The sequence below is a fragment of the Mustelus asterias genome, chromosome 20 (genome assembly GCF_964213995.1).
Source record: "Mustelus asterias chromosome 20, sMusAst1.hap1.1, whole genome shotgun sequence".
NCBI classification, from domain to species: domain Eukaryota; kingdom Metazoa; phylum Chordata; class Chondrichthyes; order Carcharhiniformes; family Triakidae; genus Mustelus; species Mustelus asterias.
In genome coordinates, this window is record NC_135820.1 from 44,828,356 (window position 1) to 44,900,444 (window position 72,089).

General features: G+C 42.3%; 2 protein-coding genes across 6 annotated transcripts; one reads left to right on the top strand and one right to left on the bottom strand.

Annotated features, from left to right (window-relative positions):
- Window positions 1-9,735: 9,735 nt before the first annotated feature.
- On the bottom strand, window positions 9,736-33,673 carry rnf114 (ring finger protein 114). Of its 3 annotated transcripts, none has more exons than XM_078236111.1 (7): window positions 33,309-33,673; window positions 25,348-25,536; window positions 23,357-23,507; window positions 21,885-21,991; window positions 19,094-19,208; window positions 11,925-12,032; window positions 9,736-10,236 (listed from the first exon to the last, which is right to left on the bottom strand). In XM_078236111.1, exons 2-7 carry the CDS (start codon window positions 25,473-25,475, stop codon window positions 10,159-10,161), a joined length of 687 nt encoding a protein of 228 aa, XP_078092237.1. In that variant the 5' UTR covers window positions 25,476-25,536; window positions 33,309-33,673; the 3' UTR covers window positions 9,736-10,158. The 3 variants fall into 3 exon arrangements, with proteins under 3 accessions (XP_078092237.1, XP_078092238.1, XP_078092239.1); XM_078236113.1 differs by having other exon boundaries at window positions 9,742-10,236; window positions 19,094-19,205; window positions 33,309-33,403; XM_078236112.1 differs by lacking the exon at window positions 33,309-33,673 and having other exon boundaries at window positions 25,348-25,635.
- A 53-nt stretch (window positions 33,674-33,726) lies between these two features.
- spata2 (spermatogenesis associated 2) lies at window positions 33,727-55,205 on the top strand. Of its 3 annotated transcripts, none has more exons than XM_078236471.1 (3): window positions 33,727-33,774; window positions 38,653-39,078; window positions 53,368-55,205. In XM_078236471.1, the coding sequence occupies exons 2-3, from the start codon at window positions 38,767-38,769 to the stop codon at window positions 54,646-54,648; spliced, it is 1,593 nt and encodes a 530-aa protein (XP_078092597.1). In that variant the 5' UTR covers window positions 33,727-33,774; window positions 38,653-38,766; the 3' UTR covers window positions 54,649-55,205. The 3 variants fall into 3 exon arrangements, with proteins under 3 accessions (XP_078092597.1, XP_078092598.1, XP_078092599.1); XM_078236472.1 differs by having other exon boundaries at window positions 33,767-34,381; XM_078236473.1 differs by lacking the exon at window positions 33,727-33,774 and adding an exon at window positions 33,823-34,364.
- Window positions 55,206-72,089: the final 16,884 nt, after the last annotated feature.

Consider the following 72,089-nt stretch of genomic DNA (forward strand, 5'->3'; position numbering starts at 1 on the left):
GGCTATTCGGACTATTAAGTTTGCACTGCTTCTTGGACAGAGTATCCCACCCAGGCTCTATCCCCGTAACCCCACGTATTTATCCTTCTAATACCCTTAACCTACACATTTTTGTACACTAAGAGGCAATTTAGCATGGCCAATTCACCCGACCTGCGGGCCTTTGGACTGTGGGAGGAAACCGGACCACCCGGAGGAAACCCATGCAGACACAGAGAGAATGTGAACATAGACAATTACCCAAGGCTGGAATTGAACCTGGGTTGCTGGCGCTGTGAAGCAGCAATGCTAACCACTGTGCCATCATATTGCTCAATGACTTCATCAGTGAGTTGAATGGCATCAGAAGATAGTTTTCAGGCATTTCTGTAAGAATCCAGTTGCTTATAGACTCATGGGGATTCTAGTTCACACCAGTTGCTATTTCCATCGATGGACAGACCGCGAGGCGGGGGTTAGAGTACAGACTCTTCCTAAGTGCATTGTCATAGTGTTCATCATTCTACAATGAGCAGGGTGAGAGCAATGAACTCATATCCTTAATGATCGGACAATCCCAATTCTTCCTGTCTGCCTCAACTTCACAATTTCCAGATTGTAAAGTCCAAATGTAGACAATCCTCTTTGTGTGTGTGTGTGAGAGATGGAGGGGGGGCTCGCTGGAGTGTTGGCGAGGCATTGACGAGTAGGGTTTCTTTGGGATCAAGATGGTTGACGGTGATGGAAGATTAAGACATTCTCCTTTAATGCTCTGTGACAGGTTTGGTCAACCATTACTTGAAGGCCAGACAGGTCTGTGGTAAGTTATGGGGTCACTGATGATTGACTAGTGGCCTGGCTCATGGATGGGGCCCATTACATCCCAGTGCCTCAGCAGGTCATAAGTGGACAAGCAGTGCTTTGTGCTGCTGAGCTGCATGGTTCTAGCTAGTTAAACACCAGCTCATTACCCCTGTGGTCATTCTGGGGTCTGCAAACCTCGGTTCTTGACAACTGGTGTCTATATTAACCTGGCCTTAGGCATGTGGAGTATGTACTTACAAGGGAAATGAGCATTCCATATCAAGCAACAGAAACTTTATTGTGCTGATTTCTCAGTAGCTTGTTTTGAAAACTATTAAGCATCGTCTTGGGTTTGCGCGCTTGCCAAACTGATCAAAATGTTTAAATATTGTCGGGATATCGAAATAATCCAATTATGGTCCAGTATTTATTTTCACTATGATAAACCCAAGGCTGAATTCAAAAGTGGCATTCATACTAAATAAGATCATTTAAGATCAAGGTACCAGGCATAAAGGAAGTGCTTATGCCAGTAAATGCACACCTTTTAGCCAGTTACGTTTATGAAGAATAAGTGTTTTACGTTAATAAGATGGAATCACAGTAGCGTTTAACGCGACATTTATTTGCTATGTCTCTTTAGGTTCAACAACTTCGTTTTAATAACTGATTTGCACAATGGGGGACGTTTTAAAATCAATTTTGTAAATGTTAGAAAATTCAGAGAATGAACCATTTGATAGATTGTTTGCTCTGGCAACAAAATTAGATCTTAGCTGCGATTATTTCACAACATTTGTTCACTTCATATTGTGTACACTTCTTTACCGTGGGTTTACAGATACTGCCAATACTGACATCTACTGGTTACTTTTGGTATTGTGCATCCCGGCCGATACTCTTAAAATGATTAGGAATAATTATGAAACCCTGCAGATAATGTTCTCAGTAAGAAGTTTAACAACACCAGGTTAAAGTCCAACAGGTTTATTTGGTAGCAAAAGCCACACAAGCTTTTAAGGGGCTCAGAGCCTCGAAAGCTTGTGTGGCTTTTGCTACCAAATAAACCTGTTGGACTTTAACCTGGTGTTGTTAAACTTCTTACTGTGTTTACCCCAGTCCAACGCCGGCATCTCCAGATAATGTTCTCAACAGTAACTCTCTCGCATGTTAATTTTAGACACAGGCCATTATAAAATGAGAAAAATCACCTTAGACTTCTACAATAAAAGCAAAATGTTGCAGATGCTGGAAATCTGGCATAATGTCGAAAATTCTCAGCAGTTCTGGCAAGCATCTGTGGAGAGAGAAAACAAGTTAACTTTCGAGTCTTTAAGACTCGGATGGCTCCGAAGAAGTCATGCAGACTCGAAACATTAACTATGTTTGTCTCTCCACAGATGCTGCCAGATCAGCTGAGTTTTTCCAGCATTTTCTGTTTTAATTTATGTTAGGCTTCTATGACATACTCCTCAGCAAAATAAACCTGTAAGACAGGGGGAAACAGTGGTGTGTAGGCAATGTCGCAGGACGAGTAGTTCAGAGGCCAAGGTTCATGCTCTGGGGACATGGATTCCAATCCCACTGTGGCAACTGGTGGAATCTAAATTCAATGAAAGGACCCTGAACAGCACTGATGAGCAGAAGGATCTTGGAGTTCAAGTTCATCGCTCCCTGAAAGTAGACACACAAGTAGATAGGGTGGTAAAGAAGGCTTGCCTTTATTGGTCAGGGCATTGAGTACAAAAGTCCCGGTGTCATGTTGCAGCTTTATAAAACTTTGGTTTGGCCACAATTCTGATCGCCACATTACAGGAAGAATGTGGAAGCTTTGGAGAGGATGCAGAAAAGGTTTACCAGGATGCTGCCTGGATTAGAGGCTATGAGCTGTAAGGAGAGGCTGGACAAACTAGGGTTGTTTTCTCTGGAGGGAGGGGTGGGGGGGGGCGGGGATGGAGACCTGATAGAAGTTTATAAAATTATGAGAGGTATAGATAGGGTTGACAGTCAGAATCTTTTCCCCAGAGTTGAAATGTCGAATACTAGGGGCATGCATTTAAGGTCGGGGGGGGGGGGGGGGGGGGAAGTTTGAAGGAGATGTGAGGGGCAAATTTTTTTACGCAGAGTGGTAGATGTCTGGACCATACTGCCAGGGGTGGTAGTGGAGGCAGATATGATAGGGGTGTTTAAGGGGCTTTTAGATAAGCACATGAATATGCAAGAATAGAGGGATATGGACCAAGGGCAGGCAGAAGAGACTAGTTTAATTTGGCGTCATGTTTGGCACAACATCATGGGCCAAAGGGCCTGTTCCTGTGCTGTAGGAGAAGACCATTGGGCCCATCAAGTCCCACCCAGGCCCTATCTCAGTAACCCAATATTTACCCTGGTAGTCCCCCAGACACTAAGGGGCAATTAAGCATGGACAATGAAACTAACTTGCACATCTTTGGAGTCTGGGAGGAAACCCACAGAGACACAAGGAGAACATGCAATCTCCATGCAGTCACCCAAGGCCAGAATTGAACCCAGGTCCATGGTGCTGTGGGGCAGCAGTGCTAACTATTCTGCCGCCCCACTGAACCTGCATGGTTTTGACAGAGTGTTCGCTGGGGTTAGTTTTTGGCAATTTTCCACATCTGAAATATAAATAAATGACCAATTTGAATTAAACATCGGTTTTCAATGTTAATGAAAACTATTCAGTATTCACTGCTTCATATCATTGGTGCTTTTCTCTATCTTGTTAACCAATGGACAAAGATTCTTGTGCCAGGTAATGCCTTTCTAAACTCATCCAGCAAAGGGATAACTATTTCTGGGACTTTCATGATATTTTCCTCTCCCAGCTCAACACAGCTAATTCAAACATTCTTTCTCTCTCTCTCTGACTGTTTTAAATCAGCTACAGACTTCTTCAAGTTCTTAAGAGTCACAGTATGAATTTGTTTACTCTGGATCTGTGTTCTTCAACAATACAAGCTTGATGCTTCCTTTGTTAGTCTACATAATTGCAAGTGTTCTTTGTCAGGTTGAGTTCTGAGATTGTTAAAATCAGGTGTTTGTTATAAGCAGGGTTCGTTGTGTTGAAATTAATGTGTCTAATTCTTCGAGGGAGCTAAATTGTAATTACAAATATCCACATTCTAACTCCAGCTCCAAAGCTCCCTCTAGTGTGTTGTTTCAGGCAAATACATCCAATTTAAAGATATTGATCGTGAAACTGTGAGAAGTTTTATGTTGGTTTTGGGAAATAATCAGTATTGGTGGCAGTGGAATTTGTAAAGGGATCGAGTTAAGCTGAATCTTTGTAAAGTTCTGGAGTTTTCTGGTGGAGGGTGGGGTGGTGGGGGTGGGGGGGGGGGGTGTTGGGGCTGCATGGTGCAGGCAACATCTGTGTTACCTGTGTCCATCCTCTTGCAACCTGGCATCACAAATTGAATTTGGACTGGTAGAAATCACCATAAAGAACCCAAGCTCTTCCATCATTGTCCAGAGCAGCTTTTGCCTCAGTGATGCGTGCACCTTGGCGTATTATAGAATCTATACAAATGGAATTGGCTGTTGATATATAACTGAAAAGAATATAAGTTACTGCTTTCTGTTGCTAATGGAACCATTTATATGCATTGCACTAATGAAATAAGATGACTGGATATAATTGCAGCATGATAATGGTGGCTGTCATACGTTACATTGCAATAAGTTGCAGCTCGACTTCCGCACCGTATAATTTCTGAAATTACGCCAGGCTATTGTAGAACTGAAAGCTTAATATTCAACAATGAATGTGTCAAGATCAGTTCAGCACAATAATAAACTCAACCAACTGGAAGCTATGAATTCACCAGAGCATTAAGGCTAGAATGATAATGCGTATACTGTTGGTCACATCATTTCATTAGAAGTCTTACATTTAGCATATCCTTCATGCCACACCTTTCAAAGGCATTACTCTAGAAAAGGTGGTGGTGGATATCAAAAAATTACACCTCAGAGCATCACACCTCAGAAGCATTAGAAACATGTAAGGCATAAAATAGTGTCTGATAACTTTACAGATCAGAGCTGACCTTATTTCAACCAATAGCCACCTCGGATCTTGCTAGAAATAAAAATTTCTAATTTAACAGAAACAAAAGTATCACAATTTAACAAGTAAGTACAAATAGCACCAAGAAAACTCAACAATCAAATAGTTCCATTTTTCTTTTCAAATCTATTAATCCCAAGCTGGCAAATAACAAAAGCTGATGGATACCAATTGCTCGACTAACTTTATTAAGTGTGTTTGAGCCACTGTTTTGATTTTGCAGCTAGCCCCTGGAAATGTCCTTGAAATAGATAAAACAAAAGAAACAGAGAAAAACAATTCAAAATAAAACTTCCTTATTTCTCAAGGTTCCATTATTGTACAATGGAAAATATTTTTCCTGCAGAGACCTCTCTCCTTGTTGGAGCTTATATCTGAACTAGGAGTACTTGGTTGGTGCTTGACTTATTGCATTGGGCTGTCTTACATGTTTTTATTCCATTGATGCCTCTGTACTTGCCCATATGGCAAGTTATATTCCATTTGATAGCCTGACTCAGCCAGCTTTTCACACTCCCCACAGTGCCTTAGGCCAACATGCTCCCTGCAATGATTTGAATCATCAAGCATCTTATGCTCTTTTCAGCAATCTTCATCACATCCCAAAACATTCTCAGTCTATCTTGACCCATCAAGTATATCCACACTTAAGCAACAGAAAAATGGAGAGAAAAGTAGCAGAAGATTCAAACAAACTGTGACACAAAGAGAATTAGGGAGGTAATGAAGCAGATGTAGTTCTGGATTCTTTGTGTTTTTAGGATGGAAGCTGGTTGGCAGACTATATCTCCCAGCAAGCCTGGAACTCTAGCGCAAGGACAGCAGGGGACGGGTGTGCATGTTCGATTTCGAGTTTCCTTTAACAGCTGCTCAGAGCTGGCATAGAAAGGGTGACATGGGACTTGGAAAGATGGCAAGTAAGCTGCTCAAGTGGTCAGGGCTTTGGGCACAAAAACAAGCCCACATGACAGGATTAGTTGGGAACAGAAGAAGAGGGTTAGCTACGTGCAACTGAAGTGCTGTCATTGGTTCTGTTCAGCTGGCGCCTGGGAGAATTTGAGAGCTCTGTGCTGCTGTGCCAGTTCAGTGAAGCTGAAGAAGTGTCAGCTCAAAGCAGCTGGAGGGGCATGAGATGAGCAAGCCCGTGGGAAGTAGTTGTCAGCTCAGCGAAGTTGAAGAGGCGCCTGATCCGTGAAGCTGGGAGTTGGGTCAAGGAATAGGTCCACGAGCAGCAATTTGTCTGCTCAACACAGATAGAGACCTGGGTATCGTGCCGATTATTAGATGCTGGGGTGCAGCCTTATAAACCCAGTGGGACGCAGTCATGGGAGATGAGATTGAGAAGCTGCGTAGTGAGCAGTTGTTGGGGCAACTTGAGCTTGAATCCTTTTTCCTGGCTGAGTTCGAGCTGCGGTGAAAGGATAGTTAGATGCTAAATCCTCAAAGGAGAGGAGCTGAAATCCCTCATGAGGGAGATAGAGTTCACTGGAGTTTTGTGACTCAGTGATCACTGACGTTTGGGTTGGCTGTTGTGACAATTCATCGGATCTGTCTTGGTCACGTCTGCAATTTAGCATGCACTTGTGATTTGTGTTCGATTATCTTTGCCTTTTAATTCATATCAATTCTGGATATTAGTGTATAGGGCAAGATGGTATTGACTTTACTTTGTTGACTCTTAGCAAGTAAGATCTTTTGTTTTTTCACAACTGTGGAATCTTGTAGTTTTATTCTCTTAGTAACAGGGATTTCAAGTTGAATCTTCTTTACAAAGAGAGTTATTGGTCTCTATTTGGAATGCATCAATAATTACAAGTTCTTAATTTGTCATGGCACTGCTAACAGAAATAAACTATAAATGATTGCAATATCAAGTAAAAACTCATTATAAAGTACCCTAGCCCCTGCGCAATGCTACAAATAGCTTCATTAGTAATCTATAATTGCTGCAACATCCGAGTTGAAAACAAAAAGAATTTCCCATGGAAATGCATAGACATTGCTTTTGGTGATGTATCATTATCTTGATGCCATATTTCCACTGCAATTGCTATGGTTGAGTGCCGCAAGTTGGATAATTATATCCATCAGATTCTCAAGAGGCAAAGGGAACTGAAATATGCACAAGCAATAAATCGCATCACTTAACCTGTTGGATATTTTCATTCCATAAGCTTTCAGCACCTCATTTATTTTTATCCATTAGTATCTGTAGATTTGTTTGCTCTGCTAGCCACTAGGGCCTGCTTGGCTGTAAATCTAACCACTTTCAGCAATCACCTTCTTACCTTGACACCTTTCTGTACTTCGTCTAGTACTTCTTTTATCCTGGCTTCCACATATAGACATGAAACAGCAATAGCTACTCTTAAGTATAAGAGATCTAGCAGCTCATAAAATGGGGGCCATATTGCAATGTGGGCCATCAGTGACAAAATTGTATTCAATCACAATCTGTAACCTCATGGCCCAGCATAACACTCACTCTACCATTAAGCCAGGGGGCCAATCCAGTTTCAATAAGTGTAGAAGATCTTGCCAGGAGCAACACCAGGCATACCTAAAAAGGAAATGCCAACTTGACGAAGGCACAACACAGGACCACTTGCATGTTAACGAGGAGCAGCAGCACGTACACACCCCGGACATTCTCTCTTCCAACTTCTTCCATCGGGAAAAGATACACAAGTCTGAGGTCACGTACCAACCGATTCAAGAACAGCTTCTTCCCTGCTGTCATCAGACTTTTGAATGGACCTACCTTGCATTAAGTTGATCTTTCTCTACACCCCAGCTATGACTGTAACACTACATTCTGCACTCTCTCGTTTCCTTCACTATGAATGGTATGCTTTGTCTGTATAGCTCGCAAGAAACAATTCTTTTCACTGTATGCTAATACGTGTGACAATAATAAATCAAATCAGCATAGGACAGACAGATGAGCAATTCCGTAATCAACAGATCAGATCAAAACTCTGCAATCCTGTCACATCCAGTCTTGGACAATCCGTCAATGCTAAAGACAAGGCTGAAACATTTGCAATCATCTTTAGCCAGAAGTGTCAAGTGGATTATCCATCTTGGTCTCCTCCTGAGATCACCAGAATCACAGATGCCAGTCTGCAGCCAATTCAATTCAGTCCACCTGATATCAAAATGCTTAAGCTACTGCATAATGCAAAGGCTATGAGCAAAATCCCAGGTGCACTACTGAAGAATTTGTTTCAGAATTAGTAAAGCTGTTCCAGTGTAGTTACAGTACTGGCCTTTACCCAACAAATGTGGTAAACTGCACAAAAGCCAATTCCCCCAATCAATTTACTCTCGATCATCAACAAGTCATGGAAGGTGTATTCAAAAGTGTTGTCAACAGCACTTACGCACAAGTAACCTGCTCACTGACACTCTTAGGTTCTGCCAGGACCACTCAGCTCCAGACATCATTACAACCTTGTCCAAACATGGATAAAAGAGCTGAATTCCAGGGGTGAGATGGTGACTGCCCTTGACATTAAACACCATTTGACCCAGTGTGGCATAAAGGAGCCCCTAGCAAAGTTGAAGGTAATTGGAATCAGCGGGAGGGAAACTCTCCAATGGTTGGAGTCATGCTTGGCACAAAGGAGGATGGTTTTAGTTGAGACTAATTATCTCAGACCCAGAAGATCACTGCAAGAGTCTTAGGGTAGTGGCCTAAACCTAACCATTTTCAGATGCTTCAATGACTTTCCCCTCAAGATCAGAAGTGGGATGTAGGTGATTGCAGTGTTCAGTTCCATTCGTAACTCCCAATATATGAAATAGTCGGGTGCATATGCAACACTGGACAGTATTAATCATAGGTCGGTAAATGACAAGTATTTGCGTCACACAAGTGCCAAGCAATTCCATCTCCAACAGGAGAAAATCTAACCATTCTTCCTTGACATTCAACCGCATTACCATCTTTGAATTCCCACCATCTACACCTTTGGGATTACCAGAAGTTTACTTATTAGTCACAAGTAGGCTTACATTAACATTGCAATGAAGTTAGTGTGAAAATCCGAGTCGCCACACTCGGGTACACCGAGGGAGAATTTAGCATGGCCAATGCACCTAACCAGCATGTCTTTCAGACTGTGGGAGGAAAACGGAGCACCCAGAGCAAACCCATGCAGACACGGGGAGAATGTGCAAACTTCCCAAACCGGGAATCAAACCTGGGTCCCTAGCGCTGTGAGGCAGCAGTGCTAACCACTGTGCCACCCAATGACTGAAACCCTACAAATACTGTAGTTATAAATGCTCTGTAGTGAATACTTCACTTCCTGACACCCCATGTCTGTTCACCATCTAAAAGGCACAAGTCAGGAGTTTGATGAAATACTCTCCAGTTGCTTGGATGAGCAGCTCCCATCACCTAAAAGCTCAAAACCATCCAGGACAAGGCAGCCCGTTTGATTGGCACCCCATCCAACACCTTAAACATCCACTCCCTCCATCTTAGCTGCAGTGGGCACTGTCCACAAGATGCAGAGCAGCAACTTACCCAAAGCTCCTTTGACAGCACTTTCGAAACCCACGACCTCTACAACCCAGGAAAAGGGCAGCAATAATCATTGGGTTCACTGTCTATGAGGTTTCGATTGGCTGCTTAGCCCATTTGATGATATGAATGTTCCCTGGACACCCCTTTGAGTTGATAACAGAATTGAAGTTTTGTTGGGGAAAGGTGAAATCCCCACCACAGAGATAGACCTTTGTGAGCCGCTTTCTTCAATACCAGCAGCGAGTGTTGTTGCTTTGCCACTAACACCATGCACTTCAGGCCAAAATGATTGTTAGCAGTAACAAAGAAAAATGTACCAGACGGACAATATACCCGTAATCCAATTATTGTTTTATTAATCTTTCCAAAAGCTAACAGGAAACAAATTACATTACAGGGCAGTATAACGGGATTTTAATCAAAAAGCAAATATATCCATTTTTAAACATGATTAAAGTGCCATAATAATCCTCAGACTGAAGAGATCCTATTTGATAAGATGCAACTGCAATATGGTTTTTAGTATAACTTACAGTTACCTAACCTAATTGCATCCTGGAGTATCATACTAATGATAATGGTAGACTTATGATAAGAAGAATTGTATTATCATCCCCAATACAAGTGTTTTAACTAAAGAATCAAAAAGTGCACAGGATAAGTTCATGGACATACTAAACTGCTACATAGCAGTAATCATAGAATGGAGCTTCTGGTCTCCTGTTGGACAGAAAAGCAGGTACTTAGTCTACAATCTCATATTTCTGTCCTGCAGAGAAAGTTCAATGGCTTCCTGCAGCATTTCATCCTCATCCACACTATAATCCTGCAAAATAAAAAAAGTGCAAATTTATACATCATAATTTGTAAAGCAACTTGATAGTAGAGATTGTTGTCAAGATTTAAAAATCACACAGTTGGAGCAGAGGGTTTTAATTTTGGAAATTTGTTGGAAGGAAAGGTTATATTGCTGCAAGCCAGACCCAGCTTCACATGGGCCTGACATTAAGTAAGCCTCAAAACCAACCACGCAAATAAAACAAATCACAACCTGAATTTATATAGCACCATTAATATAGTAAAATGATACTTCACAGGAGCACTAATGTCCTGAAAGGCTGTAGCTGTACCAGTGCAGCACTCTCTCAGTCTACAAAGCAGCAGCAGCAGCCTAGATTACGTGCTCAGGTTTCCTAGATGGGAATCAAACTCACAATCTTTCACTCAATACAAACGAAGGAAGAAATCTAGCGCAAAGTATTAAAATGGATAGCAAAAGATTCTATAAGTATATAAGAGGGTAGCTAAAATCAACATTGGTCGCTTAGAGGTTGAGACTGGGAAATACAGAAATGGCAGAGACACTAGAACCATTTCAATAGTAACAGATAACGCAGAGGTTGTTGGAAAGGAGGAACTTAAAACAACCACCACTACTAGGGAAAAAGTACTGAGCAAACTATTGGGATTAAAGGCAGACAGGGCCCGGTGGCCTACATCCTAGGGTCTTAAAGGAAGTGGCAGCAGAGATAGTGGAGGCATTGGTTATAACATTCCGAAATTTCCTGGATTCTGAAAAGATGCCAGTGGATTGCAAAAATGCGAATATAATGACCCTGTTCAAAAATGGAGAAAAGGCAGAAAGTAGGAAACTATAGACCAGTTAGTTTAACATCTCTCATGGGAAATAGTTGGAATCCATTATAAAGGAAGTAGTAATAGGACATTTGGAAAGTCAAAATGCAATCCCAAGTCAGCATGGTTTTATGAAGGGATAAATCATGTTTGGTTAATTTCAAAGATGTAACAAGCAAAGTGGATAATGGGGATGTAGATATAGTGTAACTGGACTTCCAGAAGGCATTTGATAAGGTGCCACACAATTTTGTATAATTTAAACAGAAATGAGGAGGAATTACTTCATTCAAAGAGTCATGAATCTGTAATTCTGCACCCCAGAATGCAGTGGACGCTGGAACACCAAACACATTTGAGGAGATAGATAGGTTTTTAATTAGTAGCGGGATGAGCGGGGAGCGGGAAGGAAGGAAGGCGGAGATGAGATTGAGACGAGATCAGTCACGATCATATAGAATGATGGAGCAGACTCGAGGGGCAGAATTGTCTATTCCTGCTTCTGTTTATGCAAGACCATTCATTAGGGAGAAATATCCATGTTAGGAATTCCCACGTCACGGATCTCTGACTTGATGAAACATTGTTGTCCAACATTCCTGGCAGATGTACAGTCCACCTGGTAGCCTGGATTTCTCAAAAGGTGAGCACCCAGTTTATCAGGAAAGAATATAGAGGAGAGCTGGAACCAACATTCCCCTGCCCTCGGGTGAGCCTCTCCTAGATCTGTTACAAGTGGCACAAGTACCAATCAAACAGCCTTGAGAGAAACTTCCTGGCCTAAGACAGTCACTGGGGTTAGGGATTGAAGTTCTTGCAGGCATCATTCCACTGTAAGTGTGATTACGCTCGGGTTTACTGAAACTGACAAGTACATACCACAAAAGTATCATATGAAAACTTATGACGAATTTTCAAGTGTTGTATCAAGTCTGCACTTCTGAAGTTTGGGTCACCCCATGGCATTGAGGAACAAATTGGGCAAACCTGGCAAGAAACAAAATGGAATGCAAAAGTAATTCAAAAACATTGAGTCAGGAATTGCATAGAACTAAATTGAATAGTATTATAACAAATAATAATTCTTCCCATCATCCTTTAAAATGATCCATGACAAAGTGTGCAGTTAGTGCAAGAACAAATTGCTTTAATATTCTGAAGATAGGCAATCTGGAATGAAATTAGAATTGAAGACAATACCAGCTGGAATACTGGCACTCAGAAAAATGCTGTTGCTAACAATTATTAAAAACCTGCACTTTCACGCACACCCCCTCGAGAGGTCTCAAAATACCTCATATTATTAACCCAATGGTTACAGGTGCATAGGAACAGGAGCAAGCCATTTATTCCCTCAAGCTTATTCTACCATTAGAACCACAGAAATGTTACTGCATAGGAGGCCATTTGGCCCATCCTGTCCATGCCAGCCCGAGGACACCCAATGAGATCATAGCTGATGTGCAATTTAAGTCTAAATACCTGACATTGCTCTATTTTCCTATATTTGGTTAATAAAAATTCAATCTCAGATTTAAAATTAGCAATTGATCTGGCATCAGTTGCCATTTGTGGAAGAGAATTCAAAGCTTTTATGACCCTGCGTGTAAAAGTGGTTCCTGAAAGTCTTGAAAATTAGAGCCAGACCCATGCCCTGTAGCCCTGAACTTCCCAACCATCAGAAATAGTTTGTCGGTTCAGTGAGGAAGATGCCTCACTCGAATGTGGGAGTCGGTAACAGCTTTGATGAATCTCTGCTTCCTATCTAATCGGTCTCATGCCCATGGATAATCTGGTTTTATGTTAATGGATCCCGAGCGACAGTAACATTTCCCAAGGCAAATGGGCAGGGAACCCGATATAGAACTGGCCCCTGTGAAGCTCAATACACCTCTCCTAACTCAGCATACCAGCTGCCGCTATGAGACTGGAATTGAAACTCAAGTAAAGAGAACTTTGACTTTAGAAACTCTCCAGCAGATGGATGAAAGAGATCCAGTGCAACTACTGGGTGGAGGTGGGGAGGTCTCCTGAGAAGAAACAGGACTACAAACTGAGGGATGCACTCAAAACCTTATAAGTTGAGTCAGGCAAGCTATTTCACAGCATGCACTAAAATAGTGTGAGGATTTAGCCAAAGTGAGAGAGATGTATCTAAACTTACTGCAGGTTTAGAAGTTTTAGAAACGTCAGCTCATCACAAAGAGTTTATTCTATTTAATATAAGATATACAAGTTAATAAGACTATTAGCTTCAAAATTAGGGTTAATTGATTTATAGCCTTTAAAGTAACTTGCAAACAATATACCAAAGTATTTGAATCCTAGAATGGTTACACCACTAAAGGAGGGCGTCATGCCCATTCCAGCTTTCTGCAACAGCATCACAGCTAGTGTCACTCCTCACCCTTTCTCAGTAGTGCTGCATTTCTCTCTTCAGGTACATTATCCAATTTATTTTGAAGGTCACCATCTTTAAAAATTCATTCTTGAGGTTGGAGTGTTGCTGTCAGGCCAGCATTTATGGGCAGTACAGTTGCAGTGGTTAGCACTGCTGCCTCAGAACCAGTGGGTTCAATTCCGGCCTTGTGTGACAGTGTAGAGTTTGCACATTCTCCCTGGGTCTGCGTGGGTTTCCTTTGTGTGCTCTGGTTCCCTCCCACAGTCCAAATATGTGTGGGTTAGATTGATTAGCAATGGTAAATTGCCCCTTAGTGTCAGGGGGATTAGCTGGGTAAATACGTGGGGTTACGGGGATAGGGCCTGAGTGGGATTGTTGTCAGTGCAGACTCTATGGGTCAAATGGCCTCTTTCTGCACTGTAGGGATTCTATGATTCTAATTGCCCATCCCTCATTGCCCTTGAGAATGTGATGGTGAGGCACCTTCTTGAACCACAGCAGTCCTCATGGTGTAGGTACACTCCCACTGTTATATTTTGACACGGCTTCCAGCACACTCTCAGGCCGTGCCTTCCAGATCCTAAACATATGCTGTGAGAAAAGGTCTTCATGCTGCCAGTTTTCTTTTGTCATTTACGGTAAACTGCTGTTCCAAGGTTCTCCATACATATGCCAATGGAACAGTTGCTTTCTACTCTGTCCAGACCTCTTATGATTCTGAACACCTCTATCGAATCTCATCTTTAAGGAGAATAGCCTCAGCTTCTTCATGCAACTGGGGTCTCTCAGCCCTGAAACAATGTGTTTTTTTCCTGCACCCTCTCCAATCCCTTGGCTTCCTTCTTGAGTGTGATCTCCAGAATTGGAAACAATACACCAGTTGAGGCTGAACCAATTTGAGTAAAAGGTTCACCATAACTTTTGCACTCTTCTACCTCCATTATAAAGCCGAGAATCCTTCGTGGCTGTTTAAACGATTTTCCCAACTTATTCTGCCACCTTCAATAGTTTGTATTCATATAATACCCTTGTCCCTCTCTTTCTTCACCCTCTCTCTAGAACAGCATCCTTGAATTTATATTGCCTCTCCCCATTCTTCCTACCAAAATGTATCACCTCATACTTTTCTGGATTCATTTGTCTCATGCCTGCCCATTCCACAATGTCTATGTCCCCTTAAGGTTTATCACTCTCCTCCACACAGTTCACAATACTTCCAAACTTTTGTGTCATCTGAAACTTTTGAATTTGTGTCCTGCAGGCAAAGTCTAGACTATTAATCAATATCAAGAAAAGCAGTGGTTCTTGTACCAACCCCTGGGAAACTGCACCAAATACCTTCCCCTAGTCTGAAAACCAATCTGTTCACCGTTACTATTTCCAGCCATGCTGCCACTGTGCCTTTTATTCCAAGGGCTTTATCTTTGCTGACAAGCCAGTTATATGGCAATTTATTGAACATGTCATATTTACAACTCCTTGCAAGTCACACATTATTGTAAAATATTAATTTCTTACATGGTCTAACAACTTGGTGGATCTTATTAAACATCATAGATACACAAAAGGATGACACAAGCATTAGATTTCAATGCAGAGATTGTAGGAGGTCAAGAGTAAGGAGCGTGGCAAGAGGAACAAACTTGCCATTTTGAATGCCTAAATTAAATATGCCGGAGTTGGATTAGCATCAATTGACTAAAAGGATATTCGAATGTTGCACAATCTTAACCTTTAATTTTGAAAAGAACACTTCAATATTACAAATGGAAACAGTATTCTAGTACAGAAAGACAAATTCCAAGTGAAACATGAAGTCGTAAGTGAACAAGATGCATACCATCATAGGAGGGAAACAATCATTCAATTCATCTTACCACTGCCAGCACTTTGAAAGAGCTAGTTAATTAGTACCATGCCCTGCTCTATCCCCATAGTCCTGCAAAACTTTCAAATAATTATCCAATCGCCCTTTGCATGCACCTTCACCATCCTTCCAGGCAGCGCATTCAGATAACTTGCTTAGATATTTTTCCTTTTCATCTCACTTCTAGTTCTTTTGCTAATTGCCTTCATTCTGTCTTTCCTGTCTCTTCTGTTGCTAGAAACCATTTCTCCTTATTTATTGTTTATCATTCAATGATTTTAACACCTCTATCAAATCTCCCCTTAACTTCTCTGCTCTAAGGATAACAACCCCAGTTTCTCTCACCTATCCAAATGACAAAAGTCTTTCATCTCTGGTACCATTCTAACATATCTCCTCTGCACTCTTAAGGCCTTGGCATTCTTCTGAGAAACATGATACCCAAAAGTAGACATAATTTGAAGAACTATGACCCGACCAGTGTTCTATAAAGGTTTAGCGCAATTTCCTTTTTTTAATCCTCTATGCTGCTTTTTATAAAACTAAAGATCTCTGATGCCTTTTTAAGCAGTCCTTTGAAAGATTTGTGCAGGAACATCCACAGTGCTGTTTCTGCATCTGTTTTAAAACTGTCACATTTTAGGTTATATTGCCTCTCCTCTCCCAAAATGAATCCCTTCACACCTCTGATGTACATTTCATTTGCCATATCCTGTCTGCTTCATTAGTCTGTCGCTATCAACATTTCCAGTTTCATGTAATTTTCAAACTTTAAAATTATGGTCTGTATACCCAAATTCAGGCCATCATTATATCAAAAAAAGAGCAGTGGTCACAACTATTTAATTTTGCACTTATGTCCATAAGAAACGCCAAGTCCAGCAACAACACATCATCTGACAGTTCACCGTACACCTCATTTCTTGATCCAAGGTGACAATTTCAGAGAGCAGATTGAAGAAATCTCTGGAGGACTTTTCCTCGAGTTAGCCAACTCACCATAGTTGACATCAAGCTCATTGGGTAACGGTTTGAACAATGTTGCAGAGCTCTGGCATGAGTTGAGTTGATGATCTTGACAACAACAGCACGGTGGCACAGTGGTTAGCACTGCTGCCTCACAGCGTCAGGGACCCGGGTTCGATTCCGGCTTGGGTCACTGTCTGTGCGGAGTTTGCACATTTTCCCCCTGTCTGCATGTGTTTCCTCCGGGTGCTCTAGTTTCCTCCCACAGTCCAAAGATGTGTGGGTTAGGTTGACGGGACATGTTAAATTAACCCTTAGTGTGCCAGGATGTGATAGTTACCCTGCTAATCCCTCTAACCTAAGCGGGGATAGGGCCTGGGTGGGATTGTTGTCAGTGCAGACTTGATGGGCCAAATGGCCTCCTTCTGCACTGTAGAGATTCTATGAACAACTGTCATTACATGAGAAAAGTCAATAACCTTGCTCACTAGCGCTTGTTGGTGGATAACAGTGGTAACTGACAAAAGAGGGGAGTTCATGATCATTTCTGCAAAGTGTAACAAAGCCTGCATTGACAGTGCACCATCAGTTGTGATTGAAACCAGTTTCTTGACCGGACTATTTTTCCTCAGTTGTCACGTACCATTTAAATTCATTGGTCGACATCCTCGTCTCTTGTCCTCTCAGAGTGACAAAAGAGTGAGGAAGTCCTTCTTTGTTGTTCCATCTTTGAATACCATGCAAACAAAAACAATTATCTGGGCCATATTCATCATGTCTACTGATTCATCAAACTGCAGTGAGAAACATTCACAGCCCAAGTCTTGGCGTACTTGCTGAGGCACAGCCTCAGACAACAATTCCACCCTACTGTTAAGGCACCAAGGGACATGCGCTTGATGGCTGTCGTAAGTTCCGCTTTGTTTTTGAAGTTTTTGAACAAGGTGTCAAGAGCAACCATCATAGCTTCCTTGGTGAAATTATGTACTGCCAGCAGATGGCTAATGCGAAAAACACTTTTTTGCAAGCCTTGACTTTAGCCACAGGCTTTGAAAAGTGACTGTTGAGTTTGCAATATTCCTTTTAATGCTCTAACTTTCTTTGTCCAAATGGTGCTGATTAAAGGGAAATTTTCTTGGAAGTTTTACATGCATTGTCTTGTGATGCCATTTCAAATGACCTTTTTTACTCAAATATTGAAAAATGGTCTTGTCTTTGACATCCATAAAAAGATGTACACGTTACTGTCCAGTTCTCCAGGTGTGGTCTTACCTGTACGACTGAAGCATAACCTCCCCACTTTTGTAATCAATTTCCAAACTACAACATTCTATTAGCTTTCCTAATTACGTGCTGCACCTGCATGCTAGTCTTTTGCGCCAAGGCACCCAGACCTCAGAGCTCTGCAATCTCTCACCATTTAACCGTAGAGCTTCTTTTGGTTTTTTTTCTTTAGGAACTCTGTGCAACAGCTGCACGGTACCTTGTGTCGGCTGGACTCTGCTGTGGACCCAGTTCCAGCAAATGTAGCAGAAACCTGTCTGGAAACTTTGCTGACAGTGGGATTATATATATTTTTTGAATTTTGTGTTTTATGTTAATTTAAAATTTTTCTTCTTTGACCAAAGTAACCAGGTATTTTGCTTATTGCTATCAGAAATTAAAGCAGCATACAGATGGTTACTATGTAAAATAGAAAAATTCTTCTTACTACACCAGGATGTCAGTTGCAGCTGCGTTTTAAGGTACATTTCTTAAACTACAATGCAACATGTGTGACCTGGTTTTTGGGAGCAAGAACAAAGAAAGATCATTCATGCCAGTATGTGATTATGTCTTAGTCACTATTTTTTTGTGCAGATCAGATTGCCAATTTTGATCATACAAATATTAGAATCATAGAATCCCTGCAGTGCGGGAGGCTATTCAGCCCATTGAACCTGCACCGACAATCCCAGCCAGGCCCTCTCCCCTTAACCCCACCTATTTACCCTGCTAACCCCCCCCCCAGACACCTCGGGACAATTTAGCATGGTCAATCCACCTAACCGCCACATCTTTAGAGCTTTAGGATAGAACATACAGTACTGCTGCTATTATGATCAGACTCAGCAGCTATCTGCTTAAAAAGACAAAGATGAGATCTATCGGCGTAGTTGGGCAATTACTTTGACTGTGCACAGAAAACAAAAGTTATACTTATAGTTTGAACAACAGTAGATATTCACTCATTCCAAGAATTTGACCAAATATTAATTAAATTTATCCTTAGAATTAATAACCTCATGGGGGAACCTCCTAAATAACTAGACTCAAGATGCAGATTCTATCTATAGTCTTGAACTCTGCTAGTTTTAACAAAATCAGAATTTACCTGGCAACACTATCCCTAGATTTTGGAGTCCTATTCTGATGGCTTAGAGGTTAAATACATTGCCAGGAATAGTATCATAGCACATACCAGGATGCTCTTATGTTTGATCTTTGGTCTGTGCAGTGTTAGCTGATCTCAGCTGAGGAAGTGGTAGTGACATTGCAGTTGGTCTCAGTGTTCCTTTCTGGTGACTGAAACTAATGCAAGGCTAGGGCTTCCCTATCTTAATAACAGTGACATTGGGAGAGACTGCAAGGATAGGACTGGCAGTTACATCTGTCAATACTATGTTACAGTGCCCAAACCATTCCTTATTAAAAGGCTAATTAAACCAGATTTTGGAATAAATTGGTGCCGTGGGGAACATGGATTACTGACACAATTAAAGTATTTAGATTGACCTCCTCTACATAATAGATAGCATTCCTTGTAAATCTTACCATTCTTCCATATTCTCCTGTATGGCTTGAAATGCAATGCTCAACCAGGCTATCTTGGTCCAAGTTCTTTGCATTGCAGAATGGGCAGGTAAAAGTAAAGCGATTGGGGACACTGCTGAAAAATAATGGAAGCATAATATAACCCTCTGGAGTATGTCTTTATACTACTTATATAATTGAAAGCTGCATTAAAAGAAAAACATTGCAAAAAACTGTAAAAGGAGAGCAAAAGTACTCAAGATCAACTAATTCTGGAGAGACCATGATTGGTGACAGCTGGAACGCTGCAATTGTCTTCATGCTCTGAATTAGTGATTGGGATGGGAGGGGGTAGTGTAACCAGTCTGTAAAACTCTTCACTGCTCTCGATCCCTGCCAGGTTTGGCTGCAATTGCTCTCTGTCCAACCTTCAAAAGAACCTGTTGAACACATTTAGGTTCATATTCAGGACACTATATAGTACGAGCCAGCCTTATGTCTCTCCAGAGATGAAGAGGATAAGTAATATAGTATGAGTCAGGTTTTCTATTTAAAAACTGTGTCATTAATTAATGCTAAGTCTTCACTAACCCACTGCGTGAAAAAAAAAATCACATAATTAACACACAGAAAAATCAGTTAATTCACAAAGCTCTCCATAATTTTTCCTCATCCAGGCTTTGTTGCTCTCAAGGCTAAGTCAACAAGCTCATTTAGACCATTCCCGTTAGTAGGCACCATGGCCTGTACACACCTCAGGGAACAGTTAACGGGTGGAAATAATTTGATCAGGGTGATGGTGGATGCAGTGCTGGACCCAGAGAGCAAAAAGTCAATAGTGCGTGCGCAACATGAAAGTAGGGCAAGCTGGAGGAAGACAAGAGAGTGAAGCAAAGAGAGATAAAGAAGCTGGGGTAATCAGACGTTGCACAGAAAAATGGAAGCCCAAGAGGAGCAGAATGTTCAGCAATGTTTAGGAAAATGGAAGGTGCAGCATAGCAGAATTTTATTCGATCCAAAAGAGTTAGGGAAAAGGAACATTTAAAGTAAATCTGATAACGTTTTTTAAGAATGAAAATGAAGAGTGTGATTTAATTTTCCTGGCTGACCAGTTTTAAAACAAAGATAGCATCAAAAGTGAAGAAAAAGCTCGGAATTTTTTTTTATTCATTCATGGGACACGGGCGTTGCTGGATGACCAGCATTTATTGCGCATCCCTAGTTGCCGGAGGGCAGTTCAGAATCAACCACATTGCTGTGGCTCTGGAGTCACATGTAGGCCAGACCAGGTAAGACCAGCAGATTTCCTTCCCTAAAGGACATTAGTGAACCAGATGGGTTTTTCTGAAAATCGACAATGGTTTCATGGTTAATAGATTCTCAATTCCAAATTTACTTTACCGAATTCAAATTCCACCATCTGCCATGGTGGGATTTGACCCAGGTCCCCATAACATTAGCTGAGTTTCTGGATTAATAGTCTAGCAATAATACCACTAGGTCATCACCTCCCCAATAAATCTCTGATGCACAGCAGCACTTGGTGACCCAAACATTGGATAACATGCAGACTTACAAAATGTTTTTAATGGGCAACTGGGAGGCCTTGTGACAGCACCCCTACTGCTGGACCAGAAGCTCCAGGTTTGAGTCCAACGTCAGGACTTGTTGGCCATGCAAGGAGCATTCATAACACAGTTCGAACAGGCTGATAATCAGCTTGGGAACCTATCCACGATTCCTCAAATGGATAAAAGAAGTGTATGCATGAAGATACTCTTAAAAATATGCAACTGCAGACCCAAGGGTAAATCTCAACTTTGTGCAATGGTAAGTCAATGGAAATAAAGTTTGGCAAGATTGGAAAATGGAATGCCGATTCACTTTCACCTATTCCCACTATCGTCCTAGTCCATAGACTTTAGTGACTGAAAAACAAAGTAGAGTTCGAGTGCTCCAAATGTGAAAACTTTTATTAAGCATCATTTCTAGGTATCACAGGCACTGATACAAGTAACAGGCAGACACAATGAACATGGAAATGGAGTGTTATCAGAAAGTGGATAGCATGCAGAGACCACAGCTTAAAAGAAATTGTATCTGTAAATAGAAAAGTATATTGGGAAATTGGATAAGAGATAGCTTAATAGAAGTATTATTGATACAGTGAATGAAATGGCCTCCTTCTGTGTTCAATTCAGTTTTGAGACTGAGGTTATAAAGTGTCTAACCAAAAGGTGAGGTACAGTTCCCCAAGCTTTTTGATTAGGCACTTAACCATCCACGCCGAGTTCAAGAATTTCAGTTCATAACCACTCTTCCCGTTTCTTCAGACGGCAGTTGTTAGTAATGATTCTGCTATTTCTTTCTTTACTTGTCCCATTACATTTATTATCTAATTCCTCTTGCCTTCAGCCATCACAGATCTTCCTTTTTATTCCCCCCACTACCTTTCCCCACCTTTGTACTTGTTTAAAATCTATTGCATCTTGAACATTTTTCAGTTTTGACGGAAGGTTATCGACTAAAACATGAACTCAACTCAAATACTTATTTTGAGTCAAGCCATTAAAAATGATTCCATGACTCAAACTAAATATTTGTTCTGTAATAAAAGGGGACAACAGCAGGCACCTGTGACAAATGAAAGACTATCTGCCCAACATCCAAACAACAAATGCAAAACACAATCTAAAAGGCAGTGCATTCACATGTGCAAGTCTCTGTCAAAGAATCATCTTTGGCAAAGAAAACAAACAATGCAGTTCAATAGCTGCAATTTACTTATGGAGGAATGAAAAAATATAGTCACCTAAGACTGGGATGCTGATCCTTCATGGATGCCTTCACACCTTCAGAAATAAACTCCTGGTATTTTGCACACGTTGCATTATGGGAACGCAACTTTTTCATATAAACCTGGATTTAAATCATTTGAAAAAGTTACAGTAGGTATAAAAAGGCAAAACAGAATAAAACTGCATGCTGTCAGCAACAGTTTCCAGTGTGAACCTTGTACTTCCTATTGTTTCCCTTTTATTCTTTCAAGGGATTAGAGTATCCCGAGCAAGGCCAGCATTTGTTGCCCATCCTAATTGCCACTCCTTTGAACCAAGTGGCTTGCTAGGCCATTGCAGAGGGCAGTTTAGCATCAAGCACATTACTGTGGGTCTAGAGGCCAGACCAGGCAAGGATAGCAGATTTCCTTCTCCAAGGCGCATTAATGGACCAAATGGGTATTTACAACAATTACTGGAGATTGGCTTTACATTCCAGACTTTTATTAATTGAATTTAAATTCCATCAGATACTGTGATGGAACTTGTGCCCCCAGAGCAATAGCCTGGGCCCCTTTGGATTATTAGTCCAGTACCATATCACTAAACCACTGCCTCCCCATTTCTCCTCTTCAGACTGACATTTCCTGTTGTGTATGATCTTTTAAAGCTAATTTGAGACTTACAGTAAATACAAGCAAATGTATTACTAGTTTCACCATCACATTGTCTGTAATGTGGACATCATAAGGATGTGAAAGGTGGTCTATAAATATGCATTTTAATCAAAATTATTTAAAAACAAAGCCCCTCATTACAACAGACATTTGGTGCACTATTTGCTTTAAATAACATCTTCAAGGAAGATTACTTTTTTATCTGGGAAACCAAGGATACCCTTGTCTTGAATATTACTTGTTTCACATTATGGTGTTCTTCAGCATTACAGTCACAGTAAAATGGTATCTTGGTCAGAGGCATTTTTTAAAAATATGTCTCAATAGTTTACCAAAGTAAACACAGAAGAAAGTACTATGTTACTGTAGATGCTGGGAGCTATCTAAATAATAGGGCAAATTAGACAGAGTACAGCTGAGGTGTTCTTCACCTTACTTACAACCATCTGTATTTCTACATTCAGGTCTTTTGCATAAGCCTGAGATTTTGTCTGTTGTCCAAAATTAGCAACTAAGTAGTTGCTAAAAAGACACCTACTTTTTAAACTGATGCCAGTACTTTATCCCAATCCTCTTAGATACTCTGTGATCAGTTTAGAGAAAAAGGAGTAAGATTAATTATCTCTGCAGGCACCACTATGGAAAATAAATTCTCCAATCCTTTTGCTCCTGCTTAATGCATCCTGGCCTGGGCTTAAGTAGAAGAAAATCACCTTGTATTGGATTGGAATATAATTCACTTCAAAAAGATTGGATACAAAGTTGGTAAAGTGAACTAGAGACGAGTCAAATCACCCAACGTTTCTCTGATCATCCCAAGTATGACTTACCTGAGTCCCACAACCACTGCAGCTTGCTGGAGTTTCTTCTAGTTTCCTCTCAATTTCTATAGCTCTAGTTGCACCTTTCAGGGGAGAACGACACACTGCACAAATTGGCTTTTTTGGCTTCTGTAACGCGAACAGGCAATTGTTGCAAAATCTAATTAAAAACAATGTTAGAAATTATTGAGCTCAAATAGTAGATACAAAGGTGGCAAGAATCAACACTGCCATTAAAAAAATAGAAATATAATTATACAAATTAAAATCAACATTTTAATAATTTTGTATTTAAAAGTTATGGTTAATAACAATACTAGTATTCCAAACATCTAAAATCTTCAGATCGGCAATTTAAAAGGAAGCATGGGCTTTCAGACCTAATCTGTTGAGCTCCAAATCATAAATGTTTTCCACAACAATGGCAGGAACTGCAAATAGCTTTGCCACTAGTTTTCCCTGCTGGTTTAAACAGCATAACTGAAGCACAGATGAGCTCTCTTCAAAAGGCAAGGGAGCCCAGGCAACTTTTCCCTATTGTAAGGTGTGGTATGGAAACATTTTTTGGTGGCACAAGTGTCCTCAAAAGACTCAAGAAGTGTCTTGGTGTGTGATCTGTTCTTCATAGCTATAAGCCGTTTAGAATTGCACGTTAAAAATGATGACGAAATGTTGAAGGAAAACAGAGGGAGAGAAGAGTTGGGGAAGGCAGCAGTAATGCGTGGGTGGGGTGGGATGGAGAGTAGAAATAGAAAGAACAGACAAGTGGGCGCACGCGCACAGGTGGAAAAGAGAGGAGTCAGGTGTCAAAAGCAAAAAGTGGGTGAGGAAGAGCAGGAAATGTGTTAGGGTGGGTGCAAGGCAGGCAGGCAAGATAGTGCGGTGGATGAAGGGGAAGTGGAGAGGGCACAAGAATAGAGAGCACCCATGTTGCAGCCAAGGAGAGGTGGAGAGAGAGGCTTTGAAAGTGAATAATTGCTGAGTAGAGAATGAGGGAAAGAGAGAATACAAGAGAATCCAAAAGGGGTTGGACATTTTGCAAACGAGAAGGGGTATGGCAGTAAAATGAAAGCCACTTCAGAAACTGCCATAGTATCTTTGCTAATGTACGCATACAACATATGGCAGTCACAACATTGCACCATGGTGTGTTCTGACATCATTGACAAACATTTATTACCCACCGGACAGATCAGGTTCATGTTGATGGGATTATTGGCTGTGAGTTGTATGTTTCTGATGCAACAGTTGAAGAACAATAAACATTGCATCTTTATAAAACATAGAAAAAGATGCCAAGGCAGGAGGAAAACGAGTAAAATAAAAACACTCAATCAAGGTTAGTCTTAAAACAACTCCTTACAAAGAGTTATGGACGATGAACAGACTCTGATATCGAGCACAGCGTCTGTTGAAAAATGAAAGATGACAATACAATTTTCTTGACTGATAAAAATTCGTCCAGACACTATAAAATATAGTCAAAGTCATGAGCTTCCAGGGTCACACTGGGACCTTATAAGCAACCAAAAATCAAGGGCAGATTAAGAAATGTGTTGACCTTTAAGAGTACAGTAAAACACTCGTTTTTAAAAATATGTTTAGAGTACGATGCACTTAATCATAGATAAAAAACTTTCACTTGCATCCAGTTGCAGCGCAGTTATATATTTTTCCCCCATCTTTGTGGTATTCGCAATGTTATGAATGAGAGCAGGAGCCAAAGCACTACAGCTCCCTGGATTCAGCGCGAACCCAGTACATCACAGAAACGAAACCGAGAGTATGATGCAGACTCACTACCACCGATTTAATGTGTCATAGCCCATTCGAAAAAATACTCGGGTTATTCATCAAAACAGGCGTTTTGCAATTTCAGCGCCGCTGTATAATAAAAACCAAACATAATCCGACGAGTGTTAAAAAGGACAAACTTGGGCTAATTTTGATGCGATTTTAAAAAGACAAACAAACGAAAACGCAGCAAAATTCCGCCTTACACATGGTTGCATTCGAGTCGCATGGGATTTTCATAAATTTCGAGGCAGACAGGGCAAATTAAAGCTTCTTTGTCATCTCCAGATGTTTCTTTGCGACGTGACGCGTCCTCTTTATAGTTCATCGCCATTTCTACTGTTGTGTGTCCTCTTCCGCAAGTGGATAACTCACGTCAGGTGGAGGCGGTGACCCTGTAAAGCAGCAATGTTGTACAATCAGAATTAAACAGCCTAAAGGAGGCAGTGCCGCCTCTCCTTTGACAGGAGGACCGCAGCTGCTTTCTTTCTATCGCCTTTAGGGGCACAAAACACTTCCGGAGCAGTCTTCCCTCAATCTAAACTCACAAGAGAACTCCCGAGCTTCCTCTTTTGTGTTTTTATATATTGACCACATTCCTCATCGCTTTTAACCAACACCCAAGAAATTGGACAATTGCCAAAATGCAGTCTGGTTTCCCCCTCTGGAATGTAATAATCTAGAAGCAAATGTAAGATTAAAAGGGGAGAAATGAATGAAATTGATATGCACCAGGGACTGAAAACATCTTCTTTAGGGTTTGCTCTATCACACACAACCTGATGCTTACTAGGTAGGACTATTATTGCCAGTGGCCTTGTTCTTCAGCCCTATGCTGCAGTTCTACATGCAACACTTCTCTGCCACAGGGGGCCAGCCAGTGTCGCATTTGGGGCACTATAGTGTCCTGACAACAACAAAACATTAATTTGAATTCTTCAATAATTCAAGTGTAATTAGTGGATACTTCAATTCTTGGACAAAATGTGACAAATATCAGGAGTACGCCACTGATGCCTCTCTCTCATCTTAACTCAGAAACAACCCAGTCATTAAGGTTCTATTATATTTCTGCTTTTTTTTAACCAAAATTCCTGGACACTACTTCTACCTTCCCTGAGGGCCCATTCACTTCGCAAGGCTGAGAGCACAAATGATCTCATTTCTTTTCCATTAAATAGCTGGAGCATGTTTTCCCATAGCTTACACATCTCATTTTGGTCCTCGCTCCTTGATGCATGTGGAGGTGAATTAACTGTTGCTGCAGACCATCCACCTCACTCACTCCTCAGATCAGTACCTTCTGAGAAGAAGTGGGTTTTCTACTTCTGTATTTGCTACCCTGTAATTTTGCACAACCCATCCACTATAAGAGATGGAAAATTACAGGCTAGTGAGCACTAAAACATAGATTTCCAGCCTACGTGGTGAGTGAAACAAATCTTAATAACCACTGTATTCAAGAATCGATGTCCATTCGCAGAGGTAAGGACAAGGTTAGAGATATAGACGGCTTCTAGATTAGATTTTAAAATACTAACGCATACATATTATTAGCAAACCGTTTTGAATCAGCAAGAATGAATGATATAGAAGCAGCCATTTTAATACATTCAAGAAGAGACTAGAAGCAGAGAATAAAGAAGGATGTCAACAAAGAATTAATCACTCAGCCATTAGAAGCAGAAAAAATGATAATAGTTGCTTATGACCTTAATACAACTATCTATAATTCAGTTGTGCGTTAAAGTAAGTAAAACCAATTACTTAGAAAAGTTATTATCCACTGTTGATCTTTCAGTGCCCTGAAGCAGTAAAAAGGGAATGAAAGGCCTCTCCTCCACTTCTTGCAAAATCAAGGATCTTGTCACCAAAACAAACAGCCTTGTGTCTATCATTGGTGCTTACCAGAAATGAACTACAAACACCCAAAACACAGCAGCAAATGTTAATACAGAAGTTGTTGCTGGTGGTTATGTAGAGCAACAATGTCAAAAAAATAAAAGCAAAGTCACAGAAAGTAACAGTAGATTCCAGACCCAGAAAATATACAGCAAGCACATCATTCCCTTTCCTCAAAAGCAGTGTTCACTGCCTCGAGTAGCTACAAGACTTGGAGGCCTGCAAAAGCAATTGAATTTCCTTTGCTCAGTAGGCATCATTGTCAGCTGTCCCTCAAGTTGAGGATGATACCTATTCAGGGTTGTAAGTTTCTGCCCGAAGTCATACATTCAACTGAACATGCTGACATGTGCCCACTGTATTCTTATGAGCCAAATACAAAGTGACTCTCTGACATCCAGACACAGTGCCTCCACTGCGACCATATGGGAGGAAATTGGCTATCTGTTGCCTGTAATAATTCTATTTAAGGATGGTATCAAATAGCTCTTGATATGTCAATTATTATCTGATTTAACAGTATAGGGAAGGAGATCCAAGATTTCTCAGTGCTGAGGAGGGCATTTCATGTTCTGACACCACTTTAAGGATCACCTCAAAGCTCTGGGATCATTGAAAAAAGATACTCAAACATTCCGGGGGATAGTTTTACAATCTAGAGCATTGGGGAGGTTGGTTTCTTGCTCATAGTGGATCATTTTGGAATTCATTAATGTTGGGGATGTATCTAAAGCCTTCTGCTCACTGAGAAAGGAACTTGGAGCTGGCCGGGGCAAGGTAAAGACAGACTGAGGAGGAGTGTCATGGGTGAAGTCTGGGGGCCAGAGACCAGCAGCCAGTTGAAGTACTGGCATAGAATCCCTTCAGTACAGAAGGAGGCCATTCGGCCCACTGGGTCTGTACCGACCACAATCCCACCCAGGCCCTATTCGTATAACCCCACACATTTACCCTGCTAATCCCCTGACACTAGGGTCAATTTAGCACGGCCAAGCAACCTAACCAACACATCTTTGGACTGTGGTAAACCACTGTTAGCTTATTACCTGTATATGTGACTTGCCTGGACACATCCCTGCCGGCCCTACCCGAGACTCCTCCCCCGCCGGTCCAGGTATAAAGGCAACTGCTCCCAACCCCCCCGCCTCAGTCTGGACCAGTTCATCGGCATGGGTGTGCTCCAAGTCTTTTGCTAATAAAAGCCTATTTGTTCTTGCATACAAACTAGTCTTTGCTCAATTGATGGTGCATCAATTTTATTAGCAAACGTTTTGGGATGGAGCAGATACTAAAACCCGACAAACTCGAACTGGACCCTCAAGCTGTAGGAGCCTCTAACAGCTTCGATCACTGGCTGCGATGTTTCAAAACTTTCCTCACCTCCTCCTCCGTCGTCCAGACCGAAACCGACAAGCTACATGTGCTCCACGCCCGGGTAAGCGATCAAGTATTCTCGATGATTAGAGATGCTGAAACTTACAAGGATGCGATTGAACTTTTAAAAGGCCAGTACAACAAACAGTCTAATGAAATCTACGCCAGATATCTTCTGGCCACTCGCAGACAACAGCCAGGAGAATCAGGTGATCAATTCCTGCGTGCGTTGCGAGCACTTGGCAGGGCCTGCAACTGCAAGACCGTAACAGCCGCCCAAAACACTGAGGACTTAATCAGAGATGCCTATGTCATGGGTATCAGGTCAAACTATATCTGACAACGACTGCTGGAACAGGGTGGGCTGGACCTACAAAAGACTGTGGCGCTTGCCGACTCGTTCGAGGTGGCCTTCCGTAATCTCGAGGCCTACACCCCCGACCACAGGGGCGCATTGTGGACATCGCGGCCACCACCACCTCTGTACTCGGGAGGGCCGCAGGCCTATGCCACGCCACGTCCCACCAATGAACCGACTGCTGCGGCAGTCTCCAGAGGCCCGAAGTGCTACTTCTGCAGCCTGGGGAAGCACCCCCGACAACGCTGCCCGGCGAAGGATGCGATCTGCTCCGGGTGTGGAAAGAAGAGCCATTACGTGCAGAGCGAAATAGACCTCCAAGCCCAGTAGCGCCACGTGCGACCCGCGGGGACCGCCATCTTGGGTGCCGGTAGCCGTTATGTGAGCCGTGCGGGCCATCATCTTGGACGCCATCAGCCGCGTGTGGGCCGCCATCTTGGATGCCATCAGCCGTGTGTGGGCCGTGCTGTGGGCCGTGCGGGCCGCCATCTTGGACGCCATCAGCCGCGTGCGACTACTCGCAAAATCCAACGGTGGCTTCGATTACGCTGGACCAATCCAGGCCCCACCAACTCGCCAGGTCCATGATGGACATCGAGGTAAACGGTCGCATTACAAACTGTTTGTTTGACTGTGGGAGTACGGAGAACTTTATTCACCCTAAGACAGTGAGTCGTTACACCCTTTCAGTACTGCTAGTGAAGCAAACGATCTCCATGGCTTCAAAGTCCCACTCGGTGGATGTCCTCGGGTACTGCGTGGCGACCCTGAATGTACGGGGCACAGTGTACAAAAATTTCAGGCTCCTCGTGCTGCCACAACTCTGCGCGACCGTACTCCTGGGGCTAGATTTCCTGTGTCACCTTAAGAGTGTCTCCATGGAGTATAATGGGCCTTTTCCCCCACTCTCTGTTTGCAATCAGCAGTTCTTAGATCGCTCACCGTGCACCACCTGCAGCCTCTCGACCCTTAAAGTCGCCCCTCCCTCACTGTTTGAAAATCTCACCACCGATTGAAAGCCCATCGCCACCAAGAGCAGACGGTACAGTGCTGGAGACAGAGCTTTTATCAGGTCCGAAGTGCAACGGCTCCGAGGGGAGGGGATCATTGAGGCCAGTACCAGCCCCTGGAGAGCCCAAGTAGTAGTTGTTAAAACTGGGGAGAAACATTGCATGGTCATTGACTACAGTCAGACCATTAACCGATACACGCAGCTGGACGCGTACCCTCTTCCCCGCATATCTGACATGGTTAATCAGATTGCGCAATATCGGTTGTTCTCCACCATCGACTTAAAATCCGCATATCACCAGCTCCCTATCCGCCCGGAGGACCGCCAATATACTGCCTTCGAGGTGGATGGCCGCCTCTATCACTTCCTTAAGAGTGTCACCATGGAGTATAATGGGCCTTTTCCCTTCGGCGTCACCAACGTGGTCTTGGTTTTCCAGCATGAGATGGACCGAATGGTAGACCAGAACAGGCTGCGGGCCACCTTCCCGTATTTGGATAATGTCACCATCTGCGGCCATGATCAGCAGGACCACAACGCCAACCTCCACAAATTCCTCCACACCGCCACACTCCTAAATCTGACCTATAATAAGGAGAAGTGCGTAATCCGCACACACCGCCTTGCCATCCTTGGTTGTGTTGTGGAAAACAGGGTCATCGGTCCCGATCCCGACCGCATGCGTCCCCTCCTGGAACTCGCCCTCCCCACCAGCCTCAAAGCACTGAGGAGATGCCTGGGCTTCTTCTCGTATCACGCCCAGTGGGTCCCCAATTATGCGGATAAAGCCCGTCCGCTCATCAAATCCACCTCTTTTCCCCTGACAGCAGAGGCCCGCCTGGCCTTCGACCGCATCAAAGCAGACATCGCGAAGGCCACGATGCACGCTGTAGACGAATCCATCCCGTTCCAGGTGGAGGGCGATGCGTCTGACTTCGCCCTAGCCGCCACCCTTAACCAGGCGGGCAGACCCGTGGCCTTCTTCTCACGAACCCTCCAAGGCCCTGAAATTCGACACTCCTCTGTCGAAAAGGAGGCCCAAGCCATAGTGGAAGCTGTACGGCACTGGCGCCACTACTTAGCTGGTAAACGATTCACCCTACTCATGGACCAATGGTCAGTTGCATTCATGTTTAATTACACGCAGCGGAGCAAGATCAAAAACGATAAAATATTGAGGTGGAGAATCGAGCTCTCCACCTACAATTACGACATCGTATACCGGCCCGGGAAGCTCAATGAGCCCCCAGACGCCCTGTCCCGGGGAATATGTGCCAGCACACAAATAGACCAATTGCAGACTCTCCACAACGACCTCTGCCATCCGGGGGTCACCAGCTTATTTCACTTCATTAAAGCCCGTAACCTGCCCTACTCCATTGAGGAAATCATGTCTATAACCAGACACTGCCAGGTCTGCGCAGAGTGCAAGCTGCACTTCTATCGGCCAGACAGAGCATACCTCATAAAAGCCACCCGCCCTTTCGAACGCCTAAGCGTCGACTTCAAAGGCCTCCTCCCCTCTTCTGACCGCAACATATACTTCCTCAACGTCATTGACGAATATTCACGTTTCCCCTTCGCTATTCCCTGCCCGGATATGACCTCGGCCACGGTCGTCAGGGCCCTGCACAGCCTCTTCACCCTGTTCGGTATCTCTAGCTATATCCATAGTGACCAGGGATCCTCCTTTGAGTGATGAGCTGCGACAGTACCTGCTCTCCAAAGGCATAGCCTCGAGTAGGACCACCAGCTACAACCCCAGGGGGAACGGACAGGTAGAGAGGGAGAACACGACAGTCTGGAAGGCCGTTTTACTAGCTCTGAGATCTAAAGGTCTTCCAGTCACTCGCTGGCAAGAGGTCCTCCCTGATGCACTACACTCGATTAGATCACTCCTTTGCACAGCTACCAATGCTACCCCTCATGAAAGAATGTTTGCTTTCCCCAGGAAGTCCTCCTCAGGGACCTCACTACGGTCGTGGCTGACGTCCTCAGGCCCTGTCCTGCTCCGGAAGCACGTGAGGACCCATAAGTCGGACCCCCTGGTCGAAAGGGTCCAACTCCTCCACGCCAATCCCCAATACGCCTATGTGGCGTACCCTGATGGGCGGGAGGACACGGTCTCTATTCGAGACCTGGCACCCGCAGGTGACCCAAGGACCACTACGACCCACAACCCCACACCCCCAACCCCCAACGTTGTCCATACAGCACCAGGGCCACAGCACGCTCCCCTAGCCCCCGTATACAGCACGCTTGAGCCCCAGGGGCCGCCACCACCACACACCTGACAATCTGACGGGACTACAGACAACTCGAGCGACAACGACCTGGCGCCTGAACCAACACCGTGGCCATCTGAACCGGCACCACAACCGGCACTACGGCGGTTGCAGCGGCAGATCAAGCCCCCAGAGAGACTAAATTTGTAATTCTGTAAATATCGTTCCACCTACCTCACCCCCGCCGGACTCTTTTTTAAACAGGGGGTGAATGTGGTAAACCACTGTTAGCTTATTACCTGTATATGTGACATGCCTGGACACATCCCTGCCGGCCCTACCTGAGACTCCTCCCCCCCCGGTCCAGGTATAAAGGCAACTGCTCCCCACCCCCCTGCCTCAGTCTGGACCAGTTCATCGGCATGGGTGTGCTCCAAGTCTTTTGCTAATAAAAGCCTATTTATTCTCCCATACAAACTAGTCTTTGCTCGATTGATGGTGCATCATGGACTGTGGGAGGAAACCAGAGCACCTGGAGGAAACCCACACGGGGGGAAAATGCAAACTCCACACAGACAGTGACCGAGGCTGGAATTGAACCTGGGTCCTTGGCGCTGTGCGGCAGCAGTGCTAACAAATGTGCTACCATGTCGCCCTGGCAGTATTGGAGAGAGAGGGGTGATAAGAAGGATGGCATACCCTGTGCAGGAAGAGATCCCAGGAGAAAGACGCTGGCGAGGTGCACATCACATTATATAGGGAAGACACAAATAGAAAGAAAAGAAATAACTAGCATTTCTACACTTTCACGATCCTAGGATGTCCCAAACCGCTTTACAGCTAATGAAGTACTTTTGAAATGTAGTCACTATTGTGATGTAGATAATTAGTCAGTCCCTTATGGGTTATGCAGCAATGTCTAGTTAGATATTAGGCACACAAGTTTAAACACAAAAAACCCCCAGACCACTCATGAGAGCCACCAGCACCACTCTAACTCAGGAAAAATCTAAAGCAATCTCTGAACTTGTAAAAAAAAATCTGATTTAAGAGGAATTGAAGGGATATTAATGACTTGCTGGTGTGGAGCGCGTACAGAATAGTTGGGCCAAGTGGTTGGACTCAATGTTGTGACTTTATATTTCCAGGTACATTCGATGAAGGAACACCTTGCTCCCTCATCTTCAAAGAAGCTGCCTCACAGCCACTTATTTGTGATGTGCAAATACATTCTACGGCGAATTAAAATTAAATACATGCCGAAGTCCTTATCAGTTGGTTAAATCAGAAACTTACCTGAAGCTGCTGTCAACTCTACAGCGACCCCACCCCCATCAATCCAACGCACAAGCCGCAAGAGCTCCTGCCAAGTGGAAGCGCGCAAGCGCGCTGGCTCTTGCCATTATCGGTATGCAGGCGCGCTGGCTCCTGCCAAGTAGAAGCGCGCAGGCGCGCTGGCTCCTGTCAAGTAGAAGCCCGCAGGCGCACTGGCTCATACCAAGTAGAAGCGGGCAGGCGCACTGGCTCTTGCAATTATTGGTACTGAAGCGCGTTGGCCCCTGCCAAGGCGAAGCGCGCGCAGGCGCGCTGGCTCTTGCCAGTACCAACGGCGCAGGCGCGCTGGCTCCTGCCTGTAATCAGCGCGCAGGCGTGCCGACTCCAAGGTTCAAAGGTCTCTGGAGCTCACGGACCCGGAAACTGGCGCGAGCCAATCAGAGGGCGGGGTGGGTGGGTAGGTAGGTGCTGTGGGAGGTGGAGGAAGGTGAGTGTGTTTATTCAGCATGTCCTCATTGTCCGTCACTGTGCCCCGCATCCTGGATCTGGACCGTTATAACGCGACCAGACTCGGGACGATTGGCGAGGAAGACACAACCGAGTGGCAAATGTCCCTAATTGAGCTGCAAGTGATGCTTGATGGGCTAAAGATGGCGGCGTCACATTAGAGTGCCAGTCAAGTGGACGTGGGCCTACATATTATTTGCTGGAACTGCGTGTGATCTTTTCTATGTTCCAGCAGCCGGATTGTAGTTTTATTGCTTGAGCGGCAGAAAGGACCAGGCCCTCTGTAACCTCTGTCAGAGTTTTAATTTTAAAGCAAACATCCGTCAAACGCAGCACCAAACTAGAGCAGTCAGGAAGTTGATGCACAAATGTAATGAAGGATCAGTGCGTAGTTCAAATTGAAATCTTGCTGATTTCGAAACTGCGATGGTTACGCGTTGATGGGGGCAGTTATTCTGCGTTGGACAAGCGATTCCTACCTTCTGAACATAGCTCAGAACGTAGCTCCAAACCTGTTGAATTTGAAGTCGCAGAACCAGGTTTCGGTGTTTAGTGTTTCCAGATGGGCTAGTGCCAATAATGCTACAGTATGTAGATTTAAGATGTAATTTGTGTAGCACAAAATGTGGTAACCAAACTCGTTGTACCATTCACAAGGTGGTCTAGAAGAAATTTGTGTTGTTTAGTTGTTAAAATGGATCAGTATTTAAATCTTTCTGACCTTTTAAGGCTCCTGTCAAACATCCTGTGTGGATGTGGTCCACAATACGTACAATAAGAAGCCTCACAAAACCAGGTTAAAGTCCAACAGGTTTATTTGAAGTCACGAGCTTTTGGAGCACTGTGAAGGAACATCATCACACACGTGATGAAGGAGCAGCGCTCTGAAAGCTCGCGATTCCAAGTAAACGTATCCATCCCAGTCCAACACCAGCATCTCCACCTCAAAATAGATACAATCCAAGGACTAGATAGTTATGCAAAACCAACATCATAAAATCATTTGTTTACTGTTAGTTTATATGTATATGCTTTGAAGTATAAGGGACATGTTAGGTGAGATTTCTTGCATGCATTTCTAATTTGTTGGAAGCAGCTTCAATGGTGGATATTAACTATTTAGTATTGGAAAGTGTCTTATCAATGAACTGAATTAAATTGTACTTAAGACAGGATTTTGAAATTCAGTGTATTCAATAGTTGGTAACAACAGATGCAAAGGAGTTGGGTGATTACACATCCCCTTTAGGGAAAATATTTAATCTGTACCATTCCCTTGATCCTAACTAATTGCTGTAAGATTATGGAATTTTGATTAACTTTTAAAAAAGTGTGCAGACTCCAGTACTGCTTTTGTGTTCCACTTTGACCAAGATCCTGCCCGATCTGTTGCCTGATGGTTGACCTGCCTCTGGTTTGGTGGGGCCGGTTTCTGCCTGGGTGAGGGTGGGGAGGTGGTTGCTGTAGGCTCTGAGATGATGGGAAAGGGAGGTGGTGGTCCCCTTTGGGACCAGTAAGAAGTCTCACAACAAGTGCACAAAGGTCTACTCGCCTGATGATGAAGCAGCGTTCCAAAAACTCGTGATTCCAGATAAACCTGTTGGACTTTAACCTGGTGTTGTGAGAATTCTTACTGTGCCCACCCCAGTCCAACGCTGGCATCGCCACATCATGGCTCCCTTTGGGACTAGACATCCCGTCATCTGTATTCAATGCCTCTTCCGCTAAACTTCCCAGTCTACGTCATCGTCCGTGATGGATCCGATTTCACCCTTTCTATTTCTCTGCAGCATATTGTGGTGGGCTGTCACTGGGCAACGATCCTGATTATTCTGATGTAGGACCTTTACTGTTCCTTTAAGATCCATGTTTTCATGGGTTAACTGGCAGGCTTCTGATCCCACCACATCTTTTTCTCTCACTGCTTGTTCTTAGTAAATTCTTTCACACTGACTTTGGAACTGAGCCATGTGTATCACATATACCTCACCTGTCGTCTTTGTTCAATCATTTTTCTAATTCAGGAACTCCCCTTTCAAGGGCATCTTTCTGGAGGCCATAATTTTCCTTTTCAGTCTCATGGAGAGACCTGGTCGACCAAGCGATCACCAAAGGCTTTTCAACCTTAGTGGCCTTCTTGCCTAGTTATTTCTTAGTTCCTCTCGCAACTGACTCCCAGTGGATCTCAGGCCCTCTAGAGAGAATTCAAGAAACGTTGTGCACTCCAGCCATTTTCCCTGTAGGTACTTCCGAAGAGCCTCATTCCCATTGTGTCTACAAGCTTTTGGGGGTTCCAGCTCAACATAGAAAGAACATAGAAACATAGAAACCCTACAGTGCAGAAGGAGGCCATTCGGCCCATCGAGTCTGCACCGAGCACAGTCCCACCCAGGCCCTACCCCCACATATTTACCCGCTAATCCCTCTAACCTACGCATCCCAGGACTCTAAGGGACAATTTTTAACCTGGCCAATCAACCTAACCCGCACATCTTTGGACTGTGGGAGGAAACCGGAGCACCCGGAGGAAACCCACGCAGACACGAGGAGAATGTGCAAACTCCACACAGACAGTGACCCGAGCCGGGAATCGAACCCGGGACCCTGGAGCTGTGAAGCAGCAGTGCTAACCACTGTGCTACCGTGCCGCCCAACTATGGCTTTAATGCGACCACTTTAATCAAAGCCACCCGGGGTGCCAAAATGTTGATCAAGACCCTGCTTAGGTAGACATCTAAATTTTGTGCAGCTCTACTTTATTCAGAAGAGCTAGCTTAATCGTGATTTCTGAGAATATGGTACAGAGATGACTCAGATTCGCTACTGAGATCTAGGTATTACCCACACTAGTGACAGAGCTGGCCAGGCTTCAGTGTGTTTGATGATTGGTGTGGTCATGATGGATCAAAGGTCTCTTTCTGTGCTGTAAAACTCTTCTGATTCTACGGTCATCATCTCTGAACTCCGAGTTCAGGATATTCTTTCTACAATGGTGGTTGTTCTTCTTTATAAGCTCCAAGCTCAGGCTTGTCCTTCTGTAATGGTGGTTCCCAGGTTGTAGCACTCTTTACATGCTCCAAGAGCCCTTTTCTTGTACAGAGTCACTAAAGTGATCAACCACCACTTATCCCAATTCGCCTCTATCGGGTTTTTGCTCCGGGTTCACAAGATGTCCTTAGTTGGCATTTTTCTAATGTATTCTCCTGTTGCAACTTGGATGCATTGGCTACAGTTGTATATAGATAGTTCAGCTGAAAGCTCCACACACTGTTGTTTACTTAACAGATATTGACCTCCATGCATTTCACAACGTGCTTTGGGCTTAACTACTTCCAGGGTTAAAAATAAAATCCAAAATCAACATTGACACAGAAGAGAAATTGTACACACTTGCGCTATAAATAGATTGTGATATCTGAAAATTCCCCTTTTTAAAATTTCATTAGTGCAAAGCTCATCTGAGATGTAATATACATTTAATTCTTGCATAACCTCTCCCTTTTATCTCTTGTCAGTTCTTCTTTCTTATTCTTTTTGTTACTGTTTGGATTTCTTTCTAACACCAGGCTGTTATTATGTTGCTCACAAGTTAACATCATTCTGTGTTGGGTAGTTCAAATATTGAAGCTCAGGAGCAAAGATTGCTGAAGTGGAATTTGAAAAATAAAGCTCCCACTAATCATGCAGTTCACTCCCAATGTGGGACAAGTTGCCATTTTAGTTATGACCGAAGATCTGGCTCAAGTCTTGTCTCACAGAAATATAAAAACACTAATCTAACTGATAGAAATTTGAAACTATACAGTCACAAATCTTGGCAAAGAAGAATAATATTTTGTATATGAACAGTCATTGCTTATAGTTAACTGATCTGTTTTGTACTGAAATGTATACTTGAGGATGAAATTCAGACTGTTGGGTAAATATTTTTGCACCAGTTTTGAATGACAAATATTAAATAGCAACATTTAATGTTGTGTTGGGGGCTAAGGTAGCTTTGGTCTGTACTTTTTGAATTGCATCTACAATTTCAAGCAAATCTGTTTAAAATTTTTCCAGCAACACATTTAAGTGGGATGTACTTGCCATTTTTTGGCATTCCTTTATAGACTTGTGTCCATTATGTAACGAGTTTTTTTTTAAAGTAATTATTTCAGTAAGAAATAAACTTGATCAGGAGTTAGGTTTTTGGTTTAAAACGTATTGGAATATTTGTACTCCCATTTAACTGAAATGAAATCTCAAATGCGTCCTGCATCATTTTAAAGGTGTGCTTCACATTTTGTTTGGAGAAAACCACACAGACAACTACCAAAAAAACATGCTAGCACTATAGGATTGGGTTTTCCATCAAGTCAGCTGGAAAGGGCCGACAGGTTTGCAGATGCATACCAGCAGAGTCATCTTTAAACCTAACTGACTTTACTCTCGAGAATTTATTGAACACTTTTCTGTTCTTAATATTCTGGAAACTCTATTGTAGTGAGTTGCAAAAAAAAATTGGTTTTAAGCATTTGCATTCCAGTTTGGCATGTTGGCATCTTTTGCAGCTACTGTTGACATGAATTATTGTGCTGGTGATTCATTTTGATCTGCTTTGGTTAGTTTTGTATTATAAAATTTTAACTACATATTGACTGATGAGTTAGATTTTTGCAATTTCCTTTTGTGATGGGATTCTTATTTTACAGCTTTAGGATAAAGATTGAGTAATTTGATGGATTAAAATGTAGCCTCAACTGTTATTTACTATTTTCTTTTCCTTAAATAAACTTGATGTCGCGGTAGTGATTTGAGTTCAAGTGGCATAGATTCTTTGTTTAATTTCTAATTTATTTTGTCTTCCTTTTGTTTACAGTTAACTGCATCACTTTTCCTGGCATCGGTGATTGTACTCTCAAAGTTACTTCCAGTCTGAGAACAGGAAAACTATGGACATGTTGTGGTGAACTGTTCCCTGCACAATCTCCTAATGGATACAAATAAAATCAGAGACACTTTGTTTCGGAAATATGTACAGATTTGTGAATTAAAATTAAGTGAGAAGGATCACCTAGTTGATGATGCAAGCCTTAAGAAGACGGCTACATCCTTACTTGATTTATATCGACAGGAGTCCAGTGAAAGATTTAAAATGTTTAGATTTTATGATATGGTGGAGAATGCCTTGAGGATGCTCAGAACATCAAGTTTAAGTGCGCTTCTGACTGCCTTTGGAATACTGGAAACCTTCTGCACTAACCTGTTTCTATATCCCTGGAAAAAAGAATTTAAAACAATAAAGGTATAGTAGACTATTTTATACATTGAGCTGGCTTAGAAGGTAGGTTACAAATTAAACACTAAATACCAATGGATTTACTGGTAAATTGTTTACAAATAAATGGTGCTAGGTTCTTCAAGAATCTTTTCTAATAACAAAAGCAATAGTTGCAGTGTGGACCTTTTTCATTTGATAATTACACCTTGCTTTGTGTATATATGTTGTAGGATCTTTACAATAAAAACAAAGAATGCTGGAAATATCAGCAGGTCTGCAGCATCCATGGGGAGAGAAACAGAGTTAACATTTAATCTGATTATAACTTTAAATGTTACTTCTGTTTCTCTTTCTACAGATGCAACCGGACTTCTTAATATTTTGAACATTTTTCTATTATTACTGCAAATTTCCAGCACCTACGGTATTTTGCTTTAGGATGTTTTTTGTTAGAGACACCTATAGGTGCATTATCTGGAAAGAAAACAGCTATCATTTGCATCAAAGGCATGGTCTTAAACAGCTAGTGTTTTTAAGAAAATTCATAGAAATCATAGAAACCCTACAGTACAGAAAGAGGCCATTCGGCCCATCGAGTCTGCACTGACCACAATCCCACCCAGGCCCGACCCCCATATCCCTCCATAGTTACCCACTAATCCCTCCAACCTACACATCTCAGAACACGAAGGGCAATTTTTAGCATGGCCAATCAACCTAACCCGCACATCTTTGGACTGTGGGAGGAACGGTAGCACAGTGGTTAGCACTGCTGCTTCACAGCTCCAGGGTCCTGGGTTCGATTCCCGGCTCGGGTCACTGTCTGTGTGGAGTTTGCACATTCTCCTCGTGTCTGCGTGGGTTTCCTCCGGGTGCTCCGGTTTCCTCCCACAGTCCAAAGATGTGCGGGTTAGGTTGATTGGCCAGGTTAAAAATTGCCCCTTAGAGTCCTGGGATGCGTAGGTTAGAGGGATTAGCGGGTAAATATGTGGGGGTAGGGCCTGGGTGGGACTGTGGTCGGTGCAGACTCGATGGGCCGAATGGCCTCCTTCTGCACTGTAGGGTTTCTATGATTTCTATGATGAAACCGGAGCACCCGGAGGAAACCCACGCAGACACGAGGAGAATGTGCAAACTCCACACAGACAGTGACCCAAGCCGGGAATCGAACCCAGGTCCCTGGAGCTGTGAAGCAGCAGTGCTAACCACTGTGCTACCGTGCCGCCCCAAAATTCCTTAATTTTCTAACTTTCTAATGATTTTTAAGATGAAAGGAGAATACTTTGCCTCATCAGGCTACACAGAAGAAACTGATGTCAATGTGACGTTTAGATTTGAAGTGTTGATGGTACATAAACTGCAGCATTTTCAATTAAATCTATCATAATCCATTAGCATTGCTAATGGTTTGAATTTATTACAATTTTTTACAATCTGATTGCTGCGTTCAATAGAAACGGACCTGACTGAATGTTAATTTAATAGCACCAGACCTGGGGTTTATTGTGCAAATGTAACAGAGTCATTGTGGAGTATGGAAGTTGACTATTTGTCTTGTGCTGCATTAGCTGATTTAAGTGGTGCACGGACTAGAATTGACCTTGGTGTTCTTATGCTAGAAAGGGGGAATATCAGCTTCGGGCTGGAATATGAAATAATTATCCCAACGTGGTACTGTTGCAAAATTCAGTTGTTGCCTTTGGGAAAGAGAGAATACTGAGGGGAGATGATTTCCCCATTGAACTGAAGTGCTTAACTGACTCATTCCAATCTCAATTTACAGTGAAATCTGAAATACAGCACAAAGCTTCAAAATGGAATAAAATCCATTAATCGCAACCACTTTAAAATGAACTTTTGAGCTACTAACCTTCTTGATGCTTCAATCTGAGATGAGGATAGAGGAATCTGGTGGGACTATGATCATTGTTTCTTTTGATTCCTATTGAGTCCAGTTGCCATTGGCATCCTGGACTTTGTGAGAAGGCAACTTCTATTTATATAGTGTCTTAGCATCATAAAAACATCCCAAAATACTTTCAGAAGCATTACCACACTAACCATATAAGGAGGTATTAGGTCAGATGATCAAAAGCTTGGTCAGATGCAAGGAGTGTCTCAAAGGAGAAAAGTGAATTCGGGAGGGAATTCCAGAGCTTAGGGTTTAGGCAACTGATGGTGCACCAGTTAAAATCAGGTGTGCCAGAACTAGAGGACTGCAGATGTCTAGAGGATTGTGGGGCTGGAGGAGGTTCCAAAGATGGGGAGGGACGAGGGCATGGAGGGATTGAAAACCAGGATAAGAATTTTAAATTAATGACTGGGAGCTAATGTAGGTCAGTGAATACAGGAGTGTTGGGAAAACAGGACTTGCTGTGACAGCCGCACAGTTTTGGAGTACCTCCAGTTTAGGGACATTAGAATGTGGGAGACCAGCCAGGGATGTATTAAAGTACTTGAGTCTCGAGGTAACAAAGGCATGAATGAGGGGTTTGGCAGCAGATAAGTTGTGATGAAGTGAGGTCAGGCAATGTAACAGAGATGTCTTAGTGATGGCACAAATATCTGGTTGGAAACTCATCTTTGAGCCATTTTATGAGCAGATTGGTTTAGTATCGGACATTTGTCAGGGAGAGAGATGGAGTCAGTTAGGGTGCAGAGGACTGAAAACTTGCAAGGGAGGGAGAGAGGTAGAGTTGACTAGGATGCTGGGCACTCAAAACAATGTCTTTTGTCTTCCCAATATTTAATTGGAGGAAATTTCTGCTCATCCAGTACTGGATAATAAGCAGTCTAATAATTTAGTGAACAGCCTGTTTATATATTTCACTGATAGATTTTCCATTGACCTGGAAAATATTGCCAAGTTTTTAAATTTCAAATGAAATATAAGTGGCAATGAGACTAGGGAAATGAGTCTCCAAAGAGTTTGAACTATCATTCTGTGAATTTGATGGAAAGATGATCGGACACAGTGAAAGATCAGCTGTCCACTCACTAGGAGACTGTATTGCGTTGCTATTGTTGACCAGTTGCAAAGTCTAAGCCAGGAAGTATAAATTAAAATAGTTAGTTCATTGTCAGATCATGTACAGAAAACAAAATAATTAAAGATAGGGGTGAGAGGAAGATAAAAGGTTTTTTTCAGATCTCCAACCAGCATTACATTTTCAGTGTTGGAGAGGTTGTTTGGCTTAATTGAGTTATCATGTTGCTAAAGGTTTACTCTCCCCTGAATGCACGAACCCAAACGTATTTTTCTGGTAGCTTTATTGCTAAATGTAACCATTTAATGCCCTTACTACAGCTGGACTTCGGAAGTTATTGAGTATATTGGAGAACTGTCTGATTTTCATTGTTTAACTGCACATGTTCAGATTCAGATGGTGAATAGACTCTCTGTTGTTAATCTGTGCTTACAAATCCATGGGGCTGATTCTCCCATCCCGCTGCGCTAATCTTTTACTGCAGCGGGCGAAGAGGATCTCGTGGCAGGCGACGCGTGGGATTCACGCATGCGTTCCCATTGTAATGGTGTCTCCCAGCACTGGATTTCCAGCAGCGTCTGCTTTGCACTGGAAATCGGCGGACTAAGTATTTAAATGCACATTTTAATCTAAAATGCTATTAATGGGCCCGGGACTGAGGTCTCTGGGACTGAGGTCTCTGGGCCTGCTAGCATCTCTCTCTTGTTAGTGTAGTTCACTCCAGCGGAGTTTAGAGTAGCTCCCCATTTTCAGGGAACTAGCGGCCTGGCCACACTGGAGTGAAGGGGGGCAATTGGTTGGAGGGGGGAGGGGGGCTGCTGGAGGATCAGGTGGCAGGAGGTGATGTCCCCTGGCATTGTCTAAGAGCAAAGTGCTCGGGGGCACCTTCATCAGGAGGGGAGCTGGAGATCAGGGCTGGGTGGGGGGGCAGTGAGCGGGCCGTGGGGGTTGGGGAGGGTGGAGAGCCGGCGTTGCAGGACAGGCCAACAATCAGGAGGCCATCAGTGTGGGGCCACTGTGCATGCGCCGCTCTCGGCACTGATAGATCAGCGCATGCGCAGTGGCCCGCTCAGTGTGCTGATTAGTGGGAATAGGCCCCTCCCCCTGAAATTCAATGATATTCACGCTGATGACCTCTGCAGTGCACAGAGTGGGAGATTGTTCTTTGAACTCCCACTGAAAAAAACAGCATGAATTACTCCAGTTTTCACACACATTCGACACTTAGAATATTTTTGGGAGAATTCCACCCCTTGCATTTGTTACCTCCTACATTCCTGCTATGTTCTGCAACTTTTATATTTGAAATTTGTCAATTAGGTTTCCACCTGAGCACATCACTGAAATGGCTTCAATCTAGTCACATGCTACCCTGTTAAGTGTGGAGCATTCCTTTCCTTTCCTTTCCTTTTGAGTTAAACTGTCCTCCATTGGTTTCAGTCTCGCCTAAGCAAAGATAACCAGATTTTCTCCAATAATAACTTCTATTCTGAACCACACACTTCCCATTGTCGATGATCATTGACCAGAAGCCCATCTGGATCACTGAGTACAAGAGTTGGTCAGAGGGTGAGTGAATCACCACCTGATTCTAAAAATCCTTTCCATCATCTAAAAGCATAAGCCAGGAGTATGATTAAATATTCTGCAATTGTCTGGATAAGTGCAACCCCAACAACCGTCACAAAACAAGACCATCCAGAACAAAGCTTGACTGGCACCACAGTAAACATTGATTCATTCCCCCCATCACCAGCTGCTCGGTGTCTGCAGTGAATACAATCTACAACGCGCACTAACAAGTGACTTGCCAAGACTTCTTCATCAGTGCTTGCCAAACCTGTGACCTTTACTGCCTAAAAGGGCAATGACAGCAGGTGCATACAAACAGCACCACCTCCAAGTTACATACCACCCTGACTTAGAAATATATCGCCATTCCTTCATTTCTGGGTTAAAATCCTGGAACTCCCTACCTAACAGCACTTGAAGATAATTGGGGATGGAATAAATGTTTGCCTTGTCAGTCACACCCACATCCTATGAATTAATATACAAACTTGAAGAAGGCCATTTGGCCCCTCCAGCCTGCTCAGCCATTTGATAACACCGTGACTGATCTGATTGTGGCGTCAACTCTGCTTTCCTCTCTACCTACTACACCCTTTAACTACCTTGTCATAACTCAGCCTGAAAAATATTCAATGACTCTGCCTCCACTGCTCTCTGGAGAAGAGAATTCCACAGACTAACAACCCTCAATTCTCCTCATCAGACCCCTTATTTTTGAACAGTGTCCCCTCGTTCTAGTTTCTCCCACAAGGAGAATCCTTCTCTCAGCAAGCACCCTGTCAATTCCCCTCGGGATCCTCGTTCTTCTAAACTCCAGATGATACAGGCCCAACTTGTTCAACCTTTACCTCCCAAGATAACCCCTTCTTCATCCCAGGAATCAAAGTCAGGAACCTCATAATCTATTAACCTGTAATTATCAGGCCCATATATTGGAATCATTTTCCTCTCCTCCCCCCACCACCACCCACCAAACAAGGGAGGGGAGTGGAGGGGTGGAAACATATAGTGGAGGGGTGTGCGTAGTAGAGGGTAGCGCTGTGGGCTGGTATAGTAAATGAGAATGGTTACTAAGTATCATTTCAGCTCCATCTATTATAAAGCATTGCACCAATACCGATTAAGAACACAAATAAAGCTTATAGGTTATCAGGATCAGCTGGAGAATGGATGCCAATCAATATCTATCTGCTCAGATGATAGCGTATTTGAGCTGCATATCATGTGTTTTAACAATGAGGAACACCATCATTGTCATCACTTTCCTCAAATGGCATGTCAACATTTCAGAGCAAAATAGTTTATTAAAAGAAGAGGCATATTTGAGATCAATGAATTTGAGAATAGTTTAAATCATATGTAGTCTGATTTCCTTAAAGCCTGAAACCACCGGAATGCATTTTCACAGTTGCCATTGGCTTTGTTGTGCCACAGTCAGGTGACCATGAGTGTGATCTGTCTATTTGCCCATGGAGATATCATAATAAAGCCTGCTCCTGTTTTTGTGTAACATGTACACCTTCCAGTCGGGAGCACTGGATAAAAATCAGAAATGGAAGCATCAGCGGTTTTCCCAAGCACAAACTGATTGCAGTGGCCCAAGTGCTGGCCAGACTGAGCACAGCTAATTCAGCACAGACTATGATTCATTTACAACTTGCACACCACAAAATCTATTTTCTAGTTCCTTTCTGGGAATGTGAAGAGTTCCTTTTTATTCGGGGTCCACTGTTCAAGTTAATCTTAATTGCAAATCTTTGGTTTTACTATTTCTTTCTTCTATAACCGCCCATATTCTACCCTCTAAACTTGAGGTCTACCAAATCTCTGCTGCTTTTGCATGCATCAAGTCCCATTCACCTTCTCTTTGCTGACCTACTTGACTCCCAGGCAAGCAGTTCTCTGCTTTTTAAAAAATTGTCATCCTTGTCCTCAAATCCCGCCATGGTCTTTCCCCAGCCTATCTCTGTAAGTTCCTCCAGTCACTCAACCCTCTTGAGGTATCTGTGCTCATCTAATTCTGACCTCTTCAGCATTCTTATTTTTAATAGCTTCGTCATTGATAGCTATGCCTAGGTCCTATACTCTGAAATTCTATCCCTCTACAACTCTTATTTTAAGGTACTTGTTGTGTATTCCAGATGCTAACCACTCACTTTTTTAATGTTCGTGTTACCTCTGGTTGGTTCTTCAATCCCTTTGAAATTGGTTTTCTCTGGTTCTTGACCCTTCTGTCAATGGGAACAGTTTATCTGTTCTGTTCAGATTCCTGATTATTTTAAACATCTCCATCAAATCTTCCCTGAGCAGAAAAATCCCAGTTTCTCCAACCTGTTCTTGTAACTTGAAGTCCCTCATCCTTGGTACCATTTTCATAAATGCTTTTTGCACTCCAATGCCTTTGTATCTTTTCTTCAGTGTAGTGCCTGGAATTGAACCCGATACTTAACCACACCAACGTTTTATAAAAGCTTCACCGTATCTTCCTTGATTTTGTGTTCCATACCTCCATTTATAAAGCCTAGGATCCCATCTATATACCTTATTAACTGCTTTTCAACTTATCCTGCCATGTTTAATAATTTGTGCACATATACCCCCTCTGCTCCTGCACTCCCTTTAAAATTGTTTCCTTTTATTTCATAGAATCTTGCTTTGTTCTTTTAACCAAAATGCGTCACTTCACACTAAGATCGATCAAAATCTTTTCACTCACTATCGTTCTCAATTCACAATACGTTTAAATTTTGTCAGCTGCAAATGTTGAAATTGTGCCATGCACACAAGTCTAGGTCATTGATATAGATCAAGAAACAATAATCCTAATAGGGAACTTCACTAAATACCATCCTCCAATTCAAGAAACAACTATTCACCACCGCTCTGTTTCTTATCATTCTGCCCACTTTGTATCCACGCTGCTTTTATTCTGGGCTTCAACTTTTCTGACAAAACTATTATGTGGCACTTTATCAAATGCTTTTTGGAAGACCACATTCTCCACCTCAACTACATTCCCCTCATCAACCCTGTGTTACCTTATTAAAAAAACTCAAATGAGTGAAACATTATTTTGCCCTTATTAGAATATCAGTCCTTTTTGGAAGAAGCCATCCATCACTGTTCTATCATATATAAATAACTACATAATGAATATGCCAATGTGATGTAATGGAATGGCATCCTAGTCTTTCATTTTTAGTTTTAGCTACCTCCAAATCTGGATTTGAAAGCCTCTGTCAGCTGTTAATCTCCTCAGACTGTTAATTTAGATGATTTGGAACAAGAAGACATAAATTAAAGTTGGTGAAAAGTAAATCTTAAAAATCAGATTGTATGAAAAAACTTCTCACAAAAGGTGGTAATTTTTGTAATCTGACAGATAAAGTATTGATCAGACACCTGGGGAGTTGTAAAGGAATGAGCTTTTGAGTGAATAGCTTTTGGTCCATCTCTACTTGGTAAATGTCCTAATTACCTAATGGTTACAGGTTTGCATATAAAGTTGCCCGTAGTTGTGTGCACATTTGCACTTTGGTTATAAAAATGAATAGGAAATTAGAAAAATTCACACAGGATTCTGATTTTGGACTTAAGCCACTAGTTAGAAAGAGCTAACTTCTGCACCTGACCTTTAGCAAGTGAAAATATGCTCTCTTTCTCACAACTGACATTCCTAACATATCATTGCAGCATTCACATCTTGGATGAATTTATGTTTTTATAAAAAGAATAGGACTAATTAGAATATAAGTTTAAAAAATCATTGCTCATTCTTGCTGCTTCTACTTGCATTCTCTCTGAAGTAAGGTTGTCAACCTCATTTTCTGTTATTGGCCTGATCTAATACTCTTGGCATTTGACTTGGGCCACGTTCAGCAGACTTGAACATTTTTCCCTTGTATGAAAGTATTTAGATGACCTAGCTATTTCATGGTCAATTATGTAGCTCGCCTTTTAATAGCAGCATCAGTTGCATGGTAAACATAGATAAATGTAGCCTCTGTTTCCATGACTGTGCTAATTCAGAAAATTTAACATTCATGTGATGCCATGGGATGTGGGTTCATTGGAAAGGCCAGCATTTATTGCCCATTTTTTATTCCTCTGCTCCTTATTTCTTTGTAAAAAGTGGTGGTGCACTGCCTCCTTGAGATACACCACGGTGCTGGTAGGAGAGATGTTCCAGGATTTTTTCCCAGTGTCAGTGAAAGAATAGCGATTATAATTCCAGGTCAGGATGGTGTGTGACTTAGAGGGAACTTACAGCTGGTGGTGGTCACATCGCCTGCTGCCCTGGTTCTTCTATGTGATAGACATTGTGGTTTTGGAAGTGCTGTCAAAGGAGGCTTGGTAAGTTGCTGTAGTGCATCTTGTAAATGGTACATGCTGCTACCACTTTGTGTTTGTGATGGAGGAGTTAATGTTTTAAGGTACTGTATGGGGTGCCAATTAAATGGGCTACATTGTCCTGGATGGTATCCTTAAGTGTTGTTGGAGTGGCACTCATCCAGGCAGCTGGAGGGTAGTGCATCACCATCCTGTCTTGTGCCTTCTAGATGGTGGACAGACTTTGGGGAGATGAGATACTGGCTACAGGAGCAGGTCAGAGATTGGGAATTCTGCAGAGTATTTATATGGTTGGTCTAGTTGTGTTTCTGGTCAGTGGTGATCTGCAGGATATGTTGATAGGGGAGTCAGCAATGATATTGCAATTACACACTATTTATCTCCATTATTTGCTTCAGTGTCTTTGAAGGTTGTAATGTTTTACCTCAGCTGCCTGTTGCCTACAAATCAAACATGTGAGGTTGCTATTTATGTCCAGTATCACTTAACTATTTCATAACTGATGTAAATAAGTTGTGTTGCATGTATTATTGATTACAAACCAAAGCTTTTAAGAGGGGCAATACAAAAGGGTCAGTGAAGGCTATCACAAAAACAAAATAGAATTTCAGGGGGAAGGGACAAAAAAAACCCATAAATGCAGGAAATACTCCAAGGTAAGGGGACCTGTGGAGGGGAAAAACAAAAGTCAATAGAGTCATAGAGGTTTACAGCATGGAAACAGGCCCTTCGGCCCAACTTATCCATGCCGCCCTTTTTTTTAAAAAACCCCTAAGCTAATCCCAATTGCCCGCATTTGGCCCATATCCCTCTATACCCATCATACCCAAGTAACTATCTAAATGCTTTTTAAAAGATAAAATTGTACCCGCCTCCACTACTACCACTGGCAGCTTGTTCCAGACACTCCCCACCCTCTGTGAAAAACTTGCCCATTTAGACACTTTTGTATCTCTTCCCTCTCACTTTAAACCTATGCCCTCTAGTTTTAGACTCCCCTACCTTTGGGAAAATATATTGACTATCTACCTTGTCTATGCACCTCATTATTTTATAGACCTCTATAAGGTCACCCCTCAGCCTCCTACGCTCCAGAGAAAAAAGTCCCAGTCTATTCAGCCTCTCCTTATAACTCAATCCATCAAGTCCCGGTAGCATCCTAGTAAATCTTTTCTGCACTCGTTCTAGTTTAATAATATCCTTTCTATAATGGGGTGACCAGAATTGCACACAGTATTCCAAGTGTGGCCTTGCCAATGTCTTGTACAACTTCAACAAGACGTCCCAACTCCTGTATTCAATGTTCTGACCGATGAAACCAAGCATGCCGAATGCCTTCTTCACCACTCTGTCCACCTGTGACTCCACTTTCAAGGAGCTATGAACGAGTACCTCTAGATGTCTTTGTTCTGTAACTCTCCCCAACGCCCTACCATTAACTGAGTAAGTCCTGCCCTGGTTCGATCTACCAAAATGCATCACCTCGCATTTGTCTAAATTAAACTCCATCTACACCATTCGTCAGCCCACTGGCCCAATTGATCAAGATCCCGTTGCAATTGGAGATAACTTTCTTCACTGTTCACTATGCCACCAATCTTGGTGTCATCTGCAAGCTTACTAACCATGTCCCCTATATTCTCATCCAAATCATTAATATAAATGACAAATAACAATTGGCCCAGCACTGATCCCTGAGGCACATCGCTGGTCACAGGCCTCCAGTTTGAAAAACAACTCTCTACAACCACCCTCTGGCTTCTGTCAAGAAGCCAATTTTGTATCCATTTAGATACCTCACCCTGGATCCCGTGAGATTTAACTTTATGCAACAATCTACCATGCGGTACTTTGTCAAAGGCCTTGCTAAAGTCCATGTCGACAACATCAACTGCACTGCCCTCATCTACCTTCTTGGTTACCCCTTCAAAAAACTCAATTAAATTTGTGAGACATGATTTTCCACTCTCAAAGCCATGCTGACTGTCCCATATCAGTCCTTGCATCCCTAAATGCCTGTAGATCTCTCTCTCTCTCTCCCTTCCTCCCCCCCTGCCCCCCGCCCCCCCCCCCCCCCCGCCCCAACCCCCAGAACCAATACTATTGCCGTTGTGAGGTCTGAATTAGTGTAGTCGGAACATAATTAAATCTGCAATTTCTTTCAAAGTACAAAATATAACTCCAGCGTTCTGCAGATTAATTATTTGATCTTCTCTTTCCACACACACACAGTGCAGTATGTTACAACTCTATCCTACTGTACAGTACCTTGCCATATAACTGTTCTGTGCGGTCCAGATTTTCCACCTATTTTCAACAGCCCAAGGCAGTTTTATTTTCTAAACAGCCAATCTTGGGATAAAAACCAATTTCATTCACATTTCCTTTTTGGAGAAGGCACTGCGTTGATCTTGCTATCATTCCAGTCATTTAAAATGAAAAAATAGATAGAGAAATTGCAAAGTAGGGAGGAATAGCAAACAGTCAAAGAAGAATAAAGGAGGACACAACACATCCAGGCTGTGGAAGTGGATAAAATATGAAAGCTGTGCTCTGGGCACCAGTGAAAACATGGATATACACATTAAATTAATGCAGTAAAAGAGGATTTAAGGTTGTAAATGCATCAATCCATTTAAAAGATAATCAGGATTGAAGGGGAAATCCATTTAAGGTAAGCAGGATTTATGTAAAGAGATCAAGCAACATCTGCGGGGGGAGAAATAGAGTTGATGTTTCTGGCCAATGACATTTCACTTTTGCTGAAAAATCAAACTGAAATATTAACTCTACTCTCGCCATAATGCTGTGGAGTATTTCAAGCAATGCTGTGTTTATTTCAGGATTTTCAGCATCCACAATATTTTAAAATATATATCAAGGAATTGATTCTTACAAAATACCAGGCCTGGTGTTGCATACCTTCATAATTTTGGGCTTCTTATGCCTTGGAGAAAAGGTGCAGCAACACTGGTTTACCTGGATAGTACCAGGGACTAAAGAACTGAATTATGAGCAACAAGGAAAAACTGCAGCAATGAGGGCTATATGCTCTCATGCTGAGGGTAATTTGATGCAGGTGTTCAAAAATGATCAAAGGAATTTGGGGATTAGCAGGGTAAATATGTGGGATTACGGGGATAGGGCCTGGGTGGGATTGTTGTTGGTGCAGGCTTGATGGGCTGAATGGCCTCCCTCTGCACTGTAGGGATTCCATGATTCCAAATGGGTACATTTCATATAGGTATGTGGAAAACAAGAGGCTATAGTCTTAATATATAAACTAGGCATATAAAGAGGGTAATTTATCAAAATAGGAATGCTTTGCCACTAGTGGTGAGGTGAACACAATTTGCAAAACTGAAAAAATTAATTCCTGAAAGGACCCAGACCTTAAGTTTGACACAGATACAAGTGATCAGAAGATTTCCAGTAAATCATTAAAAAAATCTGTTTGAGATCAAGAATTTCTTGCAGTTGAACACAAGGAAGACCACCGCTATCATTTTGGCCATTTCTATAAACGAAGCTTCTTTGGTATCGTTCATGTAATGCACAGATTTGCAATCCTGATCATCTCTGCTTCCATCACCCTCCTGGGCAGTGAGTTCCAGTTCATTATGACCAGCTGTGTGAAGTGGCGATGACCTGGAAGTTTGTGCCCAACAGGCAATTTTAAAAGGAAATTGGGAGGAAATGAACTTGCAGAATTACAGGGACAGAGCAGGGGAATGGGACTGACTGGATTGCTCCTCAGAGAGCCAACACAAACTTGATGGGCCAACTGGCTGCTTCCTGCCATAAATGGCTCTTGATTCAACTTGAACTGATCTTTCAAATACTATCTATCTCCAAGGCTGCTTATTTGCATGTTAGCATTGTTGCCCAATTCCATCCCTGAATCTCATATTATTACAAAAAATCCTATCCACTACTTCGCCATATTTAGACTTGCCTTTTCTCTAATTTCTCCTTGCCATCCAGATCATTTAAAACTCTTGCCATCCCTTGCTCTCCTCCCTGATCACCCAATTCTTGTTTACCTACATTAGCTCTCTAACTCCTAACATCAAACTAGTTTTAATTCCTTGAACTCATTTATATTAATGAGGGCAGCACGGTAGCACAGTGGTTAGCACTGCTGCCTCAGAGCACCAGGGACCCAGATTCAATTCTGGCCTTGGGTGACTGTGTGGCATTTGCACAGTCTCCCTGTGTCTGCGTGGGTTTCCTCCAGGCGCTCTGGTTCCCTCCTACAGTCTAAGGGGGTGTGGGTTAAGTGGATTGGCCATACTAAATTGCCCCTTAGTTTCAGGGATTAGCAGGGTAAATACATGGGGTTACAGGGATAGGGAGGGATGGCCTCCTACATTGTACGATTCTCTGATATTTCTCTCCGTAACATCAGACCACTGCACCTTTGCAGCTTCCTACAGCTCTATTTCCCCTTCAATGCATCTCTCTGTCTCACCAATAGTGTCAGAGCTTTTTGACTGTCTTGGTACAATTTTCTGTCACTCTCCTATTTTTTGTGTCTTTACCTCCTTTCACCTTTAAAATCCCTCTCAATTGCATCGCTTCAAAATAAATCACCTCTCCCACTCGTTCCCACAGAGCTCTCCATTTGTTTATTTCTTTGTCAATGAAGTACCTTGGAATTTTTCTCTACATTTAAAAAGTGGTGTGTAAATGCGCCTTATTGTTTCCTGGCCCTTCTGTTTCTGTCATCCTTGTACTCTTGGCTACTGACTTTTTTCTGTTCTTCAAAACGTTGCGGCTTAAGCTCCAATGAGTTCCACTTCAAAGCAGCTTAGTCAGAAAAGCAAGCCAGAATTGAATGGAACTCTTTCTGGTTTATATGTAATCCACAGTCTTTATTTCACAGAATGTGATTTAAACCAACACAGATGCTTTTAAAATACTTTACTGGTTGAGATTTTTTAAAAAACGAAACAAGCTAAAATAGAGCAATTTTGTTTTTGAAGTTCCACAAGTGGAATGACTCAACCCTGGGTTGCCCAAATAATTTCTGGGATTTTAACTTCCAACGACTCTTCTCATTGGCATTTGTTGTTTAAACATACTGATTTTGTATCGTAAAATGTTTTGAGATTCTGCTTGGTATGGATATTTTCAGTTTGGAGATCAGAGCTTGGTGATACCCTCCAATTTATTTTAAAATCATTACTGTTTTTGTCTATGTGGAATAAAATAATTGAATTACCAACATTGCTGCGCATTTACTGAACCCTCAAGTTCACAACTAAGTCCGAGTTTGAATTAATGGCTGTCTTAATATTAGAATATACATGTTATCAACTGTTAAAAGAAGCTGCATGTAGGGAAAGTTAGCATGTGAGAAATGCTAAGAACGTGACTCATTTAACTTTTCTTTCTGTTCTAGACCTTTACGGGCCACTTTGTCTACTATATCAAATCTGCATTGTGTGAAGATGATATTTGGAATATCCTATATCATATAGGGTACCAGCATGAGAAAGAAGCATTTGAACTGAAAAACAAAGTTAACGCTAACCGTGTGAAATTGATGTCTTTTGAGCTCTTCTTGGCTGGAATTGAATGTGAGAATTTACTTGAAATCTGTTCACAAATAAAAGGTAAGGGCTATTCAGAGCTTAATGTAATTGAAGAACGAAAGAACAGCACGGAAGACGTGAGAGGTTGCATTGATGTAATGAAAAGACAACGAAGACTGGAAGACTTGCATGCATCAGTAACACGAATGGACTTTCGAAGATCGGACAGTGAACGGTTAACAAACAATTACATGAAACATTTCATATATAAGCCTTCATCTCATGTAGATAATGATGAAAATCAAGTGGCAAAGCAGTTAAATAAAGTTAGTCTGACGCCTGTACATCACAAAAAGGAGACTGCTTATGGCGCTTCTTTTGAGGACATGACTGATGAGATTTATCGTCCTACACCTTCTCTTCTTACTATGTCAAGTTCCCCTCGTTTAGGATCAGATGAATACTTGCACTCTCCCAATGATAACTGGAGAGCGGAAAATAATTTTAACATGTCCTTCCAGGCACTTGATGATGATTTGGATCTTTACACAGCTGAAGATCCTAAAAGCACTTTAACACCAAGATGGACAGACTCAACTAGTCATAGTACAAGATTGATAAAAAATAATGACCTAAGAGGTGTGTACCATGAAACTTCGCATCTTACCAAAGAAAGTGTATCTAACACAATTGCGTTGAAGTGCCAAATGTGTGGAATGTCCAGTGGGACTATAACTTGCCAAAAGTGTGACAAGGCCCTTTGTAACCAGTGCCATCGAGACACCGGAGAGTGTTCGCTTGTCTCTAGTAGACATGAATATCCAAGGGTAGTGGGTATCCTATCACGCTCATCATCTGTTCAGAATGATCTTTCCGTGAGTTCTGCTCCAAAAGAAAAATGTGCATTTTCGATCACATCCCAGTATCAGGAGCGCTTACCCAGTTTTAAGAGCACCAGCACATTGCGCTGTGGATTTTGTGACAAACCTGGGGCAAAGTTCACTTGTATGAACTGTTCTAAGGTCTCCTGTGATGATTGTAGGGCTGTTTATCATCAAGATTTATGCAACAAGAATAAAATGCACAGTTTTTACCCAAACAGCCAGCTCAATTATAAATCTGGCAAAATGTATTCTCTGTACAGATGAATTATTCAATCTGGAATAACAATGCATGATCAGCCCTGGAAAAATCTATGCTGAGAATATTTTGAAAATGGTTAGATTGTAGAATGAATATTGTTGAAATATAAATGCACACTGTGATCTCTTGTACTACAATATGTACCTTAAGATATTTAATTTGCTGCTATATTTTTCAAGGGCTGATGTATGTACATTAAAGCTGCTTTGATTTAAAAATTCATAGCAATGTTGCAGAAAGTGACTAATGGTTTAGAACCTGGAGCAGACAATTATTTTGTTATTGGAAATGATTGGGAGACAACAGCCTGCAATACTTAATGTAAAACTGTCAGATGTTTATATCATGAGCCTTGTTATTGATGTGCAATTTTTCTTGCCATTTTCTAATGTGATAGTGTTTCATAATTAATTTTTACTTACAATAGGTGGGCAAGTATGTGTTTTCTGATGGGAACCTTGATCCTATTCTGGCATCCCTTGGCTTATCCATGCATTTTATTTTTGGAGACTGTTAAATAATTTTATGATTGCTTGTATGAATAAAACTGTGTTCCTGGCAATGCCAAATTCTGATTTGTTTTTTTTTTAAGCCAATAAGTTTTATATTGTGTCTGAACCCCCCGGTTAACATCTTCATTCTGAGTTATTCAGGGTTTACCAAACTGAATACACTTGTTCTTTAATTTTTGACTCTCCTGAACTGAGGTCTGAGTCCCTCCTTTGTCCATAGGCTATAATGTATTTTATGGTGCACACCTTAAAATTGATGTAATCAACTTTTTACTGGCACTATCTACAAACAAATATTTTAACTATAACTTTTGCAACCTCTCCTAGATTATCCATGTCAATTTATGAACAACTTATCTCTATCGTTTATCTGCTTCCTAACATTAAGGTAAATATGAAATGCAGTTCTAAAACATTCCCTACCCTCTCGTCCCTTTTTTTTGCCGTACAGCATGGTCGGTGCAGGCTTGGAGGGCCGAAGGGCCTGTTCCTGTGCTGTAATTTTCTTTGTTCTTTACTAAATCATGCTGATTGCACATATGCTGTTCCTTCACTCAAGTGACCATAGTTGTGAGTTTTGATACTCTTCAGTTTGGCTGGTTTAGATCCTTTCTTCCATTGTGAACTTCCAGTTGCGATCAATGCATTACAGTTAGGGTGGCTATTAGTTTTATTTCCTCTCCTCACCCAGCTGAAGTTGCTGAGACCACAGCACTCCTGTTGTTCACTGGAGATCAACCAACTCTTTGCAGACCAGAGATCAAACACTGAAGCCTTCTGTTATGTATGGCATAATGTGGTAGTGAAGAGGTGAAAGGTTATCAGGGCAGGTGTATTTGTAGGGTAGAGGTTGGTCAAATCAACCAATATACACTTGAATACAGCACAGGTTCGAGGGGCTGAGTGACCTCCTACTAATTCATATGTTCGTATACAATTATTAGACAATCAGGAAGCAAATAGGAGTACCTTAAATTTTGAGATTGGAAGTTTATTATTTATTGTAACTGTATGCAGCAGTACCTTTTCTGCAGGAATTTATTATTTTATACCTGGGATATGAGTGATCCATGCACCAACATTTATTTTGTGCAGTTATGGTGACTGATGCGCACAGTTGTGTGTTTCCAGTAACCTGGAAAGCAGTTATTGGGAACAGGAGTAGGCTAATCAGCCACCTGCGCCTGTAACAAAATTCATAGATCATGGTTGATCTGTATCTTCACTTAATTTATCAGCCTTGGTTCCAAATCCTTTAATACCCTTAACAAATATCCATCACTTGGTTTTGAAATTTTCCACTTGCCTATCCTCCGCAGTTTTCTGTGGGAGCAAATTCCACAATCTGTTATGTGAAGAAGCTGATTCTGACATCAATCTTGAAGTTACAGCTATACCCCCTTGTTCTGAACTGTCTCAGCACAGAAAATAGTTTATCTCCATGTATCCTACCCTACATATTTCATAATCTTAAAATGCCTCGATTAAATCTACATTCAAGGCAATACAAGCCATCCCATGCTCATAATTTAACTCTTTTTAGCCTCAGTAATTCTGGTGATTGTGCTGCACTATGTCCTTCCTGAGATATGATGCCCAAAACTGAAAATATTACTCCATATTTGGTCTAACAAGAACTCTATTCAACCATGGCATACGATACGATGGAAGTCAACCGTAGCATACAATACAATGGAAGTTATCATGAGAGCTAATATTCCAATAGCCTTTAATACTTTTCATATCTTTCATCCTGATTTTAGTTAATTCTGAGCATAGATGCCTAAATCTCAAATAGATTATATTATTTAAATTTTGCTTCCAGGATTGACCTCCACTCTGCATTAGTGAGCAGAATGCCAACCTGTATGCCTGCACCTATTTAAAGGGCCAATGCACAAAGGAAATTTTGACCGGAAGGAAAGAGATGTGGGATGGCTACAAAAAGGGGAAGATTGCCCTTGTTTTACAGATATTTCCCTTGATTTTCTGTTTTGTGCTGTCAGGGACAAAAGAGTTGCGCTATTTTGTCAGTAGTGGAAGAAAGAAACCTTCCACTGGGTGGGTGGAGCTGCCAGGAAAAAAGTCAATTGCAAGATTGTGACCATGAGTTTGTGGATTCAGTGCTGCAGATTGATTCAATAACCTGACCGGTCAGGAAAGGTTAGAAGGTCTCTATTGCCACTAAAATCTTAATATGCTCTCGTCACTCACTCTAGTCTATTCCTCATCCCCATATTGCTTTCATGAGCATAAATGAGTTTGATGCAGCTTGTCTCATCCTCACTCCCTTCATACTCTGAGCTCCTCCCTCTCAGCAACTATACTACTGACCTCATTCACTCCCCCCACCCCATTCTCATCAGAAGTACTGAAGTGACATTGAGGCCATGTCCCACAAAGACATTTCACCCCACAGATAATAATGCGAATACTCACATGTGCACCTGCCTGATTTTTCCCTTCGCCATATGCGCTGCATTTGATAGATGTGCATGTTTCTCGACAGTCACTCAGATCTGTTTGCAGAAGAGTGTGCAAAATGCCAATAAGAGAGCTAGGACTGGTGAAGTGTCATTGGAGATTATAACAGTTTCCCCAGCAGAGGAGGTGGTACTGGAGATTAGCAGCATCTTGAGCACCCTGAACATTGGAAATGATGAGGCTGGTAGTTTAACAGAACTGAGTGAAAGCATTAATCTTCCAGACCAGCAATTCCCACAAAGCAACTTCACCCTCAGTGGACTGCAGAGCATCAGCAACTTACTTCAAGTGAGTCATGTGCATGTCTATCAACATTGATAAAGCACTTAAGTTAAATCACATCCTTTGCTTCTTTCCTCCAGGTTATATAAGGAGGAAGAGGGTAGCTAAGGGTAGGTCCACTCAATAGTAGAGGGATTTTGTGTGTGGAGCCAGATGAGGTAGGTGAGATCCTCAACAAGTATTTGGCATCAGCATTCACAAAGGAGAAGGATGTGATGGGTAGTGAGTGCAGAAAGAAGGATGTTGACATTCTAGGAAGTGTTGAGATAAAAAGTGAAGAGGTATTGGAGGTTTCGAAAAACATTAAGGTGGATAAGTCCACCCAAGGGACAGGTCGGGTCTATCCCAGAATACAGAGAGGTGAGGAAAGAAATTGCTGAGGCCTTGGCCAAAATCTTTATATTCTCTTTAGCCACAGCTGAGGTACCAGAGGATTGGAGAGTAACCAGTGGTGGGGAAATTATTGGAAAAGATTCTTAGAGACTTATGTATTTACATCTAGAAGAGAATAGGCTTCTTCACAATAGGCAGCATGGTTTTGTGAAAGAGAGGTCATGTCTCACAAACTTGATTGAGTTCTTTGAGGAAGTGACAAGAAAAATTGACCAGGGCAGGGCAGTGGATGTTGTATACATGGACTTTAGTAAAGCCTTCGATAAGGTTCCTCATGGCAGGCTGATACAGAAGCGGAAGTCATATGGGATCTAAGATGGATACAAAACTTGCTTGGGCATAGAAAGCAGAGAATAGCAGTAGAAGGATACTTTTCTAACTGTAACAAGCAGTGTTCCACAAGGATCAGTGATGGGGCCTCTGTTATATATAAATGATTTGGAGGGAGATGTAGGTAGTCTGATTGGTAAATTAGCAGATGATGCAAAAATTAGGGGAGGAGCAGATAGGAGGATATAGCAGGATATAAATCAGCTGGAGACCTGGGCCAAAAGATGGCAGATGGAATTTAATCTGGAGAAATGTGAGGTGATGCGATTTGGAAGGTCTCCTGCAGAAGGAAAGTATACAGTCAATGGTAGAGCCCTTAGAAATATTAGTATACAGAGCAATGGTTCCCAAACCTTTTCACTGGGCCGCACTTTCGGAATAAAAATTTGCTCGCGCCACACCAAATTTTTTATTGATAAGAAATACATTCAAAAACAAAAAAAAGCAATTCCTAGCAGTGCTTGATTCATAACATAGAACACAACTACTTTATAATATGATCATGGGACATCCAGAAAGTATAAAACAATGCTTGTTTAAACCATGTTTAAATGTTTCTTTGATTGTCCTTGAATCTTCCCGCCACACTTGCCATCCTCTCTCGCCACACCAGTGTGGCGCGCTGCACCCTTTGGGAACCACTGATACAGAGGGATCTAGGCATGGAGATCCATAATTCCCTGAAAGTGGCAACTCAGGGGGACAAGATGGTCAAGAAGGCATATGGTATGCTGGCCTTCATCGGTCGAGGCGTTGAGTATAGGAATTGGAAAATCATGTTGCAGCTGTATAAGACTTTGATTTGGCTGCATTTGGAGTATTGTGTACAATTCTGGTCACCACACTACCGGAAGGATGTTGATGCATTGGAAAGGGTGCTGAAGAGATTTACCAGGATGTTGCCTGGTTGGAGGATATGGACTATGAAGAAGGGTTGTTGAAAAAACTTTGTTTTCATTAGAGCATCGGAGGATGAGGGGGGACCTGATAGAGATTTACAAGATTATGACAGGCTTGGATAGAGTGGATAGTCAGAATCATTTTCCCAGGGCCGAAGCGTCAATTACTCGGGGGCATTGGTTGAGAGTGAGAAGGAGAGAGTTTAAAAGAGATGTTAGGGGGCAAGATTTTCTCACACAGTTCGGTGAATGCCTGGAACGCTCTGCCGGAGGGGGTGGTGGAAGCAGATTCTATAACAACGTTCAAGAGGCATCTGGATCGATACATGAATAGACAGGGAATAGAGGGATATGGACCACGTAGAGGCAAGAAAATATTAGATCAGAGAGGCATGTGTCACCACAGACTTCGTGGGCCGAAGGGCCTGTTCCTGTGCTGTACTGTTCTTTGTTATCACAAGACCATTGGCTCCTGCCTGGAGAAGATGAAGACTGCTCAGGGAACTTTTCTATCTGCTGTGGGTGTAAAGTTATGCAAAACACACTACTCTTAGGTAGTCCTCTGGGATTGAGGATGACTTACTCCCTCTCCAGTTTAATGGGTTCTGAAATGGCTGACAAATAAAATGCATGATCTGCAGACTCTGCCACACGTGGAGCTTGAGGTTGGCTCGGTGAGTTGTTTGGAGGTTTGTGCATTTAATTCATCTCAACTTCACCTATGCATGTTTCTGACAAAGTGTTTTGATGTGTTCCCAAATGAGCCTCCTCCATTTTGGTTGGTCACAAGCCAGGGACTCTGATGAGTTGGCAGGTTGATCTCTTTAAGAATGTCCTCAAAGCATCCCTGAATTGTTTCCATTGAGCTCTTGGGTGTCTCCTACTGTGACTGAGCTCTTAGTAGAGCAGTTGCTTCGGGAATCTGGTGTCAGGTATACAAAAGATGATATTCTGTCCCACAGAGCTGGTTTTGAGTAATTATTGCCTCGATGTTAGACAAGTTGGCTTGGGAGAGGATAGTGCTGTTTGACCACCTGTCTTATCTCCCGATCTTGCAAATGTTCCGTTCCAGTGCTTTGTAGTGCCTGTTGTAGTTTGTCGTAAGTCTCCAAAGCATATAGAAGTGTATAGATCATCACTGCCCTGTAAACCATGACCTTAGTCTTGGGTTTGAGATGCTGGTGTTCAGTTGGCTGAAGGTGAACTAAGATGAATTTCATCGTTCATATCTGCTTTCCCAAGGTGGAGGCTCCCGTGATATAGAAAATGGCCCACATTTTCTAGGATCTTGATCGATGTGGAAGGTGTTACACTGTGGAAGATGGTCAGAAGAGAGCCTTAGCTTTTTTGGGTGTTTGTGAAAGGTCAGTTTTCTCATAAACTTTGGGGAAGGAGTCAATAATGGAGGTCTGTTTCTGAGTGAACACACACACTGTCATCTGCATACTGAAGCTCTTCGACTGCGGTTGGAGTGGTTTTGGATTGATGGTGGCCTAGGTTGAAAAGTTTCCCATCTGTTCTGTAAGTTATCTCCATGCCTGTGGGTAATTTGCTGGAGGTGAGATGCAGTATTGCAGTGAGGAAAATGAGGGGAGTTGGTGCAATGACACAACCTTGTTCGATCCCAATCTGCAGAGAGATGGGGTTTATGGTGCTGAGGATCACGGCTTGCATTTCATTTTTTGATGAGTGAGTCAAAGGCTATAGGGGATCGAGAGGAATGTAGAATTGAGACCACAATTAGATCAGCCACCATCAAATGGCTTGAGGTGCTAAATGGTTTACTCCTCCTAATTCAAATGATGCACAATTGAGTCGACGGAGGATAATAATAAATTTCTGAAAGCAACCAAATTTCATAGAATCCCCACTGTGCAGAAGGGGGCCATTCGGCCCATCGAGTCTGCGCCGACTCTGTGACAGAGTATCTTACCCAGGCCCTTTTCCCCACTCTACATCTGTGACCCCCCACACTTACCATGGCTAATCCTTCTGACCTACACACTTTGGACACGAAGGAGGAATTTAACATGGCCATTCCACCTAACCTGCACATCTTTGGAGGAGAATTTGAAGATTTGGAGGAAGGCTATATAATCGCCAAGTGTTAAAATGGGTCTTTAGTTAGATTTGTTTTAAGAATGCTAGAGCACATTAATCTCACTGGAATTATTTGCAATGATGATTTCACTTTTTTCAATATAAATTAAGCATGTATTAATGGTCACACCTTGGATTACATGGAACCAGTGCATTCATGGTTACAGGTCTTTGTGAAAGGGGTATGGTTATACAAGAGTAGTCCATTTGACATCATCCTAATTCAATCTATGAGCTATTAGATCATCTCTTGCATAATGGCTGCATTCTGGTCCACTGGCCATACATTGAGCTACTTCACTATTGCCTTTTTAAAAGAAAGGGGATTTTAAACGAAGTATTTTTGTGAGTTGTTTCATTTGTAGATGATGGTGAATTTGTTTGAGATGTGAGAGGAGACGTGAGGAATACCGTTCATGCAAAGGATCTAAGGTGCAATAATATAAAGATAACCCTCAGTCAATTCCTAATAAACAGCTCTGATAGCTGGCAGTTATGGAGTTACCAACAACAAGCAATATATGCACTCTCCAGTCTGAGGGCCTTCTTGACTGTGGGCCTTCTACAGTGCACAAAACGTCGTCATTGCCGCATACTGGACCATACATGACATCTTGGCTAACCTGAAATGTTAACAACCCCCTCCAAGTCTCCATTTCATCATATCTGTAGTATTTTTGATAATAGCTCTTGTTAATACATGAACTTACCCATATTTGTGCTTTGCTGATTTTGGAATTTTGCACAACTGTTGTGGCCTTGGGCCTATCGTGAGTGGCTTGATTTCCAATGAGCCAACTTGCTACTTTTTTCTGGGATTAGGCAGGGATTCTGACTTAGAGGCGTTCAGTCATAATCCCATGGATGGTAGCTTCGCACCTTGGCTCCTCAGCCAAGCACGTACACCAAATGTCCGAACCTGCGGTTCCACTCGTACTGAGCAGGATTACTATTGAAACAACACTTCTCATAAAGGTGCTATGACTGGTACCAGAAAAGGGAACATTCACTTGAATGATCCTGATTATTATTATTAGTATTAACTTAGTAGAAGTCCTTGTTATTCTTGAAGGTCCATGTGTGTGCAAACTATGAAAACTGGGCTGCCAAGGCAAAATCAAGGCCTTTCTCCCATTTCTGATTAGTCACTGGGAAATTGCTTTCAACGTTTTTTGCTCTGATATATCATTTCAGTCATCTGATTTATACATATTTGAACTGCAGATTGACTGTATAGTTCATGTCTTCTGTGACTGCCTGGAATGGGCCCCAAGGCAAAAAGGTTTACAATCTTTACATCTACAGTCAGAGAGATGGCTGGATGTCAACTTTCAACACATGACACAACTCTGTCACTACCTTCCTGATAAAGTATCACCTCCATGTATTTTTTTTTCTGTTCAAGCCAGGACTTTATGCATTAGAATTATAGAATCCCTACAGAAGAAGGCCATTCGGCCCATTGAGTCTGCACCGACCACAATCCCACCCAGGCCCTATTCCCGTAACCCCTCATATTTACCCTGCTAATCCCCCTGACACTAGGGTTAATTTAACATGGCCAATCAACCTAACCCACACGTCTTTGGACTGTGGGAGGAAATCAGAGCACCTGGAGGAAACCCACGCAGACATGGGGAGAATGTGCAAACTCCACACAGACAGTGACCCGGAATTGAACTCGGGACTCTGGTGCTGTGCTAATCACTGTGCCACCCCTGTGAAGTAATATTTTTCTTTTATATTTGTTTGGGAGGTTAAGGACAGAGAGGAGCAGTTTTTCTGATATGTTCATAGATTTATTACCATCTCTTCATTCTAACCACATTCCTCGTCAAGGAAACCAAATAGAGGGATGTCTAAAGATACTAAGGACCCATTGTCCCAAGGGTTTCAAAAATTGGATGACCCTACTGGAAACTCTCTTCACACGTTGGATGTTGAACAGAAACAAAAGGTCTTCCAAATGCCTCAAAAAATGTTTTCTCTTCAAAATGGAATGTGTTGAGAGTGAACTATGCCAAAGTAGAAAAGCTAAGGTTAGTTACAACCATGAATACTGGCATGGAAAAATGTGTGCTCTTGGGAACCAGGTGAACGTAAGCCATGAAGGATTCAGGCCCAGATAACTCATTACAAGAGATGAGTGTAGCATATAGAGGAACTGGAGTGGATCTGCCAATTGGGTCGTCATTTGGAGTACCAGCATGACTGAGATAATTGATACCGGAAAGAGTGAACTCTTTTTAATATATATTATACTGTGACTGGTCGAGTTGAGGTTTCTTTGAAAATTAAGACCATATAAGATGACTTTAACTCTGGTTCTTCTGTAGTCTCCGTGCAGAAGGGTTTCTCTCTGGCGAAAATGGACTATGTTTTTGAGTAGGAGAGAGAGAAAGTGAGTTGAGATTTTAGCATTTGAGGTTATACCAGTCAGGTGCAGCCAGGTAAGCGTTTAATTTGTATGTCTAGGTTTCCCTGAGGTCAAAGGAAGCCAGTTCGTCCAGACACAGCTACCAGCACATAAATTGGATTTAACTAAGGGCAGAACATCCAAGAGGAACAGATAGCATGTCTAGAGCTGCGGGTTCATTACTCTGGCATCTGTGAAGGCTAACACTACCTCCACCCCCTAATTTAATCTCCTCAACTTCAGACACTGATCTGACTGTGAATTGATAATCCGGGATCAAAAGTAAATGCTGAATGACTATTGTATCTAAATTGCCTTTGTAATCTTTGTCATTTGTCAATTGACACTAGTAATTTTTTAAAAATTCATACATGGGACATGGGCATCACTGGCTGGTCAGCATTTATTGCCCATCCCTAATTGCCTGAGGGCAGTTGCGAGTCATTGCTCTAGCTCTGGAGTCATAGGTAAACCAGAACAGGTAAGGATGACAGATTTCCTTCCCTAAAGGACATTAGTGAACCAGTCGGGTTTTTCCAACAATTGACAATGATTTCATTGTCATGTGGTAATATAATCAGGGCCTAGTTTTAAGGCTGATTAAATTGGATATCCTAAATTAAAGAATTGGGCATATTAAAATCAAACACAGTCAAACCTCGGGCAGGCCAATTGTACAAATACACAAACATGTCTGGGCCTGACTCATCAATCATCCATCAAAGGTCGTTGCACTCTACTGATACTTAGCAGGAGATCATTGCACCCCATTGAAATGCACCGGCCTATTGTTAGAAGCCCAGATCGGGCCAGACTTTCTGTCACCGTGAGTTCCTGCAGTTACCTTATCTGATAACAGGTTACATGTAAGCAACAGCATGGAGATGGACACCTGGGGGGGGACCCTGGTGTCCTGTCAGGCAGACAACAAGAAACCCACTGGGTGTTGGAACTCCCTCCTGGGACCTCATTGGCCGGAAGCCAGAGAAGTTTCTGGAAAGGCAAGCAGGCAGGGGGATAAAGGGACACATTTCAGACACACCAGCCGTGAAGACTCGATGAGGGTGGTGACCTTGACCATCCAGAAGACTGACCAGGGAAGGAAGGAAGAAAGAAGCTGCCATCGAGACTCACCTTCATGACGATGGACCAGAGGGACTCAGAAAATCGGGCCTGCAGTTCAACCAAACCATCTTTGCGGGTAGTATACTTGAATCTGGGGTATCCTCTTGTTGAATGTAGGTAATTTAAGGGTTAATAGTGTTATTATTAATAAACTTATTGAACCTTTACTTGTGTTTGTCCTTTGTCCATCTTGCAAATAAGGGCACCGGGGTAAAACCTTGGAGTAAGCAAACTGGTCAAAAGCATCTGAGAATTAACAGGTCCAACAGTCATCAGTAGAGTCTTAATTCTAGATATTTTTTATTGAATTCAAATTCCACCATCTACCGTGGCAGGATTCGAACATGGGTCCCCAGAGTACTAGCTGAGTTTCTGGATTAATAATATAGCGATAATACCACTAGGCTATTGCCTCCCCAATTCATAGCTATTTCATTGTTACAAATGTATGTGTATACTTTGTGATTTTGAGGTAAATAAATAATTGGTAGTTCATGACTTGTCTATCTTCCTCTTTGGCAAGATTTCAAATTCATTCTCTAGGCAATTTAATTGTATAGTGGAAGAAATGCATATCCATATTGAACTGGTTTATTCATCGACTGAGTGGTGAAGTCCAATTTTTTCCACGACCAAAAATGAAGGAGAAATAATTCAGGGTACATCCTGGGCGGCATGGTGGCACAGTTGGTTAGCACTGCCGCTTCACAGCACCAGGCTCCCAAGTTCAATTCCAGCCTCAGGTCACTGTCTCTGTGGAATTTGCACGGTTTCCCTGTGTGGGTTTCTTCCGGGTGCTCTGGTTTCCTCCCGCAGTCTAAAGATGTGCGGGTTAGGTTGATTGGCCATGCTAAATAGACCCTTGTGTCAGGGGGATTAGCAGGGTAAATGCGTGGGGTTACGGGAATAGGGCTTGGGTGGGATTATGGTTGGTACAGACTCGATGGGCCAAATGGCCTCCTTCTGTACTGTAGGGATTCAATGGATTCTTGTACCTTTGATGTATATTCTCACCAGGGTACATATCTTATTGTTCTTCCAAGAACAAGAAAAGGAGTTCAAAACACACCTGCAAATTGTGAAAAGTAAAATTAAATATGTTTCAGGAGAAACTATTTAAACAACGATAAATGTTTGCAATAATCATGCTTTCTCAAGGCAAAACTATTGAGCATGCCAGAAACACATTTGGTGCCTCGATCAGACAATTGATTGATTAGAGGGGGATGAGCTATGACAACCAAAACCCATTTCCTCATTCCTAATATTATTTTTCTGCTGCATTATTCAACATACTATCTAATGTAATAGTTGACATAATTGTTCTTCAAGTAATTTAACCAATGTTCATTTTGCATCATGTTGACTGGGGTCAGTCAGCTATATGACTAGCATGTGGATCAGATTAATGGCAACAGCATAAGTTCCAGGTGTAGTACAGGTCCTACCTGTAACACTTAGTCATTTTGTGTTTGTGCATGTGAGAGCGAAGAGTCGGTGTCTATGTCAGCAGCAGCCCAAGACCCAGTTGACTAGGATGGAGTAGGGAACCGAAACCATGTTCCACAGCATGGTGGTCACATTCCACAAGAGAGGCGACCAAATTAGTGGTGGCTGGCTCAGAGTGGTGGCCTTGGCTATAAGATTGGAGTGAGGAATAGAGGCTTCCAGTGTGCATATTGGAAAGGATGAGTTCAAGAAATGAAGCTGACTTTGCCAATGTGAGTATTGCTCATGTGCTCATGTGCTGACTGGATCACTCCAATCCTTTTATTTGGCTTCAAACTAAAAGATAACTATGAACAAGAAAGGAAAGTGCATTATGCAGTTGCAAAGGGCCTATTGCCATGATAACATACTGGCTTGGTTAGACATGCATAGCTGTACCTCATTGTCAAAAGGATCATTAACTGCCATTCCCTATTTAATGTGTTAGAATTTCACTGAAGAATATCCTAATTATTGCCCTATAGTCAGGTGTTTTGTAACTTTAAAAAAAAGTTGGAGATGTTGAATTGACTGAGGCAGTTATATTACAGTGCAAAGCCTATGCTGTTTGGAACTATTATCTCAAGATGATTCACAGTGCTTGAGAGTGTCCAATGTGTTGTGTCAAAAGCATCTTTTGTGTTGTTGCAACATGAAAACAATCACATCAAAACAGTCATCATCACTGCACCATTACATTCAACAATGTAATGTCAAATCATGCAAGGAGCACTCTTTAGAGACAGATGGCGCTATGAATCCACATGTCGGACTGAGATTGGCTAGTTAATGCCATTTTCACATTGTATGCACAAGACCACTTGGCATTGATTCAAAAGTAACAGTATATCCCAAGGGACAAGAGATGCAAACAAAAGAGCACTGAAAGCATTTTTATCACTCATTACCACCCCCGAACCTCTGTTTATAAATCTCTTCACATATCCATCAGAGGAAACCTGTCTTCACCACATCTTTGCAATTTTCTGTAAAATGTACAACAGAAAATATATGGAGCAGGGACATGGCTCCCAAACCTCCAAAACATGAAACCTGTAATTTATAATTGTTTGACCATTTTTATGTTAGGATAATTGCAAATGATCAGGCTTGCAATTATTAGCTTTTTGGATAAAAGAGCAGTGGTCAAAGAAATAGCGCTACATGGCAAAATCATTCATTTAATGATTTTGCATTGATGTAGTTTTGATCTTGTAACATTTATTTTGATATTTCAAGGAAGAATATACAACAATTTAATAGAGTATTTATCAAGCATATTGTGATCCATAGAAATAAGATTGGTCAGTTCATTTTTGCCTAAACTACTGCCAATTCCCAGCTCTCAAATCCCAGACACTGACGTCAATGTCATGTCATTTTTAATCTGTTACAAATTCTTTACAAAACCAGAATTGTTTAAAACCACCGACATTCAATAGAAATAATTGCAATCCAAATTAAATTCATTCACTATGATACATAATTAGAAAAAAGGATAATGATTTCAATTGCAATCGACATTTGTGGATTGGCCATGCTTAGTTGTCCCTTAGTGTCCAAAGATGTGTAGGTTAGGTGGATTAGCCATGGTAAATGCATGAGGTTACAGGGATTTGTGAGGGTCGGGGGTGGGGGGACGATGAAGATGAGTTGAATTTGATATGCAAAGTTAATGAAAACTTTTACAACTCTATTTTCCGTCGGCAACAACCCTACAAGTAACACAACTCTGAAATGGAGTATTAAAAATGATCAATTTATGTTTTGGCAATATTGCCTACTGTCCATGACACAAGTACAAAACAGATCATGCTGCAAATTCTGATATATTAAAAAGAAAGGCCTGTATTTAAATAGCAGCTTCAATAACCACCAGACATCCCAAATTGCTTTACAACCAATGAATTTTCGATGTGTTGTCATAGTTGCGATGTCAGGAACATGACAGACAAATTGAACACAGCAAGCTTCTACAAGCAACAATGTGATAATGGGGTAATCTCTGTTTGTGATGCTGAATAGCTCGCCTGCTCTTTAAAACAGTGTTTTGGGGCCTGAAAGGGCAGACTGTGCCTCAATTTAACATCTCTTCCAATGCCCTGGAGTGTCAACCTATATTGAAGTGCTCAAGTTTTGGATCAGGACTTGAATGCGTGCACAACCTCCTAGCTCAAGAGTAAGTGTACCAACAAATGAGAAAAATAAAACATGTTCTGCAGCCAGAGGCAACCATCAAAGCCGTGCAAACTAATTTTGCTGCCAGTCTTTGATTCTTATTTTCAAGACCATGATACAGATTTTTAGAGGGGAGAAAGGAAAGGGAAAGATCATGCTGGAACGTATTGGACAAAGTTGAGAGAGTCAGCGGGAAAGATAAAAAATTTACTGCACAAAAAACATTGATCTCATTTTTGGGAAATATAAAGTGACCCTGAATCTGCTGCATGTTTTCTGATTTTATAGTTAAAGGGCATAGCTCCAATTATAAGGCTACATCCTCTTAGAATCATAGAATCCCTCCAGTACAGAAGGAGACCATTTGGCCCATCGAGACTATACCGACCACAATCACACCCAGGCCCTATTCCCATAACCCCTCATATTTACCCTGCTAATCCCCCTGACACTAGGGTTAATTTAGCATAGCCGATCAACCTAACCCGCACATCTATTATTAATTTAAGTATCTCAGCTAGCACATTTATCAAACTCTAGGTAATACAAGCCAAATGTATGTATAATTTTCACTGCCAAATAAATGTTGATTATTTGGCTAAAAAGGATGTGACGGTAAGTTCATCAATTCCACAAACCCCTTGAGAAACTGTTCTCAGACGAAGGTAGAATAATCACTTCTTTGACCGCCCTTCAAATGTGGTTCCTGCCATGACCATAGGATTGGTTTACAGGATAGCGAAATTTGGCAGCAAATATTTCCTTGCTTATAGTGGTAAATTTTAATTGTGACAAATTATTTGTTCACCTACATTTAGAACAAAGAAAAGTGCAGCACAAGAACAGGCCCTTTGACCTTCCAAGTCTGTGCCAACAATAGATACATCCATAGATATATTCATAGAATTCTACAGTGCAGAAGGAGTCCATTCGGCTCATCGAGTCAGCACCCCAATCCCACCCAGGCCCTATCTCATAAACCCCATGCATTTACCCTAGCTAGTCCCCCTGACACTAAGGGGCAATTTAGCATGGCCAATCCACCTAACCTGCATATCTTTGGACTGTGGGAGGAAACCAGAACACCCGGAGGAAACCCACGCAGACACGGGGAGAATGTGCAAACTCCACACAGACAGTCACCCAAGCTGGGGAATTGAACCCGGGTTCCTGGGGCTGAGGCAGCAGTGCTAACCACTGTGCAACCGTACTGCCCTCATCATGATGCCCTAACTAAACTTAAAAAAAACCTTCTGCTCTTACTCGGTCCATATCCCTCTATTCCCTCCCTATTTATATGTCCATCCAGAATGCTGAATTATAAATTGCTTCCTTTCTCTGTCTCACTTGTGAGGAAAATGCATCTGTTAATAGGCATTATTACATTTCCGCCTGGAAATTAGCCTATAATCGACTTTAGTTTCCGCTCATTGGGTTCCTATCAGGTAGTTTATTCATTTTCTACCTAACGGTTTTATCCCTATGGAGTTGTTTCACATGGATTCAGCTACTTATCCCATACCTATAATGTTTCAAAGCATGAAGTTTTCTGGCTCTCTCAGTCTTGAGTTTTTAACTGGAAGGCAGATAAAATTTTCAACCATGTGGGACTAATTAAAGGATCTTGTGTCTGAGTGCAAACAGAAGAGATATTGTCTGATACATTTACGAACTGCTTTGCTGTTTGCCAGTCTACAAATAAGTCTTAATATATGACTATTAGTCACAAAACAGGACGGAATTTTCCCAAGCACCCGCCTGTGTGTTTGATGGTGGGAGGGCCAGAAATCTGTTATATTCTCATGTGAATTTACATCAGGAACCTCTACTGATGCCCAGTATGGGCATGGCAGTCAAAATCTTGCCAGAGGGTGGTGTGAAGCTTATTTACGTTCCATTAATCCTGGAACACTACAGTGGTGGGTGGTGGAATCACCTATAGGTGGATCTTTCAGATTAGGTGTCCTGGAGGGGGTCTATCTTCCAGCCTCAGCGTGCTCCCGATGATCCACCTTTATTTTCAGGTGGTCCACCTTCTTTCTTCAATAGTGGCTCAGTGATGTTGGATGCCTTTCCAATATGACACCCGAACATTATGGCGGACTATGCACCAGTCAGGCCTGTCCCACCACCGAATACAGCGTGAAACTCAGGTGCAAAATTAATGACTTTGGTACTGGGAGATTTGGCATGTTTTCCTGCTGGCTGCCCCAACATTCCATCTTCCCACAGGGCCGAAGGGCCTGTTCCTGTGCTGTAATTTTCTTTGTTCTTTTCCCCGGAAGGGTAGGGGGTTTTAGTTAAGTCAGGCAGCATAGCCGGTGCAGGCTTGGAGGGCTGAAGGGCCTGTTCCTGTGCTGTAATTTTCTTTGTTCTTTGTTCTTATCTCCATGGCATTGGGGGCGATTCTACCAAAAAAATTCTAAGCGTCAAATTCGTGGGAAAATTGGAGTAATTAATGCTGCTTCTTTCAGTGGGAGTTCACACTAGAATCTCCCACACTCTGTGCAATGCAGAGGCCACTAGCGTGAATATCATTAGATTTCAGAGGGAGGGGAGAGGCGGAAATAAACGGGCCTCTGCGCATGTGCAGTGGCCCTGAAGTGTCATCCTCTCATTTGCTGGCCAGCTTGGGACACCCGCAGTGCTGCCCTCCCCCCCCACCCCCAACCCCTCCACGGCCCGACCACGGCCCCCCTTCCATTCATGGGCCAGCTCTGAACCCCCCTGCCAGCCCCCCCACCTCCAGCCCCCCCACCTCCAACAATGACTACCCTCCCCAGCTCCCCCAAGGCAGAACCCCCCCCCCCCCCCAACCAGCAAACACCCCGGCTGACGACCCCCTCCCCCAGCCCGCCCCAATTGCTGGCCTGCCTCCAGCCCCACCTTGAGGGAAAGACTCTGCTGTCCCCACCCAGTCTTGCCTCTGTGACTCCAGACCAGTGAGATTGTGGTTATCTCTGTCTTTACTCTGAAATGGTGACCAGGCCACTCAGTTCTGTCATGACCAAGTAAAAGGCATTTCCTTACAGTGGTCCATGAGCTAAGAGTTTTGTGTGCATGTTTGTAGCTCCCTTTTAATTTATGAGTGATTCAATTAAGAAAAAAACATCTTTAGTCTTAAACAAGATAAAGGTTAGTTTATTATCCAGGCTGCTGCTGAAAGTTACTTAGGTAAAAGTGATAGTGTTGTTAGCTAAAATATCGAAAGATTAAAAGCAGAAAAAGATATTTAAAGA

What these genes read in the sequence shown, in the direction of transcription:
- rnf114 (XM_078236111.1), bottom strand. Translation starts at nt 25,475, where the DNA reads ATGGCGATGAACTATAAAGAGGACGCGTCACGTCGCAAAGAAACATCT. An exon ending in GCAGTGGTTGTGGGACTCAG is followed by an intron (nt 21,992 to 23,356) that starts GTAAGTCATACT and finishes ATTTAAATCCAG; the next exon opens with GTTTATATGAAAAAGTTGCG. An exon ending in GATCAGCATCCCAGTCTTAG is followed by an intron (nt 19,209 to 21,884) that starts GTGACTATATTT and finishes ATTATTTTTCAG; the next exon opens with CAGTGTCCCCAATCGCTTTA.
- spata2 (XM_078236471.1), top strand. Translation starts at nt 38,767, where the DNA reads ATGGATACAAATAAAATCAGAGACACTTTGTTTCGGAAATATGTACAG. An exon ending in AAGAATTTAAAACAATAAAG is followed by an intron (nt 39,079 to 53,367) that starts GTATAGTAGACT and finishes TTTCTGTTCTAG; the next exon opens with ACCTTTACGGGCCACTTTGT.